This window comes from Tursiops truncatus, chromosome 4 (genome assembly GCF_011762595.2).
Source record: "Tursiops truncatus isolate mTurTru1 chromosome 4, mTurTru1.mat.Y, whole genome shotgun sequence".
NCBI classification, from domain to species: domain Eukaryota; kingdom Metazoa; phylum Chordata; class Mammalia; order Artiodactyla; family Delphinidae; genus Tursiops; species Tursiops truncatus.
Window position 1 is genome coordinate 85,942,769 of NC_047037.1, and position 64,791 is coordinate 86,007,559.

Consider the following 64,791-nt stretch of genomic DNA (forward strand, 5'->3'; position numbering starts at 1 on the left):
AAAAAAAAAAAAACAACGCTGGACTTTATGGGGGTTACCTAAGTGCACAGTGAAACTGCAAATTCAGACTGTTTGAATCCTGTCCTCCAACTACAGAGGTCTTATGTGAAAACAATCTCATTTTCCTTTTGCTTTCTGGGAAGCCCTCCAAGGTATGGTGAATTGCCAGCTTTTGTGACCTTTAGTTTCTTAGCTGCTCCCAAGGGAAACTTGACCTTGGAACTGTAGAAAGGAGGGAAATAATTTTCAAGCTGGTGCAGGGCAGGGGCAGAAGTTTCGTTCTGTTTTCTCATTGCCCAAAACTTATAGGTTCTCTGGCACCAATATCCTTAGAGCCTCTGAGGTCACAGAAATGAGGACAAAAGTTATGATGAAGATGTGTATGAACCCCAAGGCAAGGACGCGGACAACAAGACTGCCACATGGGATGGAGTCTCAGGTGACCAACCAGGTGCAGTTCCCAGTAAAGCATTAGGAGTAAAAAAATGATTAGTCCTGGGCTTCCCTGGTGGCGCAGTGGTTGAGAGTCCGCCTGCCAATGCAGGGGACGCGGGTTCGAGCCCTGGTCCGGGAGGATCCCACATGCCACAGAGCAACTGAGCCCGTGCGCCGCAACTACCGAGCCTGCGCTCTAGAGCCCACAAGCCACAACTACTGAGCCCGAGTGCCACAGCTACTGAGGCCCACGTGCCTAGAGCCCGTGCTCGGCAACAAGAGAAGCCCACGCACCGCAGCAAAGACCCAACACAGCCCAAAATAAAAATAAATAAATTTATTTTTAAAAAAAAAAGATGATTAGTCCTCACCCAGATTCACAGCTGATGCAGGGCTTTCTGACTCCTCATAGCATTTTAAGACAAATGGAATTCACAGGGCACAAGAATTCCTCCTGTAACTTTCGTTGGCTTCTATAGATATTGGGACTATATCTAGGATGGATTCTCAACCTTCTTAGCTTTCCTACTATTTGGCAACTGCTTGACTCATGAGACATTCATCTGGTTACAGAGCTAACCAAGAGAGGACTTGTGTACATCAAGAGACACCACGGGGGCTCTGTAAGCCCTACTCACATACACTGTCCCCCAGGCATGGAATAGATTAGGGGACAGTGATTTGTTACCACTGATTTCTCCAAGCAAGAATTTCTTTGAGATCTTATTTTGCTCGTGGGCACGTGGGTTTCAAAGTTTTTGCTTTTGAGGCAGATTTTATTAACAATTAGTGTCTTCATTTCCAGTACTCAATGAAAATCTAATTAGAGTAACAACATGACCATACTGACCCGATAGAATCCCAGCCCAAAACAGTCACTATCGGAGTGGGTCTCTGTAGCCTGAGAACAGACTGTGTAGTCATTCGGCACTTTTAATTTCTGAAAATAGCTGTGTGTCCCATTTTTATCATTTGTAAGCCTTAGGAATCCAGAGAACTGTTTGTGTATTAGAAAAAAAGAGCAAAGAATTTGGAGTCCCGAACCCTCTGGGATGTGCCAGCTGAGTGATATTGAGAAGGACACTCACCTTGAATGAGTCTCAGGTTCCTTATTTCAAAGGCTATCATCAGAAAATGACACTTCTCTTACAGGGCTCTTATGAAGATTAAATAAAACCATACTGGAAAGTTTTGACATACTTAGCTTTCTCAAAGACAGAAATTTGCAGAAATAAACATCGAAAAAATCCTGGTATAATGCATAAAAATTTTGTTTGTATGTCACATTAAAATCAAACAAACTAAACAATGTTTGTGAACCAGGAGAGAAAAACAATTTTCTCTTGCAGTTTCAGAAAGGGATAAATGTGCTAACCTGTGGGCAATTGTTTGTGCATGTGTGTGTGTGTGTGTGTGTGTGTGTGTGTGTGTGTGTGTGTTTTGTGGTTACTTTCCTGGAGGAGAGGAAAACCACTGTGATATTGATTTTTATACCTGTATAGGATCAAGGATACCATGGGGGGTGTGTGTGTCATAAATATATACTCTGAGGATCCAAGCAAATAATTTAGAAAGGACTCCTTAGTCTTTTACACTTAAAATACAAACAGTATAGATACTGTTGGGTATTTTTCCCAGAGTGTAGAGAACATGGGCTTTGGAGTCAGATAGGCTCCAACTCAAATTTCACCTCATCTCACTAGCTCTGTGACTTGAGCAAGTATTGTAAATTGCTTATAGGGATTAAACGAAAAAGAAATGAGGACAAAAAAGCAATAGTTCAATTCCTGGTCCTAAGAAGCACTGGATAAAAATGAAATGTTGTTATTCATCCTTATATTTCAGCTTCAACTTTTCTCTTTATCCTAATGTTAACAAAACATTTTTTTATCCTGTTTATCCTAAGTTAACAAAAATGAAAGCGTTTGAGTAGAGTTCACGCGGGGCCAGCTGTATAAAAAAGGGCACTCAGTGGACTTGGTGATGCAATCCTTGTTTGTAATGACACGCTTAGGTATGTATGAGGTGGGTCAGTAAAAAAGAAGAAACTCTTTGTTCAAAGTTGTTTAGCCAACCACATTTCATGATGGCATTCCTTTATCTTGATCTTGTAAATGCTCAGGAATTGTGGCTGCTTTGGAATGTCTGCCAGACAGCTAATGGAATTTTTAGGATGAATCTGAAAAAGAGTGCAAGCGTCTTTGTCCAAATCCATTGGATTTAGATGAGTGGATATTAGCTGAGGTGAAGTGAAACAGTAATTAAATTCTTCAGTTTTCAGAGAAAGATTAAGATGGTGTCATTTTTCCCTGGAAATAGTGCAGATGTTGTATTTCAGTTGGGGCCCATGAATCTCTGGAAGGGAATGGGGTAGAGATCTAGGCTGAAACTTGCCTGGGTTTCCTTAGGAAATATTCGGGACTGGGAAGACCCCAGTGACTGCCACCACTAGAACTGGGAACACTTCTCTTTGCTGCTCACCCACTCCTCCCTTTACCTCCCCTCAGAGAAGGTCCAATCTAGTCAATGCTGGCCTTTTGGTTACAGTGGTACCCAACTGGCCCAGGGCATGGCACATCCAAGGGCCAGTGGAGAACCACTGACTTTGTTAGTCAGCCTTGCTTTCCTCAGTGACATTCCCACCCACCACCAATTTAACTCCTGCATGTGCTTAATTCCATGGCCACTTGGGAAAACCAATGGGTTGGGAATGAGGCAGAAATGAGTAGAATCCTGGCTCAGCCTCTGACTGAGCGAACCTGGGCAAATTAGTTACCTTCTGAGTTCTAACTTCCTGACATGTAAAAGGAATAATACTGTCTATCTAGTCAATCTTAAGAATAATCTCCCTCCACCTAACATCCAATATGCGTGAAGAGGGAAGAAAAGCTGGGTATATGTTCAAGGGAACACCAGAGTTTTGGCCAGATGCTGCACAGAAAGGATAGGTAAGACCTAGTGTGGGACAGACAGCCTACAGGACTGTGGGTAAATCTGCCCAATGCATTTGAATACACTGACACCCTTCCCCCTCTTCAAAACTACCTCCATCGTTATCTCCAAGAATTCTCTGGAAACCGGCCAGATACACACTTACCATTTTACTGAGCTTAATATTGTCACAGAAATCAATCAGTTTCTCATAATTCTTCACCACATTCCTGGGAATTAGCCCCAGATTCATCGAAAATCACACATGGGGTTTGTGTCTGGGCTGCACTCTCAGTGGCCTCAACTCCTGCTTCTAGTTAACTGCCGGAGCCACTTAAAACCTCCAGCCACAAACTTCACCAGAGGGGAGTCACTTCAGTTCCATAAGTGATTGACAAAAATAGTGTCAAACATTGGGACTTCCCTGGTGGCACAGTGGTTAAGAATCTGCCTGCCAATGCAGGGGACATGGGTTCGAGCCCTGGTCCGGGAAGATCGCACATGCCGCGGAGCAACTAAGCCCGTGTACCACTACTGAGCCTGTGCTCTAGAGCCCACAAGCCACAACTACTGAGCCCACGTGCCACAACTACTGAAGCCCACGCGCCTAGAGCCTGTGCTCTGCAACAAGAGAAACCACCGCAATGAGAAGCCCATGCACCGCAACGAAGAGTAGCCCCCTCTCTTTGCAACTAGAGAAAGCCCACGCGCAGAAACGAAGACCCAGCACAGCCCAAAACAATAGTGTCAAACATTACCAGGTCAAATACATGGCCCAGCCCCTTCCTTAAAGGGAGTTCAGAAAAATAGGGCCTCCCTACCACCAGGCTTCTAATAATTATAAAAAACAGGAACCACTGCACAGACCTGACGGACATATGCTGTGACAATATGACAATGTTTCTGGAGGAGTTACATTCAGGCCTAAAGAAGAGTGGATCGTGTTCACTAAGAATATTTCTGGAATGTGTAGACTTGGAGGGGAAAATTCCATGTTTTTGAGGATTATGTAACCACCTCAATCCCCCCCCTAGAATAATAACTTATTCTAGAGCTAGTCTGTTTCTTCCCTATAGACTTCCAGCAGCAGGAGAAGTTTCTCCAAAGTCATGAGCTCTTATGTCCGAGGTGGTGTCAGATATCCAGCTTGTGTGCTTGCTCTCGTTTATTATCGAGCTGGGAAGGACCCTAAGGCATTTCCTACTCTGGGCAGGGTAAAAATGTACTCTGGTCTGGAGGCTATAGCTTCAGAGAAATGTATCTTCTAGGTTGCCTTGTGTCCATTCTTTAGAGAGAATCAGGCAAGGGCTTTAGCGGTCCTCCACCAAAGGTAGGAAAGAGCCTGGCATCAGTAAATGATTGACCTGCTGCCTGGGGTGATAAGCTTAGGTAAATAGGCTTGATTCTGCTCCAGCAATTTCAAGACTTTTAACTCCCTAGGTTCCAAAGCAGAAAAGTGCACATGGCTTCCTGGGATATCCTGTCTTTTGAGGTTTACAGCCTCTGCATGGACTGTGCGTTCCTCAGAATAATTGCAAACTGTCCTCTTTGGTGTATTTTGAAAGTGAAAAGAATTCATGCAAACGAAATTCTGGAACAAAGCCATGTTTACAGAGCCACGATCGATGGAAGAATTTCAACAAATCACAAATAGGATTTTTTATGATGAAAGATTTTTTTTAAACTTTTGAAATATGTAGAAGAACAGCAGCAATTTTCAAAGGAGAGAGAAGCTGGAAGAAAAATACAACCCACTTTCAGAATACGTTGGAGGACAAATGATTTGATTTGCCCGACATACACCCACATCAACCACACCTCCTTCAGCAGAACATCACCCGAGACGTGCTGGCTGCAAGGTTGGGTCAAGCGCTTGCTTTGTGATCTCCAGAGAAGGGCCTGTGACCAGACAGATCACCTACCTTGATTGCTGCTTCTTGATCTGGATTCTTCCCTCAGCTTCCTTCCTGGTTCAGCAGGGGCGGTCTGAGACTGTTCCAATCCTTGCTGAAGATTTTGGGATGTTTGGAAGAAGCATCAACACAGGCTTCTACTTCTCCCCCAAGCACGAAATTGAGATGTTCCCCTCTGTTTCCTTTCCTGGTCTCTCTGGCTCCTGGACACAGTGGTCACAGGCAGCAATTTGCTTGCAGTCAGGTATGTTGACAGATGTGAAGGCGGGAGCTCGTGCTGGTCTCAGCTGCCTGGTCTGGCCAATCATTACACACCAGGTCAGGCTCTCAATCCTGCTCAAACCCAACCAGAGATCTAGGTGACACAATCAGACAGCAGTACCACAGGGGGCAAATAGCAGGGTCTGTTAGCTATTGACAACCCAGAAAATCAATTACCTCATTCCCAATGGGTTGGGAATGAGGCAGAAATGAGTAGAGTCCTGGCTCAGCCTCCGACTGAGCTAACTTGGGCAAATTAGTTGCCTTCTGAGTTCTAACTTCCTGACATGTAAAAGGAATAATACTGTCTATCTAGTCTAGTCAATCTCAAGAATAATCTCCCTCCACCTAACATCCAATATGCGTGAAGAGGGAAGAAAAGCTGGGTATATGTTCAAGGGACCACCAGAGTTTTGGCCAGTTTTGGCTGCACAGAAAGGATAGGTAAGACCTAGCGTGGGACAGATCTGGATCTGTGAAGTAGACAACACAATTATATCTGGGAGAAAAATCCCCTTTACTTCATTCCCTTTTATTTTAGCAATCTCAGAAGAGAATTTGGAGGTCACTTTATTAAATCTTATAGAACTTAATAATGGAATGTCTTCTATGGAATTCCTGTCTGGTGGGAATCACCTGGAAGTTCCTTGAACAAACATGGCTGCCACTTCCTGAGGGCACACTCTATGTTAAGCATTTTATATATATTGCCACAAATCCTCATCATCATAACCTTGCGATTTTATTCTTCTTTGTGGATGAGGGGACAGAGACTCAAAGGGGTAATTGTTGGGCAATGAATAGGTGCTGGAGCCAGGATTTGAAGTCAGGCCTGCTTTCAACTCAGTATCAGTGTGAACGCACATTTCAGGATCCACTCTATGGCAGGCTGAATAAGAGTCCCCAGAGATGTCCATGTCTTCATCCCCAGAGCCTGTGAGTAAGCCACCTTATATGGTAAATAAGACTTTGCATACGTGATCAATTAAGGATTTTAAGATGGAAAAGTATCCTGGATCATCCAGGTGGGAATAATCAATCACAAGGGTCCTCATAAGAGGTTAGAATCAAAGAAGATGAGATGACAGAACCAGAGTCAGAGGGAGATTGAAGATGCTACACCGCTGGCTTTGAAGATGCAGGGAGTTGGCTTCTAGAAATTGAAGGTAAGGAAATGGATTATCCTCTAGGGGCTCTTGAAGGAACACAGCCCTGCTGGCCCATTTTAGACTTCTGGCTCCAGACTGGAAAGATAAGAAATTTGTGCTGTTGCAAACCATTGTTTGTGGTTACTTTGTTATAACAGCAATAAGAAACTAATATACACTCTCTCAGAAATAGTCGTTATGATGGTGAGCTCACTAGCTCACTCAGCGTCCCTTTCCACATACGGATGCTTTTCATGAAGCCGTGATCTAACTTCCTGAAATGGCAGCTCATGAATTCTAGTTCTTTCCTGCACATCAGGCACTCAGGGAGGCAGCTGGAAATGATGGAAAGGGACTCAGAGACCAAATTCTAGTGTCAGCTCTGCCTTAGGCCAGGCAGTCCTCTCTGGTTTTGTTTCCCCTCCTGTAACATGAGCAATGGCACAAATGTTCTTTGGTCCCTTCCACATCTAAAGTCATAAGATTCTAAAATCTCAGTCATAAATATCCCTGTCACCTTTCTCTCAATCTTTTCTAAACCCAACCTTCCTGCTTTCTCATGAGACGTGACTTCCGGCTTCTTCACTCTCCTGGTTGCCCTTCTCTGGGGAGGCTCCGATGTACCCATCTGCCTCTGAACTTGTGCTCAGATCTGTGCCTCGTGCCCAGTCATCTCTCCGTGTCTGCCAGTGGGCCTGGCTGCTCTGGCTTTCCCACCCTCCTCTCTTGCTAAAGCTCATCTAACTGTCTCTTAGGATCCTTTGGACTTGACTTAGTCTGTTCCTTTTTATCTCGTTCTATCCAATCTTACGTCTTGAAAGAGAGCACTTTTAGTGAACAAATGCGTGAGTCTTAATTTAGTTCGTTTTGTTGTCCTAGGAAGGACCAAGGCTTCCTAGGGCTAGCCTCAATTAGCCATCTTTGCTTGCTTAACAACATTTAAATGATAATTCGTTCTCATGGGCACTTGGAGGCAATGGTATATAATTTTTTAGCATCATAGATTCCTTGATGAAAGCTACGGATCCTCTACCAGGAAAAAGTGCATATACGTGGAAAAGTTTGTGTTGTTTCAGCGCCTGCGCATTCTGGCTCTACCAAAGCATCCCACCACCCCCGCCGCAGCTTCCCCACCCTGTCTGGCAAGTTAGTTCTACACTCACAAGGTTGCTGGTGGGGGACGCTTTTGTAAAAGGCAATCTAATGTCCTATATTTCACAGAGATCTGGAAATGAAACTCTCTGCACCCTGACTGAGAACATACCCACTGGGGATCGAGGCAGGAAAGTCTTTAGACAGCAGTCCCTTTAGATTAAATCCATCTGCTTGCCTAAGGCTTCTTCAGCACGATGTTACTTGTCAGAGGCTGACACTTCTGTGTCCCCCTTCCCCACCCATGCTGTCCCCAAACACTGCCCAGCTGTGCAAACACCCTGGGCTGACCAGCACTTTGTTTTATTGGCACTTGTCCAGGCCATCCCGGGTGAGGTTTGAGCCACATGGGCTTTGGCCACTGTCCCTCCCTTGCAACCCTCCACTCTCTCTGAGAATGAAAGGTTTCATGTCTTAAAGATAATAACACTCCTTTAGTCATACTGAGCAGATTAGCAGAGGGGTAAACAAAGAACATGCTGCTGATCAAGAAGAATTCCTTTGGGAAAAAAAAAAAAAAAAAACGCAAGAAAAATCCAGGACATCCAAGCATCTCAGCTTCAGGGAGTCACAGAAAAGGAGTCACTTTCGAAGCTGGAGGAATGGGGTTTGCTCACTGCATTGTGTGCTAACCGGGTACAGCCATCTGTGGGACTGAGTGACTCCAGGACCTCTTTCCCCCAAGTTTAAACTGCTGCCCGGACAACGTGGAGAGAAGATGGTCTAAGCGTGGACCTTCTGCAGGAAACACAAAGAAAGTTCCCTTATGAAAAAAAGAGGTGATTCCCTATCTCAAATAGTAGTTTATTTATGTATTTAGTAAAGATGTTCAAAAAGAGCCCAGCCAAACCCAATTCTCCGCAAAGGTGTGGTAGAATCAATTGCAATCATTTTCGGCCCGGAAAGGATCGTAAACATAGGTCATTCCCATAGCTTCTTCACGTGGACTCTCAAAAAACTTAAATTTATTATTATTTTTAATTTTTTTTAGGTTTGGAAAGGGCTTTATGCTATATAATTCTCACAAATTCACGGTATATATTAACAGAAGCTCTGAGGAGTCTGCTATAAAGGAATCAGGTTAGCTCTGCTTAATCCATCTTCTCTCAAAGCCAATGTCAACATTACAGCCAGTATTATCTTTCTAAAATGTAAGTGTGCTGAAAATGTTCATTGGCTCACCACTGTCCTCAGGATAAAGTCCAAATCTCCTAGAATGGGTTATAAGACCTCTTGAGATCAGGCCCTGCATACCTCTCCAGTCTGTTAACTGATTCTTTATTCCCTGTATGTCTGTGCTCCAGCCATACTGAACTATCTGCATATCTACATGTTTGCTCTTTTTTGTGTCTGTGCCTTATCACAGAAATGCCCACCTTTGCACCCACACCTCCACCCCACGAGGTTAACTGCTACTTATTAGTCAAGGTTACTTACACTGGAAAACTTTTTTTAAGCCAGTATGTCATCTCTTCTACCTTTTCATATCACTTATCACACTGTATTGTAATTGCATGCTTACTTATTTTTCCTATCCCTGCTCTTCTGTAAGCTCCTTAAGGGTATTTCTAGTATTTTTTTTTAAACTTAAATTTATTTTGAAAGGAAATTTTATATCACTCTTGAAAAACCCTGGATCACTTTGCTACAGAGAGAAGGTAACCAAAAGATAAATACAATACAAAATGATATTTAATGTTCACTAGATACTATTATCTTTTTTGTTTTTGCTGAACAAACAAGGGTCAAAGAGATTTTTGTCACTAAGCTGAGACTTTCGCCTCAACTAATCAGAATGGTTAAGTGATTAACGATATTAATGCTATTAGGATGTGGTCGCTTTCCACCTTACATCATTTTGCAGACCACCAGTGGTATGAATCCCACTCTCTGAGCAATGTATCGATATATTTGGTCCAGGGATTGTGCAACTTTCTCTTTCACTGTCTGAATGTACCTGCTTTCTCTCTCATTAATTGGTTTCTGTTAAATCATTTACCAGTAGACACAATGGTTAGCAGTCAACCGTGTAGAAGAGGCTGTGCTGGGTGCTCTTTGGAGGGGGTGGGTGCAAAGTCCCCACCCTAGTATTAAGACTAATAGTTACTCGAGTATTTACTATGTGCCAGGCTCTGTGCTAGACGCTTTCCATATATTTTCTTGTTTGGACTTCTCAATAACCCTTCATAGTAGGTATTATTAGTCCTATATCCTATATACTTAGAGATATTAGTTTGCCTAAGATCACATGGCCAGGGCATGTTCTAGTTGGGACAGAAATCCAGGTCTATGCATCTCTGAAATGCCTGTTCTTAGTTTCTGTGCTAAATAGAATGTTTATAACCCAGCTATAATATGACAAATTGTGATTAGATATTAAAGGGTTCATATATAACGCAACAGTTCCATTGTCATAGGGGCAATGTTTCAGCCCAAGTGTATGTTCAGAAATTGAGTCAGACTGGTAGAATCATTGCACTTTCACCACGCAGGTTACACCTGCTTCGTTTATGTTTGGACACAGCCCTATCTACATTATGTTGTTTTTTTATTAAAACCAAATGGAAATGACTGGAAATGGTACTTATCAAAGCCAACCAAAGTACAGTATGGTAGACTTACTACACAATAACTAAAAACACAGGCAGAAAATTCTGACTATGACTATGTTCTTCACTTGCTATGATAACTTGAATAGAAATATAATTATCCCTAATTACCTGTTCTAACATTCAACTATATGAAATGAATAATTACTTAGAATTAATTTGATTTCTGCTAAATTCATAAACGGGACTTTCACCTCAACTCATTATTTTTGTAGGGGATAGGGCAAAAAGAGAAATTCACCAAAACTAAGTGGCCTCAGATACTCTATTAAAAAGAATTAGGAATGAGGAGAATATTGAAATCTTCATTGCCAGCAGAAACTGTAGGCCCACTTTTATTTATTCCTTGTATGCTCAACACATAATCTCCACGTTGTTCTATTTCTGGGCATTTGGTGACCACTCAGAGTAACATGGGCCAGAGGTGTTGGTCAAATGAGACCATGAATGTAAGTAGGATCGAGCCTAAGCCTAGTACAAACAGCTGAAGTGCTGAGGGTGAAGCTTGGAAAAGCATGGGTGACAAGACTGTGTACATTTCATGCACAGCTCATTTTGGGAATCGCAGGCCTGTGCAACTAATTCCAGTATGTGTGAGACAAAGCTGAGAGGGTCTTCATCCAATATACTATAATCAGGCTTTTTTTTTTTTTTTTTTTTTGCAGTACGCGGGCCTCTCACTGTTGTGGCCTCTCCCGTTGCAGAGCACAGGCTCCAGACGAGCAGGCTCAGTGGCCCAGCCGTGGCTTACGGGCCTAGCCGCTCTGCCGCATGTGGGATCTTCCCGGACCGGGGCACGAACCCGTGTCCCCTGCATCGGCAGGCAGACTCTCAACCACTGCGCCACCAGGGAAGCCCAATCAGGTATTTTATTGACGTTGAGTCTGTAACTTTTTAAAACAAAATTAGAAGTGGGCCAATAATAAAATTTGCATACCAACAAAGGAAAAGTGCCTGCCAAAGTTTTATATTTATTATTAGGTTTAAGCCTATTTAGGTAGTTCAAATCAAATACAAGAAAAGATATCATGTCATCATATCTACTAAACTTTTTTCACAGTTAAAATGAGGTACTCTGGCTTTACAATGTTTTAGGTTGAATTAAGCAGTTTAATCCAGGTTACCAGAAAGATGGAGAGAGATATATTTGAACAATTATTTCCTAGGGGGAAAAAAAGCCATGTGAAATGCATATGAATAAGATAATTATGCCACAAAATGCATTTCAGAGTATCAAGCAGCATATATGTAAAATTTTCATTCTAACCTTAAAAATTGGTGTAATGTATTATTTTTTTACTTAGCAAACAGCATGCATTGTCATATAAAACAAGCATAAAGAACAAAATATAATATCTAACAGAGCATTTATCAGGTTCACATTATCATCTGAATTGACCAAGATTTATTTTCACTTTGACAATCTCTGTACCTTCTAATCAGTGAGGTTAATGATTACAGTTGGCATATACACAATACAAATAATGCATACATGATCTGCATGTAATACTTATTACCATTAGGGTGGAAATTAGTAAGTATAATAGCAGTAAGGTACCACTGTTTCTAGAATATGTTCTAAGATTTATCATATTGATAGGATAGATTTATGACTGAAGTGTTATTAGTGCTCTAACCTAATAACAAATGTAAAACTGCAAATGTACAAAGCTACGGAAGGCTTATTTGACTTTTCAAAATGCTGTGCTTCTCGTTGGGCTCAGAGTTTGTGACAAGCCCCAACTATTTGAATGAAGTACTGGCCCCAGGTCTGGGGTCCAATCAGGTAAAGTTCTATTGATGGGGTTCGAGTAGGGGTGCAGAATAATGCCTTTGAGGAGAGTAAGGTGCAAAAACCACTGTGGTAAGAGTGCATTTGCACATCATTGAATGTATGTGCTTTTTATTGTAAGTTTCGCCAGCATCCTGTGATTAACAGTAATCAGCAGCTGGTCAAGGGTGACCAGGAGACAAGAGGAGGCAGTGGTATATTCCATGACGGAGATGAGAGGGAAAGATATGGAAAATGCCTCTAGACTATTGATGGGGGGTACTCAGTAGACTGTGGGATTGGATTCCCAGTGAAGGGAAGGAAAATATTTTATCCAAACTATGAGGCTTAGAAACAAGTTTGAAAAGTCCTAAGAACAAGTTTTGTTGGAGAAAAGACTAGAACACTATATCCACTGCAGGATAGAGAGCGTTGTCTTAGGATACTTTTAGTGTCTAAGACTGTGCCAACAACATCAATAGCATTTTGTCCACTATTCCCCTGGTTTAGGGCCAATTCAGTGATGACAGTGCCATTAGTGTCATTATTTCTAGTAGGACTCTGGGGAAGCCAGAGGATAAGGGGACAGTGGAGCTCTCGGAGCAGTAAAGAGCTGTTCACTATCATTTGGAATTAAGGGTAAAGTTTCCAGCTAATTCACTTATCACCCAATCAGTTCACTCCTGTGTGTCCCAAGGCAACATCTGAGTTGACACAGCTCTGGTAGCAGATATTAGGAAGCAGTCTGAGGCAGAGGGGCGAGATAGATGTACAGGGAAGTTGGCGGAATTTAGGGGGACAGCCACGTTCTATGCCATACAATATAAACTTCCTGTCAGTTTGGACGTTTTATGTTTTCAGTTTCTATTTATTTCCTTTTGGCATAACGTGACTATTTAGCATGTATTTGGGAAAGCTCACCTCCCTAGCTCAGATATTGCTTTCAGCCCTACTCATCTCATTTGACGGGTCACTAAAGGTGCCACTGGTGGACAAGTCTGTCGTCCTAAGCCACTCTCTTGATAAATGAGCTCTCTACACATCTCTACACATCTCACACAAGGAAGACTACTGCCCCTCTACACGCTCTGCACACAGGCATTTAACCTAATTATTAGGGACCTGATGTTTTGGGGGAGCTAGTTGAGTGTGGTTTGCAAAACATCAGACAGCATTTTTATTCCAGATGAAAGACCCAAGGCAGATTTAGTCCAGGATCGCTTCTCTGCTCTGCAAGGGGGGGGGGGGGGGGGTCTCATGGCTGTGTTCCCATCATTAGCCCGTTCCATTTCCCAGAACCTATCAGCGAAAGTCTGCAATTAGCCAATGAAGGCCATTACAGAAACTTCATCTGTGGCATGAACTAATTCTGTAAGATGGCCTAAATTTGTATCACGCTTTTGCTTCCTAGGAAGCAAAAGTTTCGCCTCAGGCTTAATCTCTTCTGTTTCTCCACCTTTAGTTTAGCACTAAGCCCCCTAGCTGGATTGTATGTAATAATAATATCTCTGTGGGCAGCACTTCAGAATAAATGAAAGTAGAAAATCCTGACCCACCATGAAATGCATTTAATTCCAGAATGCTCCACTACATTGTCTTATTGAACAGAAAGATAAACATTTTTTTCTGTGGTACGCAAACCTCTCACTGTTGTGGCCTCTGCCGTTGCAGAGCACAGGCTCCAGACGCGCAGGCTCAGCAGCCATGGCTCACGGGCCCAGCCGCTCCGCGGCATGTGGGATCTTCCCGGACCGGGGCACGAACCTGTGTCCCCTGCATCGGCAGGCGGACTCTCAACCACTGCGCCACCAGGGAAGCCCCTAGAAATATAAACTTTTCGATGAGAATATAAGGTCATGTTAGAAGAAGTAGGATTCTTAAGGGTGATCATTACCTGGGCTCAGATCTTGTGTTTTTGTTTGCGTTTATATAAAATCCTGCGTTGGGGCTATGGCTTAACTGTTCTCAAGAATGCAGGGGTCTGGACTCAGCACTAAGGAAAATAATTACACTTAATTACTATAGAGTCTCATACAGCAAATACGTAATATTTTTGGCATAACCCTTTTAGATCTGCCATTAATTTAAAGTTTAATATTCAATAATTTATCATTCCCTTCCATCAATTCCATCTTGACCTCTTTCTCCAATCCTAAGAATATCTTCTGTACCCATGAAACCACAGTGGTCCCTCTAAAAGGCTCAAAGTTCAAGCCTTTAAACACTGCTCTACTCTAACTGCAACCTGTGACTGTCCCCTTCGCCATGAAGCCATGGAGGTGTGGCCATGTGGGAAGTGGTCCTGGGAGCCCAAGAAAATCTCAGTCTACATTTCAGAATGAATGTGGCCCCAAATCCTGTGAAACTAAAGTCCTCTTTTGCTCAATCAAGTAGCTTTTTCACTGATCTTGAAGTTCATTCTGAGCAAATATGATAGCCTTGTTTGATCCAAAAAATCCCAAGACCTTGTGAGAATAAGCGATGTGATCAGGTCACAATTTTTTATTGTTGGCAGTTGCAGAATGAGTCATAGACCTAAAGTGTCTCTTCCCCCGGTCCCATCACTGAGTCTCCTGCTTGGCCTGAGGTCAAGGAGCAGAACACACACATCCTTTACAATATATTAAGCAACTTTGTCTTGGGGCAGAAATTCTGCCAATTCAGGGGTGTTTACCAAGGGTGAACTGTAAATAATCTTCCTCCTATCTTCCAGAACTCCTGTGCAGAATTTCAGAATGCAGGCCAGGCTGGCAACCCAAAGCAGCAGGAAGGAGTGAGCGCCTGGCCCCTCCACAAAAAGCAAGACTCCATGCGTGCGACCTTGGTGTGGTTTTCTGTGCTTTTTCGTCATGAACATCGAGGTGCACTTAAATGTTACAACCCAAGTGAAGTGCAACGATATATTTTAACACTAAAGGAGAAAATCAAGTAAACATTTCACTGAACAGTCAGCAGCCCTTGGGTGTCACTGGCATCCTGTGTAGATACCTGTCAACACACCTGGCCTCATAGCACCAAGCGTCTGGGCAAAGCTAAGGCTCAAGTAAAACAGAGCAGAATAATTCTCCTCTTGCCTCCATATCTCTTTGCCAAGTAACAAAGGGCTTGAAGAAGGGAAATGATCTAGCCCCTAGCAATTGACCAAGTATTAAAATCAAGACAAAAATGAAATAATGACAACACAAATAAAACCCTGAGGGTAGGCTAGGGAATTTCAGAGCTTGTCACTGCAGTTTAATATCAGAATCGAAGGAAAATTAAGAAAGTGAGGGTACTCACTTTCTCACTCCTTTCCAGAGAAGGCCCTCAAAAAACTGACAATAAAATCCCAGAACCATCTCTGGAGAGGGATTCAAATGCAAGAGAAGGAACAGTTAAACCAGAGGCCTTTGTGTTGTGACGTCCTCGGCTGGGGCTTAAATTACTTTAAGCAATGTAAAGGCTGGAAGACCAAGTGTCGAGGGTGTGCATGTGCTCTTAGCAGCTCAGCTAGGACACCCCCACGGCAGGCAACATGCAAAATCCAGCCATGAGCATCGGAGAACAGGTGTGGGAAGCTGCTGGGAGGTGGTCCAACCATCTGTATAAAGGCACACAGCCGTCCGGGATTCCGTGTTATCTTTCAGCCTTAAGGATCCAGAAGACGACACTTCCTTAGGGATTCTCAGAGAGTTCTGAGGAGCACTGAAGTACACGCACTCCCGTGGCCAGTGTTCTTTCTAGCACCTTCCTTTTCATCGCTCTTCTAGAGGGTTTTCCTTAAAAACCGAGAGCTCTTCATGACCCATTTCATCTTCTGTTCCAGTGCACGGCTTGGTAGTGGCTTCTCGGGTCTGGACCACACCCACACACGAACACCGTCCCCAGCGTGATGGGCTGGGGTGGGGGGCAGGACGTCTACAGCATCTATAGTAGAGTCAGAGGTCGCTCATGGTCCTGAGATGCGTGGTCCTGTGGAGGGGAGGAGGACCGTGGCAGCATCTGGCCTGGGTGAGAAAAGTTCAGGAAGCTCCTTTGTGAGTGATCTTGAGGTAAGAAGCACTGAAGATACTTAACCTATAAATAAATAAAAGAATAAATAAATAAATAAAACACAAGAGGGCTCTTTATAGATAAGCACCTCTTCTCAATAATAATAAAAAAATCCCCTCTTGAGTTTCAAAGCCCTCCTTCAGTGGTGATTAGTAGGCTCAAAACAACCTGCAGAAAGTAGAACAATCAAGACACAAACTGGAAGTGTTCCAACACTGTGTATTTCTCACGGGATGACACACCATCATCTTAAATGTCCCCGAGGTAGTCTTGTTTTCAAGGAGTTACAGAACAGCTCCAAACCCACTTGTTTCTGATACCGAGGACAGTACGCACGGTTTGTCTAAAGAATGAAGATGACCAATTACCAGCACAAGCACTGCAAGACGGCTTGTGGCTGAAATAGCTTGGTGATAAATACGTCTTACTCTTGGGGAAGAAGTGGTGACGTTTAAGACGCTTAGAGAAAACTGGTGCTTGGCCTTTCTCCCCTCAGAGCCCCAGGCTGGTGATAGAGCCACCGCACAGGGCAGTCCGCACCTGCCACGAGCCCTCCTTTGGATCAGGAATGCCCTTCTGCTTCAGCCTTCTCTCTGCCTCCACCACAACATCCCAGAAGACAACAGGGAACTGGGCCAATTAGGGGACACTCAATACCCCAGTGGAACCTGGAAACCCCACTTCCATATTACATTCAACATCATATGCCATTGGGGAGATGCTGACCTTGATCACATGAAACAAGCTTTCTTCCCTCGGACTTAAGTTTTTACAAAGTCTCATTTGGGAAAAATGCAATTAAAAGCCCTGTAATTTTATCCAAATGGCCCTGTGAGGAGGGGAAAAAAAAATATCCCCTCCTCTGACTCCCTTCACCATCACTGCCCAGGGGCCAACTTAACAAGAAACCCTTCAGAACTCTAGCCTGGATCAACAACTTCAATATTAAGTTAAATAACAAGTTAAATCAGCATTTAGCCAAAGCTCTATCCTCCTGTAGGAGGTCATTCAATTCAATGACAGCTGTGGCAAAGTCCACCAGGTCCACGAAGTCAGACGTGATGATGTTGACACCCAGGGCTCCAGGCTTCTGAGTCTTCACCCAGTCCAGGATGGCAGGAAGATTCCTACACAGGAGAGTGTTGGGGCAAGAGAGAACAGAGAGCAGCGTTTAGAAACGGGAAAGAAAACATTTCTGTTAATGTAACAAAAGCGTATCAACAGAGGCATAAGCTCATGGTGTCATAAAGGGACACCAAATTTGTCCCTTTAAGCTTAAATCTTTTTCAGGGACAGAGTGATGTCTAGTCCATTAGAGAACTGTACTTTTAGGGTTTCTGTGCTGGAAGAAGAAATTCTTCGCCTCAATCACCAAAGACATACCATGTCAACAGGACCTTGAAAAACTAAGATCAAGAGGCTAATTATTGGTGAGTTCTTTAATTTTTTTGTACCACGAAATTTTATCATGAAACTTTTCAAACATATGGCAACACTGAAAGAAATTTACAGTGAGCATGTCCACCATCTAGATTCTACCACTAACATTTTACTATACTTGCTTACCATATATCTGGGCATCAATCCAGCTTATATTTTTGACAAATTCCAACGGCAAACATCTATGACACATTCCCCTCAGTATCTCAGCATGCAGATCTAGGGTTCAGTATTTGTTTTCAACCTGTTTCCCCTTTGACGTAATGTTTATACCCAGTAAAATGCACACAGCTTAAGTGAACACTGGTTGAGTTTTGACAAATGTATATATGTAACCCATACCCATCTCAAGGTATAGAACATTACCAGCACCCCAGAAGGTTCTGCATTCACCTTTCCCATCGATCCCTGCTCCCATTCTTCCAGAGGCAATAATTATACTGTTGTTGTTATTGTTGCTTTTAAAAAAAACACAGATTAAATTTGCCTGGTCTAGAATTACACATAAACCATGCAATGTGCATTCTTGTGTGTGAGGCTCTTTCACTCAGCATTATGGTTTTGAAAGTCATCCATGTTGTTGCATGCATCAGCAATTTGTTCTCTTTTTTAGTCATTGGATAGTATTCCATTGTATGAATATACTGTAATTTATCCATTTTCCTATTGATGGATAAATGGACTGTTTCCAGTTTTTGGATATTATGAATAGAGCTGTTATGGTCATCCTTATACAAGTCTTTTTTGTGGACATTTATTTTCATTTCTTTTGGGTAAGTACCAAAGAGTGAAGTTGTTTTATTATATGTTAGGTTTACATTTGGTTTTATAAGAAATTTCCAGATCTTTACCCAAAGAGGTCGTTCCATTGTACATTCCATGAACGAAGTATGTGAGTTCTGTTTGCTTCACATCCTCTCTTAAATTTGGTGCTATAAATCTTTTTAATTTTAGCTGTTCTGGCGGATGTGTAAAGTTATCTCACAGTGTTTTAGTTTGCATTTTTCTGATCACTAATGATGTTGGGCAGTTTGTCATGTACTTATTGGCCATTTGTGTATCTTCTTTGGGAAGCATCTGCTCAGTTCCTTTACCCATTCTCTCTTTTGCTCTTTTTCCTTTAATTGTTGAGTTGTAGATGTTACTTATATATTCTGGATACTAGCCTTTTGTCAGATACGCTTTTTGAATATTTTATCCCCACCTGTAGCTTGCCTATTAATTTTCTCAATGGCATATTTTGGTGAGCTGAATTCCTTAATTTTGATGGAGTCTAATTTATCTTTTTTTTCCTTTTATGGTTTCTGTGACCTGTCTAAGAAACTTTTGCCTACTCCCAAGTCACAAGATACTTTCCTGTTTTATAATTTTAGCTTTTATGTTTAGATCTAAGATCCATCACAAGTTAATTTTTATCTATGGTGTGAAGCAGGGGCCAAGGTTCACTTTTGCCATACGGATATACAGTTATTCCAGCAGCACGTGTGGCTTCTTATTGGACCAATGCTTGCTCAGTTGTCTTACAAATGCAGTCTGTCAGTCTCATGTTATAATTTCTATGTGAAAGCCAGAATGTGATCCAAAGAAGCTCACAATTCAGAGATGTAAACAAACGATGACAGTTTAATGTGATAGTTCCTATATTAGTAGTATGTGTAAAATACCGTGGGTGGTATAGAGGAGGGAGTAATGAAGTACTCAGTTTTGCATCATGGTAACAATAGCTCACTAAATACTTGCGACATTGAGGATGCTATAAGGAAGACACAAACCAGGGCTTACGTTTTGGTTAAGAGACTGGAGGTTGTTTTTAGGAAGGATTTTCTCTGGGTAAAAACTGAAAATAAGCTAAGTTTATTTCTTAATGGCCCCTTTCTCTTCTTTTGGTAACACTGTCCTTGGTTGTCATCTTCTCCCCGCCTTGTGCCTCTGAAGCTGTCTTCCCTCCTCTGAGTGTACATTCAACTTCTCAGTCTCTCTCTAGGCAACCTGTCAAGGCCTTGAAGCATTTTGTCCTTCTCCACTTTCTTTTCCTTTCATCGGGACAACTGTAATCAGTCCTGGGTCTCTTCCCTCGCTCAGCAGACTCTATGATCAGCCATGGGCTAAAACACATCTCACAAATTGATTTGCATTTTTATGTTCATAGCTGATTATGACGTAATAAGCCAATATCACAGGGGTACTTCCATTCTTAACTGGGGCTCCTGACAATTTAGTAGTACCCTTGATTTGACCATAACCTATTCAGTTTCTCTGCCTCAGTCTCTCCCCCTGTAAAATGGGGATAATAATAAAACTTCATATAGATTTGGGGGAATTAAATAAAGTAATATGTGTAAAGTACTTAGAAGAGGGCCTGGGATATAATAAGTACTCTGTAAGTGTTGGGGACCAGAGAAGGAATCATAAATGGTAGAGATTTGGGGGTGGGGGTAAGAAAACTTCCTAAAGTGGTCACATACTGCTGCTTAAGTGACAAACTGTGTCCTGAGAGGGAAGGGTCACAAATGCAGTCATCCCTTGGAGACACAGACCTGGAACACAGAGTGGCCCGCACGAAGGCCACAGCAGCCCTGAGCCTGATGCATTTCAGCCTCCTTTTAAAAAATCCGCTGGTCCACGTTTAAGTATGAGATTCTGGCACCACCTTCTGGTCACCACGGGGAAATGAGAATGAAAGGTTTGGTCAAGGCACCTCCAGCCGACTCCAGCCAGAGCCAGCCCGTGGAGGATCCCTGGAGGCCTGGAGGCCGAGCAGAGGGAAAGGCGAGCACCTGTGGTCTCCTCTCCGCGACAAAGAGCTCTGTGTCAGCTTCGGGTTCTCGTGTCAGCCTTCCCCAGGGCAAGGATCAAATAAGCAGGATTGCGCACAAGGATCGAATAACGAGGAAATGCAGAACACAGTGAGCAGGGGCCGCTCTATTCTCTTAACTCTTGGCCTTCACCAAGCCCTCTTCACCAAGCCCTCTTCACCAAGACCTCTTTACCAAGATTTCTTTACCAAGAGATCAGTGCAGACGGCTGAGTCAGATACTGCTGTGGGGCCGTGAGGCACTGAATCCCAAGGGCTGCAGAGCAGCAGCTCAGAAGCTTCCCCCTGGCTTAGAGGCCCACTGAGAGCAGGGCTGGTCCAGTGCAGGGATGGGCATGGCATGCCTGTCTTGTGCCAGGCACTGTGGGAGACGCTTTCCTGTTAAGACTCCACAATCTTGTGCGGTTTTATCAACCCCACTTATCTGGTAAGACAACCCACAGCTCAGAGACCTCAGGAAATTTGTCAAAGGCGGTCTGTTTTTTTTTTAAAGAAGATGTTGGGGGTAGGAGTTCATTAATTAATTAATTAATTTTTGGCTGTGTTGGGTCTTTGCTTCTGTGTGAGGGCTTTCTATAGTTGTGAGCGGAGGCCACTCTTCATCGCAGTGCGCGGGCCTCTCACTATCGCGGCCTTTCTTGTTGCGGAGCACAGGCTCCAGACACGCAGCTTCAGTAGTTGTGGTCACGGGCCTAGTTGCTCTGTGGCATGTGGGATCCTCCCAGACCAGGGCTCGAACCCGTGTCCCCTGCATCGGCAGGCAGATTCTCAACCACTGCGCCACCAGGCAAGCCCAGGTAGTCTGTTTCTAAGGCACTGTGTTAATTTTCTAGGGCTGCTGTAAGAAAACGCCACAGACTGGGTGGCTTAAACAACGTAAGTTTATTTCCTCACAGCTCTAGAGGCTGGAAGTCCAAGATAAAGGTGTCAGCAGGTTTGGTTTCTCCTGAGGCCTCTCTCTTTGGCGTGCACATGGCCACCTTCTCCCTGTGTCCTCACAGGGTTTGCTCTCTGTGCACACCCATCCCCAGTGTCTCTGTGTGTCCTAATTTCCTTGTCCTATAAGGACACCAGGCAGATTGGATTAGGGCCCACCCAAATGGCCTCATTTTAACTTTACCAGTTTTTTTTTTGTTTTTGTTTTTTGTGGTACGTGGGCCTCTCACTGTTGTGGCCTCTCCCGTTGCGGAGCACAGGCTCCGGACGCGCAGGCTCAGCGGCCATGGCTCACGGGCCCAGCCGCTCCTCGGCATGTGGGATCTTCCTGGACCAGGGCTCGAACCCATGTCCCCTGCATCGGCAGGCGGACTCTCAACCACTGCGCCACCAGGGAAGCCCAACTTTACCAGCTCTTTAAAGGCCCCATCTCCAGATATAGCCATGTTCTGAGGTACTGGAGATTAGGGCTTCAACATGTGAAATTCCAGGGAACACAATTCAGTCCGTAACAGGAACCAAGTCAGGCTTCAACCTTGGGCCTCTGGTTTCAGTCTGTGTCCCCTTCTGCGGCCCCATGCTGCTGTGCCCTCAGGCTTAGGCAAAATTTGCTTTCATTTGATTTCAGTGGGAGTGCAAGGTTTCTAAGAATCTAGGGAAAACTACCTTAGAAATTCAGTCAGAATGGCTATGTTTTACCCCTGCACCACAGCAGGTAGGCGCACCACACAGGGGACACCCCCTGTGCCCCGAGCTCTGGGCCCTCGGGACATCACCTGCACAAGGTCACTCCTTCAAGACTGGGGAGGTAGTTGGCACAGAGAGTCAGGCAAAAGAGGAGACAGAGAAATATGTTCCAAACGAAAGATCAAGATAGAAACTCACAAGAAGATCTTAATGAAATGGAGATAAGAATGGATATATTTTTCATGGCTTCAAGCAAACAAAATCACAAGTCCAAAGTTGACCTAAGAGTTAGCGGGAAGCGGGGGTTAACTGCCTGCTGAGAAAACCACCACTACATTTATAGGAAAATATACCTTGTCTTTTCCTCTCGGTTAAGCTGATAACTGGTGCCCAGGACCAGTCTGACAGCACCCCGTGTGCCTTATGACAGACCTTCTGGGTGTTGGCTCTCAGGGAAGGCCTGTGACAACTGCTTTTTCCATATGCTTGAGAAATGAAATATTTCCTGCCATGTCAATAAACAAAGGATGTCACAGTCATCAATGACTATACCCCTCAAACGTGAGCCGAGGAAACTCAGGGCTGAAAAGAATACCTGCCATCTAGCAGCCCGCCAGACTGCAGCCACCCCCTGCGGTGAGCCCTGAGGAAACTCAGGATGTGTCAGGATACTGGCCCCAGATGGCTGAGGTGCATATCAAAGGAATGATTTCAGTGAGCCAAGACTCTTGCATCTTCCGTACATAGAAAAGCGCTAAATTCCTTACCTTGAGATATCTGGTTTTCTTTAATTAGCAATAATCTTCCGACGTTCCCGACAACCTGCCCTTTGTTGCAAAACTCCTCTGTATCCTGGCTTCCCCCCTCGCCTCCTTGGGGCAGCTTCTCAGTTATCTGAAACGCTGTCTCCTGGGCTTCAGTCCTCATTCTGCCCCCAGTAAAACTTAACTCGCAGCTCTCACGTTGTGCATATATACTTTTTTAAGTCAACACGCTTGTTCAATAGCCCAGGGGAAATGACAGCCACATGTCGTGCTGGTGTTTGGGAACAAACAACCAAAGCAGCTGATGTGGAGGCCTAGGAAGCCTAATGCATCTCGGTAACATTCTTGTGACCAGCAGGCGGCGAGATGCCCCAGTATCCTTCCGATCTCCCAGATGTGTGCTTGCAGCCAGCAGGTTAAGGCTCTGGCGTGCTAGGATGCTGGGACTTCGGGCGCGTGCGCCATCGTTACCTCTCAGTGGAAGAGCCTTGTGCTTCATCTGCAGCCAGATTAAAGATGCAGGAACTCATGAGTATGAAAAGCATTGTGACTTTGTGGGTTCAGAATTGTAGCCAGTAAGAGCTGACCGGATTCAGGTGCTAGTGAGACAATCACAGACCAGTGGAGCAGAAAGGAACAGGGCACTGAAATGTGCTACATACAAGTCAGTGCTTGGATGCTGACAGGGGCAATGGTCCAACAATCAGAAGTCCACGGATGGGATGTAATACTGACTCTTACCAGCTTTGGGGGTCTGGGTCACTTAACCTCATTGGGCCCATCTGAAGTGGGGACAATAACATGCTTTAGACAACGTGCCCTCCTGGAGGCTGGCTTACTTTAAGAACCTAATGAAATCATCTGCAAGAGGGTGCTCTATATTCAGAATACACTATACAGATATAACACATCCTTATTTTTAAAGACTTCCTCTTCCTTACAAGTACAGCTCTCTGCACAGACTTTATTATAGTGATTTTCACAGTGTTACATAGAAATTTACATGTTTATTTTTCCCAATAGAATGTACGTCTGTGGGGGCAATGACTAGATTATTCATCTTGTGTCTTTGGACCTAGCTCCTGTTCATCGCTGAATAAATAAATAAATAAATAATGTTAATCTACAAATTTACCAAAGGCATGAGGAAATGGTATGGATATATGAGCATGTACTATAAAAAGGAAAGTTCATGATTCTGGTCTTGGTTTATGAAACTCTCTTTCCCAAGTTAAGCACAGGTAATTCGGTGAAGACTTAGTAGAGCCACACAGAAAGAGGTTTCTGGTTCTGTTCACGGCCAGCACAATCAGAAGCTCTCAGGTCGTCATCCAAACTCCTGCCAGGTGAACACCTGTTATCAGAAGTCATATCCAAACTATCTAAATAGACAGGGACACGTTTTTTGATGAATCTTTCATTATCTGAACTCTGGTGCTCAGCACCTGGAACTCAGGAACCAAAGTGATTCTCGTAAATATCCCTTGTTATCCAAACATACTGGTTTCCTGAGCTTGGATTGTGAGGGATGCCCTATTAGCCAAATGTATTTATAACATTCCCTTTATACACAGGCATAGGCATACACACATACCTGTACATAGACACAAGCCATCCTTTTTCTTGACGACCCCTATCATTTATTGGTGCCCAGGATAACGAACATCATCTAACACAACGTTTCTGGAGCTTCTCCTGCCTAATTGTACAGTCAGGATCAGTTCTGCTCCGAGGAAGTATCTGAAGCTATGGCATGGTAGGTGGTATCCTGAGCTGCTTCTTAGGACTCACTGTCACTAAGGAAGGGAGAAAGGACATCCTAAATCCTGGGAGGGTCATCTCTGAATCCCTACTGCCTGGCACAGCAGTCTCATTTAATGCTTCTTAAGAGAGTGAGTGCTTGGGCCAGCTTCGAGGGCAGGGGCAGGAACATGATGGCATCTCCAGCCAGACGTGAACGGACTGGTGGTGGCCGAAAGTGCTTTGTCTCCATATTGAAATGTAGAGGGTATTTATGTTATAATATGTACATTTTAACAGAGTGTTTAGAGATCCTTTGGCCACGGTTAATGCAAGACACCTCAAGTACACAACTTTTTCAAATATAAGGTTTTTGGGGTTTTGTTTTGTTATTTTAAATCTTCAAGGTATATGGTTTTACTGCTGTTTGCTGTTTATTCAGAAGAGAATCAAGATAAAAACTTTTTTTTTAACCCTCACTTGTGAAAAGGAAGCAAATTCTTACCTATGGACCAGCGTGTTCTTGAGGCCGCCAACCAGGCCCCGGGCGATGGTCTTCACTCTGGGCGTGAGGATCGCTTGAGACACATGGAAGGATCCGTGGGGAGAGCGCTCACTCAGCGTGGTCTCCAAGAAGAGGATGAGCTTGCGCACACTTGTGGTATTTGCCCAGGGCGCGGGGATCTTCTTTCCAGGCCATAGGAAGGGGTATTGCTTGTAGAAGGGACAGTGATAGAAGATGAGAACCTGAAACGTTCAGAACAAATAAAGGAGGGCAGTTCGTGAACAAGCTGAGTGTTAGCTCCCGGCTTTACACTGATGGATTGCTAGGAGGAAAGGCGCACAAATACAAACATACGTGGAAATTCAAAAATTTTTATATACATATATTTTTAGAAAAATTAATAAGCAAAGATTTAAGCACTTGCTATATGCCTGACTTGAAGTTTTTAACGTTTTGGGGGTCATGAACACCTTTGGAAGTATGGTAAACTCCTGAACCCCTTCTCAGATGGTTTTAAATGAATGTCTAAAATAAAATAGATAGGATTACAAAGAAAATCAATGAGATGGAAATATAGCTATCAACATAATAATTAAATCTGTAATAAATTAATTAATGTATGCACTTCATAATAAACTCATTAAATAAAAATATTTTGTTTTAAGTCTAATAAGTTCCATAATTTTGAGTAAATGATGAGTATACACAATATTTCAAGATATCTGCACTAAATGAATATCTGTGGTTTCTGTGGGGACAAAGTCATAGGGAGTTGCCGACACTGCCGACACTGCTCACACATCATCAGTGGTTATACGGATTTTCAGTTAGAGGTTAAAAGCCAGTATGTAGTGCTTTTCCCATCCAAATTCACAGACTTCTTAAATTCTACCCTAACCCACGCCCCTTGGGAACCTCTGGACCCCAGGTGGAGAACCTCAGCGGTTAGTCCTGTCTATAAGTTACGACTCCTATGCTCACGAAATTGACCCTTAGCTCTTGGGTTGAGATCAATACACTGAACTGAATTTGGGAGGATGTAGGTTTTCAGTTGCGCGTGCTGACTCTGAATGAAACTGCCCTTCCCGGGAGAGGGAGGGAGTGAGCTGTGTGAGGCAGGGAAGACTTCGAGTACCGGATGGGTCTCCAGTGGGACCTCTCAGGATGGTAGTGATTTTGCAAATAATTAGCGAGCCACATCCACCGCATTAATTAGTTTCTGAAGGCAGCAGAGAGACAGGGAATTGCTATTTCGATTGTCCCAATTCAGAGCTCTGATGCTTAGGTTTCCAGAAGTACTATGTTTTTTCTCCTCCCGGGTACCAGCGATTCTTCCCTGGAGGAATGTCCATTGTGTGTATTTACGCTCCGTGGACCACAATCCTCGAATAGCTGGCCTGACAGCATAATTCTCCTGGCACCCAAGGGCAAGAGCTCTGAATGTGTGTCTTGTTTCCGGGGTGCGTTTAGCCTAACTGCTCCTGAAGGCCTAGAGCTAGGGAGCACCAGGCTCAAAGCACTGAACAGGCTAGTTGTTCTTGCTGCTTTTAATGGCTTTGAGTAATGTCTGACTGCCCGCTAATGATGTTGGTGGTAAACACATGGGTTAATGAGGTTAATCACAGGCTCATCGTAAGCAGGTTGCCTGGGAGATTGGGGAAGATTTCCTGCTGGCGTTGTAACTGGCTAGTTTGGAAGGCTGGGGTCTCCAGCATCTGTAAGTGTGAAAAGCTGTGCTGTGAGATGGACTGTGGGCGAGGCGGGAGGCTGTGGGATCCTTCGACAGGGCCTGTCAGACCATTTCCCATGCTGCCTGGCCCCTGAGCAGAGGGTCAGGGGATGAAAGGAAAGCGCTGTTCTTCACTCAGTCTTGGAGAACGAGCAAAAAGGACACATTCTACAAAAGGGGCTTTATGGCTTTCCTCAAGAGCCTTCTCAAGTAATCTGATCCTAAAGGTTATAGGGGGAATTTCTGTTTACGGTAGGAGCTTGGCTTAGCAAACCAGCCCTCATTCTACAGAATTCTGGGGGGCAGTAAGTCTTGCCCAGTGCCTGTGTTTTGCATCTGACTCCCGACCTCGCTCTGCTGTATTTTCTGTCTGAGATATTCTTCCCTCCAGCTCAGCAATTCATATGCAGGTTTTCTCTCGAGACTCAGATTTAAAATCTCATTTCCTTTAAGAATTATTCTTTAATTGACCTCTTCTTATTTTGATCATTCTTTTACAGGGGCCCCTGGGATGCAGATTTATACTACGTACTAGTTTTCAATTGATGGATTACAAAACCCTTTTTTTCATACAGCACGTTTGAGGCAGTTTTGCCTTGTAATTGTATGTTATCAGTTGTCTTATAGTCCACTAGCAGCACATATTCTTACCTTCTCATTAAGATTCTAAATACTGCCAAGTTGTAGATGAAATCTTCCAATTCACTGTACCCTCAAAACTCATAACCGCTAATATACCCATACATACCTGTGAGCTGTGATATAACTGCATGTTGAGTACATGAAATGTGACTGAATGGTGGTACACTTTTTTCTATCAAACTGAAGTAATAAAATACTCTGGGGGTTACATGCAAGGCAGTTCATTATATAATGAATATTTAAAGTTTAACCACCAGTATGGCACTGGCCCAGCAGGGGGCAGATGATTGAGAGCTCTGTTGGAGATCTCTTTAGCTTTTAAGAAGAGGTTTAGCAGGGAAACCTCTGGGAAAGGAAGGGGAGCAGGGAAATCCTGGAATTCAAATTGATGACATGCTCCCTTTTTCTGACACATCATCACAGTCTCTTTCCTTCATAATTTTAGGGGTATTGGTTGTTGAATGACACAGATTAGCCCATACTTAAAAACTATAACAGATCTTTACTGTTCTGCTAGAAATTCACTGTCCACATGATTCATTATTCCTGAAATTACCTGTTTCTCTTGCAAATTTCTAAATGATTTAGTATGCAATGTGGCAGCCCATCCAGAATACTATCTGTGCATAAAATTACAAAACTATAACAGATACCTGTTTATAAATTTAGCTGGACTCAAATTTAACCTTACCTGAATCCTCGTATTCAAAAGCCCTCTCACGGATCTTCCCTGTCTCCCATTCTGCTAACCCTCTGAGACCTTCTGATAATAGGGCTCTTGAATAAGGAGAAAGTGTTTTTATTAGCATCGTCTATGACACTAGTTGTGAAGATCACCAAGATGTGTGAACAGCCCTGGGGGAGCATTGAAGGCTGTGGGAACTCGTAGAGCCCAACAGCCTGTGACTGAGTCCTGGCCCTTGTGGCTCACTGACAATGTTCTCTTGGGCAAGGTGCTTAATTGCTCCCTGCCTCAGTTTTCTCATCTGGAAAATGAGGATAATAATGACAGCCTATGTCATAGTGTTGTTGAGAGGATTAAATGAGTTAATCCCTGTACTTAGTACATTGTAAAGGCTCAATAAATGTGTTATTGCTCTTGTTACTAGTATTATTTAGCATTGTAAGAGAGAGATTCCACTGGGGAAAAATCTGTCCAAATTTTTTTTTTTTTTTTTTTTGCGGTACGCGGGCCTCTCACTGTCGTGGCCTCTCCCGTTGCGGAGCACAGGCTCCGGACGCGCAGGCTCAGCGGCTATGGCTCACGGGCCCAGCCGCTCCGCAGCATGTGGGATCTTCCCGGACCAGGGCACGAACCCGTGTCCCCTGCATCGGCAGGCGGACTCCCAACCACTGCGCCACCAGGGAAGCCCAAATCTCTCCAAATTTGACCTGTGAGTCTGAATAGATATAAACTTAGGTTTAGGGGAGAGGTGTGATAAATATTTGGCAAAATATCACTTACAAAAGTTTTAGTGAAGAAAAATAGCTTAGATAAAACTTAACGGATACTAAGAGTTAACCCATTAGTCTTCATAGATTCAAAGACCTTCAGCACTTTCACGGGTGTGCAAAACCACCTGGTGTTTCCCTGGTTGTTTCCTGGTGTTTACTCAGGCCGAGCCTGGGAGTCATCCTGTAATCCTCACATCCCAACAGTTAGGAAACGCTATTAGGTCTAACTTCTGGTAGATTCCAAATCTGACCACTTCCCACTACTCTCCTCACTGGTTTCTGTACTTCCCTTCTGTCTTTCCAGGGCTCTTCCTAGTAACCAGAGGGACACCATCAAAACTTAAGTCAGGCCACAACACCCTGTGCTCAGAACCCTCCCAGAACCTTCCTCACTCAGAGTAAAAACCAAGTCCTTTCAGTGCCTTCAAGGGCCCCCTGATCAACCATTATCTCTCTGACCTCGTCCGCTGCTCTGCTCTCCAGTCCCGTGGCCCCTGCTTTTCCTCAACCATGTCAGGGACCCTCCTGCTTTGGGGCTCTGCTCTGACTGGTTCCTCTGCTGGGAAAGCTCTTCCCCCAATAGATTCACTCCCTCAAATGTCATCTTTTCAATGAGGGCTACCCTGATCAACACATTTAAAACTGTGACCAACCCTCCAACCCATAGATCCCCGGTTCCCCCTTACTGTGCCTGGCTTTCTTTTTCCATTGCTTATTACCTTCTAACATTCTCTATACTGTATTTATCATGTTTATTATCTATGATCTATCTCCGTCCACCTGAATGAAATCTCCATTAGGGCAAGGATCTTTGTTTTATTTACTGATTTATCCCAAGTGCTTAGAATGGAGCTCGGCACGTACTTAGTGTTCACCATACATTTGCAAAGGAATAATCTTTAATTGCTTTCTAATTAAAAGCTCTTCCCTCAGTTCAAAAATCACTGCCTCTTTAAGATGCTTTGGTTAATGCATCTATGAGTAAGGGAGCAACTGTGAATGAAAGGTACTTTTTTGCTTTTTCTTTTTTAAAGAGAGTCTAAATTGGAGGCTGACCATTCCTGAAGCTCTCCTCTCTCACTACCCACCATCCTCTGGGACCAGAACAGAATATATCTGAGGCCCGCGCTCCTTTTCCTGAGTCTGTCCTTCCTGGGTCTGGGTTTGGGGCTCTTCTCAACTTAGGGATGCTCCTCTAGCCTTGATCTCTTTGCGGGTTCTTCCTTCCTTAACTGTCTTCCCCGCTGACCCAAACTCTGTGGAGATGGCCTTTCAAAATGTTAACTAACACCTCTGAGACGAATCACTTCACGTGCCTTTGTCAGCTAATGCTATCAAACAATATTTGGCAGGGATTATCTGATATTGAGTTGAAGACAGGATGGGACAGATGATCCCTAAGGGGAACTAGGAGTGTGAAAACAGATACAATGGGAGACAGAAAAATGGTAATGGCCAACTGGTCCTATTTCACAACTCTGCCTTGGGCTGGTTCTGGCCAGGCCATTGCCAAACAAGTTAATCCCAGTTCAGCTGTGCCCAGGGGAGCCCTTGGAGTCCTCTTAGAGCCCATGAACTGGTGTGCAGATCTTTATCATCCCAAACAATCTATGCCTTCTGACCCAAGAGCCCTGGAGTGAGCTGCCTTAGAGCTGGTGACACAGAAAAAGCAGAAAGAGTTCCGTTGTTGCCCTTGGAAGCTAATCTCTGTTCCCTCCTACCTGGCTCTTCTTCTCCCACAGCGTCTGGAGCGTCATACTCTCCACACTGCAGGCTGAGCACAGCTTGTTCCCAAAGGCCTCCTGGATCCGGAGAATCAGGCGTTTGTGATGGGCCTCGTCCATGGCATAGAAGTGGTTGAAATCCAGGAAGACAATCTCTTGGGGGTGCTGTGTGAGGAACGAGTCAATCTCCATCAGCCCATCCCAGACCCTGATGCCAAAAAGCCCGTGAATGAAGTAGATTTCCTGGTCGGCATCCCCTGGCTTGGAAGACACACGCAGGTCGAAGTAGCGGATCCCAGCGTCCAGCTGTTCTCGGAATGTCAGGTTCTGAGTCACAGACCATTTCTTCATGAGCTTCTTTACCAAGGAGATCCTGGCGAGGCGTTTGATAGCTGGGGTTTGGTCAGGCCCCACTGGGGACTTTTCGTCTACCCAGTAACTGAATGAATCATGGGAGCCTATACGAAGCAATAAATGTGAGGAGAGGGGTTGAGACTGGAGCTGGGACAGATAATCCAATTGATAAGAAAACAACAACAAAAATTTAGAACCAAGCACACATGCAGAATATTGTGAACAAATACTTGCAAAAATTTTCAAGCTTGCTAGGGATGAAATAAACACAAATAAGAGTAACATAGTCTTATTAGCAGCTTGTCAAGCCTGCGGTAAAACTATAATTTCATACATTGCTGGTATAAGGTATTGATTAATTAATAAATACCTTTTTTTTTTCTTTTTTTGTGGTACGCGGGCCTCTCACTGTTATGGCCTCTCCCGTTGCGGAGCACAGGCTCCGGACGCGCAGGCTCAGCAGCCATGGCTCACGGGCCCAGTTGCTCCGCGGCACGTGGGATCTTCCCAGACCGGGGCACGAACCCATGTCCCCTGCATCGGCAGGCGGACTCTCACCACTGCGCCACCAGAGAAGCCCACGTCCCTCTTTTTGAATAAGCCAAATCTGCTATTAAATGATCAAATGCATGTTGTATTTCTCTTCCTTAAAGAGGGTAGGGATCCTCCTAGACACTGAGATGATCTTATTGTTATAAAGTCTAAGTGACCACGAGAGACACATTTCTAACTATAGTGAGAAAATACTTCAGCAGTAACTTAAGTAAAAATTATCTTTAACAAATATCTTTTGTTTTGTCATTGGTTTCTATCTGGTGTCAACCATTATTATTTGGTTGGCTTGGTGACTGGCCCTGACCCTGGGGGGCTCCACACAGGTGGCTGCACTTTGCAAGCAAAACCTAGGAGGAAAGTGTCATGTTCTGACACTACCAACCTTGTTCTTAATCACTACCACCCACACCAGAATCAAAATTCTTATATTCATATAGAATACTCTTGACTGTCACCAGTTATCCTTTTTACTAAATTGTAGAGTAGGCATTTCATACATAATATAGGATTTTACACAACTCTACTGTTTCATGTTTTATTATTTCCATTTTCTTGAAAATAAATCATTCTGGGAATGGCTTTACTGTTCTATCCTCTCAGAAATAAAGCAAAAAAAAAAAAAAGGTGGCAAGCGATGCTTTATTTTTATGTAGTCTCTACAACATGGAGGGTATTCAGTAACTATTAAGAAAAAGCATAGTTATCAATCCTTAGGCAAAATGAATTTTGCCAGCAAGAGAATTACTAGCATATTTAAGGTAAAAAAAAAAAAATTGCTGTTACTAATAGAAATGTGGGGCAAGTCCCCCTGGAGCTTCCATACTGGTTGTCTCTGCTAATAAGACTCACTGGATACTTGCCGAATGTTCTGCTTCCTCGGGCTGCACAGAAATAGGAGATCTTCATACCTCCTCATCAAGAGATTTATTACGAATACATTATGTATAGATGGAGAACAGCCAGTTCTCTCTTCTTTTTAGATTTTATCAGCAGCCCAGCTGTTCGGGATTGAGTGTGTAATATAGTGTGAGTTCCGCATAATACTTAATTCTTCTTTGGGTATCAGGGAATAGGCATTATCCAAGCATGGAGGAGAGCAAATCCTCTCTGGTATTCTCTTGTTGGTGCTGAGTCCAGTTTCATGTCCAGAGGGAGATATGCTAACAACCTCTGAGGCTTTTCTCTGTGTCTGAGGATTCTGCGGCACTGTGACAGCGATGGGCCCCCAGGGACCATTTCTGAATACACAGGGTACCCAGCCCATCCCACAGAAGAGGGAGGGTGTGCACGTTCCCTGGGAACCGGGAGTCCCTCTTTCTCTCTTTCCTCCCTTTTCCATTCTGGGTGCCCAGCACTGCCCACTTCCGACCCCTTGATAGGAAGAGACAGGACAAGGGAACAGGCCATCTGCTGACTGGTTTACAGCAGTTGTCCTACCGAGGCCTCCAGCAGTCAAAGCCAGCACTCACTCATTAACCACTGTCAATACTTTTGCCTTTCTACTTACTTTTTTCCAGGAAGTGTTTGGCCTCACTCACATAGAGTGAGGGAATAACATTCAGGTACTTAAGTGCATTTAACTATTTCCTTTTCAAAAAACTGGATAAAAATGCCCCAACCCTCACCAGAATATTTACAAGTTATACAATGTGCAAATAATACTTATAAAAAGAAAATCCTAATATTTTGCACTCCAGATTTATTATAAAGTTTCCTCTTCTCCCTACACCTGAAAGAAGTTATTTCACTCTTTAAAGATTGTCTTTAGGGCTACTTCTCCCCCTCTGCCCTGGGATGTATGGGTTAAATTCACACATTTCCCCCAGAAGAGGTGGAAAAACCCCTGCTCCATTGGTCCTTGCCTTGTTCTCGAAGAGAACTGCTGTGTGGAGTTGGTAGGGATCTCTGCTCCATGAGTTCTGGCTTGTTTTATGATAAGGTTAGAAAATAGTTTAGAACCTCACCCTGCTGTGATTTCTGCCACGGGAAGTGTTTTTGCTGCTACTGCCTGGGAGCGCCTGTGCATCTTCACTCATCCTCTCCATGGCCCTTTTATCACTGTCTAAAATAGATTTAAGTGGTCCTCTTTATCTTAAGAACAAAACAAAGCACTTTCCATTACACGCCTTACCCCTTCAAGTGACTATCTTCTCTTTCTTCCCAGTTGTTGAATTCTTGAAAAAGAGGCCAGTCGTGTGGCCTTTGTCTCCCCTGATCTACTCCCTCCTTCCAGTCGGAGGCCACCTCCTATCCTTCTATTGCTACTTTTGATCCTTATAACCTTGGAATCAACAACTCCAAGTGGCTTTATTCTTCTTAGCTTCTCTGAGGGTCTGCTAAGTCAGCCCTTTTCTGGAACCTTCCATTCCCTTGTGATCCACGATGCACACTTTTGGGTGTTCCTATCCTGTTACCTCTCTCCTTTGGCCTCCTTTGCTGGCTCCTCTCCCTCCTTCTTGTTCCCCAGTTTAAACGTTTTCCAAGGGTCTTTATTCCTTCCTTCTCCCACCCTCAGAGATTTCATCCACTTCCCAAGTTTTTACCACAGCACCATTATGCAGACGACACCAAAAGTTTCATTTCTAGCTCAGACTCTTCTAAGTTCCAAAGTTACGTTTCCAACTTCTCCTGTGGTCTTCCATCCACGCCTGCCTGCTGACACAACAAATTACAGATTTTCAAAGTCCAGCTACTCATGCTGTCCCTCTCACCCCTACAAAGTGCCTCTCTTGAAGTTCTGCTCAGTTACTCAGACTTGAAACCTCGGATTCTAATTAAATTCTTCCCTCTCCCTCACCCACTTCATCCAACCAGGTACTAAATCTTTGCATTTGACTTTTACAACAGACATCAAACATGTCTCTTCCTTTAACCTTCACCTGCCACCCTCCTCATTACCAGTCCTTTAATCAGGACCAAAACAACCCTAACTTGTCCTTTCAGTCCAGCCTCTCTCCAATTTGTTCATATTGGAAAGTCAATCATCTCAAGATACAGATCAGGTTCAAACTCTGGACACTGGGGTTTAGGACTCTCCTCAATACCGCTCCAATGTATTATTTCAGTCTCAGCCCTCACCAGGCCCCTTCCTGGACTCTATGCACTTACTTTTGCTGACAGCTTCCATAAAATATTCTCTTACCCCAACTCTGTCTACCAGCGTTTATAACCCATATTGGGCAAGCTGCCTACTCTATGTCTCAGTTTTTTAAGCTGTAAAATGGGCATGATGGTATCGATTGTCACAAAAACTGTTGTGAACATTGGAATGCATGCAAAGTGCCTGGAACAATGCTGATACATACTAAGTGCTGAACTATTGTTTTTGTTATTATAAGTCATTCTCTGTTAGCTGGAAACTAGAGGGAAGAAGGGGTGATGAACTAAAATTCCTTATCTTAAATACTTAGGGTCTGGAAGATTTTCTTTCCTGTGCCTGAAGCACTGTTCCTCTCCATCTCCATCTTATTGGCTGACATGGAGATGACAGCTTAGCCTCTACTTTGTTGACCAGTAGCTGTCACTCACTCTCTTGGTCACAGCCTAAGCTTTGTCATCGCCCACTTCTAAAATCACAAAATGCAATATCCTCCTTTCTGATCACAACTTACTTTCTTCTGCCTCATTGTGACTTGACTTCTATTCCCCCTAATCTGAGAGCCCAGAGTTGGCTCCACTTCATCCTTTAGCTACAGCCAAGGTTGTTACTTGCCACTTTTACCTGCAGAATTATTCATTATAACCATCCAGAAGCTGTAAGGATCACCGTTGAGGCACTCGTCTGTCTCTACATGCAGATTGTGTGCACAAGCCCAGAATGCACATGGAAATATTAACGTGATATTTTTTAACAAACTTTTTGCCTAATAACAAATGTTCTACTTCTCTAATATTTCTCTTTTATAGAGTGGACTAAATAAGGTTTTAGAGAATAATAGTCATCAAATATTGGATGACTATTTTCAGACTTTTCTGGGTAGGGAACTTTTGTTGTCATCTCAAGAATATTCCATACAGAGGAGGAAATATAGACATACAGGCCTCTCCTTAATGTTCTACACTCCATGGATTGATATCATCCCTAATTTTAGCCCTACAAAGGTAAGGTTTTTTTCCTCCAATTTTTTTTTTTTTTTTTTTTTTTTTTTGCGGTACGCGGGCCTCTCACTGTTGTGGCCTCTCCCGTTGCGGAGCACAGGCTCCAGACGCGCAGGCTCAGCGGCCATGGCTCACGGGCCCAGCCGCTCCGCGGCATGTGGGATCCTCCCGGACCGGGGCACGAACCCGTGTCCCCTGCATCGGCAGGTGGACTCTCAACCACTGCGCCACCAGGGAAGCCCTCTTCCAATTTTTGAAAACTGTTTTTTCTGCAATCCTTTCATTTTCACAATTACCACTCTTGTCTCTTCCTGTTTCTTTATACAATCAAAAGGCATTAAAATGTCTCTATTTCCTCTCTTTATGTATACAAAACCCTGGATAATGTATGTGAAAGCATTTTGTAATCTAAAGCAGTAATTCTCAACCTTGAATGCACATCAGAATCCCCTGGGGGAGCTTTTAAAAAACACCAGTGCCCAAGATCCCACCCAAGACCCATGGAGTCAGAATCTCTCTGGAGCGGGAGTTGAGAATAAAAAACTTGAAAAGCTCGCCTGATGATTCTATCAGACACCCAGGCTTGACATTCACTGCCATAAATGTAAGATGATCCTTTGCTGACAAGCTCTCTGACTTCCGGGGATCAATTTCTCTGGTTGGTCTTCTACTACTTTCAAATCTTCAAATAATAATCTGGTGCACTGCCTTTCCCATATCTGGGTAGAAGCTCTCTTTACCATCCTTTGTGTTCTAGGAATGCCTCCTGCTCTTTGACCAGCTGAATAATCACCACTTCTTTGTAGAGAAGAAAAATATTGGGGCGCCTTGCTTCTTTATCATGCCTTCTAGTAAGTAATTAGATGAGGATCTGTAAGTTTAATTAGAGCATTTCAGACGTGCACTGGGTCACAGAGTTCAGAATAAAGTCACTGAGGCAGCAAAATCACAAGGAAAGAGATATTTGAATGAGAAAAGGTTAGCAGGATGTCTATCCAGTGTTAGGGGTATTTCCTCCTAGGCAGCATTAGGTTACAAGATAATCGAAGGGACCAAGTAGGAGAAAATGAGCCGCTTTGTGAGGACTGGGGACAGCCAGTTGGCTCCTTATCTGGAACGCCAATTGCTGCTTGACTCTTTCTTAGGTTTGCTATTTGGGAGTTAGGAGACCTCAAGTGAGCACACAACAGTTTTTAGTTAAGGCACTTTCATTATCCATTTCTCGCAATTTGGAACAGTAGCCATTTTTCTGAACTCAATTAAAAAGAGTTTAAAGCAAGCTTCTTGGGAAGCTGGTCTCTAAATAAAACTAAGAGAATTCAAATCACACACCCTGAAGTGATACACGTCATCACAACACAATGGCATTTCAGATTATGAGGTGACTATACGTAGAGCCACGAGGGAAGAATGAGACAAGAGTTAAGTGAAGAATGTTAGAAAGAGAAAATCTTCTTTATCACACCTCTGGGTGGCATCCGGGGAGGTGGGGATGGTGACCCAGGTCAAAGAACGCCTGACCTCCACTTGTCAAAGCAGGACTTGAGGGAAACAGCCTCCCAAGGAAAACCCTGTATCCCTGGAAATGTCCACTGACAGCACAGTGTGACAGGCACAGTGCTAGGCCCGATGCTACATACAGGAGGAGGCTGGAATCCTCCTCGGGACTCGCTGCCTAGCAGAGGAGACCCAAACCCCATCCTGCAACCAGTGGTTTAACAGAAATACATGCCAGAAAGTAGGGGCAATTAATTCCATCCAGGGGTTTCAAAACTTTCATTTAAAGGTCAATTTGTATCTCTGTTTCAGGGATAAGAGAGAACATAAAGAAACGAAGTCGCTCAATATTCTGTGATAACCTAACTGGGAAAAGGATTTGATAAAGAATAGAAACATGTATATGTATAACTGAATCACTTTGCTGTACACCTGAAACTAACACAACATTGTAAATCAACTCTGCTCCAATATTAAATAAAATTATTTTTTTTAAAAAAAGAACGCCTGACCTCATAGATTTAAGAAAATCTCTTCTCCTCACTTCCCTCAGGTACCACCCTGCCCTTGGTGGGCCCTTTAACCTTGAAGCCCATTAACCCCTCCAAGTCTGTTCACTGAAGGCCACCCTCCCACCCTGTGTTTACTCACACCATTCAATGTATCGGTGCCTCTAGGCCACGTATTCTCAACTGGGTGACTCCGCCCCAAGGGAACAAAAAATTGGTTCTTGGGGGAATGAAAAAATCTTACTCTTTTTATGTTCAAGGTATAAAGAGAGTACCTAAACAGATATACCATACAGTGTATCTGTGGTATTAAAATTTCATCACTGCGGGGGTGGGGATAGTGAGAAGGAGTGGCATAGAAATAGCTAAAAAGACTCCTTAGTTTGGCCACAGAGGAAAAAAGGCTGAGAAATATCACTCCAGACTGAGCTCCCTGGTAGCCAAATGGACAGCTGACGTGTCTGGGTTGGATCTCTGACCCTGCATCTCTTTTATCCTTAACTGGCATGTCTGTCAATGCCACCAGTGACTGTTTCCCACTGGACGCCATCCATAAGGTGAGTCGGTATTGGAGGGTTCTGTTCTCATCCCCTGCCCCTAGAACACTAACGGGTTGAGAGCCAGTTAATTTTTAAATATTCCTACCAGGCTTCTCCAGGCCCAGCAAGTCATTTCTCCACCTACATAGCCCTGAAGGACCCAGAGTTGTAGTGTACAAGATGCCAGTTTAGCAAGAAGAGATTTACCAATGGTAAGTCCTGAGCCCTGGCTTGATGAAACACTGTAGCTCCGGATAAGCTACATGGAGAGTTCCCACAATGGTTAAGAGCATGGCATCTGGTGCCAGGCTACCTAGATACATACTCCTGGCTGCGCTGCTTACTAGCTAAGTGACTGAAATGCGGTGCCTCAGTTTCTCACCTGTCAACAGGGGACAACAATAGTACCAACATCAATGGTTTGTGGTGAAGGTTAAGTGATTCACTTAGGTAAGCATTCAGAAGAGTCCTTGGCCAACAGAATGAACTCAAACATATTATTAGTATTATTTCATTATTAAGGAATTTGTGTTATCTTCTACTTGAATGACACAACCTGAGAAACAAATAATTCTAGTTTTTAAATAATGTTGTGAAACCTCATTAAACATTCATATTCAGGGATCTGCTGTGGCAGTTAACTGAGAAAAAGGAAGTTTGCAGCTTAAGGGATTTATTTTCGGTTTCATCCAGAATTAACATCAAAAGGAATAAATTAAAATCACAGTATTATGTAGGCTAAGTATAAATTGGCACTAAAAGTATAATTATAAACAATCTCTAGTCTGCTCCTGTGTCAATAACAGGAATAAATAAATTCAGTGACTACGACGCAATTTGAAAATATGGGAGAGAAAGTTCCAAGGATATTCTTGAACTTTTTACTTTTAACATCATAGAATTAGACATCCACAAGTGATTTCTATAGAAAAACAAACACAAAAAAACCAAATCCAATCTATCGCTAAAGGCATGTTGGATATCTGATTTTTGGAGAAGGAAAACCTATAATCCATTATTTGAAATGGAAAGAAACAGTAATACTTCCCCAACTCTTCAAAAAACCCTATCAGTTTTCATAAATACCAGTAAAACACTCAAACACTTATATAACCATCCACAACAAATCTTTCTATAATAGAAAGCATTAAAACACCAAACACCAGAGTCTTCCTGAAGCTTTCTTCAGTATTCCGAAGTCATACTTTCAGAAGTTTTTTTCTGTATTTCTTGCACATTTAAAATACTAGTGCACAGTTCTTAAGGACGTGAGCATGACCGCTTTATGTCAGATCATCTCCCTCAACATTCTTTATCACTTTGTTTTTTCTTTGCAAGTATGGGCTTTTCAGGCCTCTTGGGTTCACGGATTTTATTCAAAGCCTTTTCACTTTCTTAGACGACATTTCTACTCAGTAATGTGGCAAGTTGAGAGCACTAATGTACAATTGAGCCTATTGAGAGAGCAGCTGGGCCATGGGTGTGACACATTTCTCCATCTCCTGGCCTGGATGTACCTGCAACTTGAATGTTTTTGCTAGCCCACACGTGTGAATTTGCTATGAGATATTTTTCATTCAGGAAGTGAATTCCAGGTAAAACAAATCTTATTATAAGTTGTTATAGCAAATGTTTAAATAGCAAAACTTCATAGTAGGGATACCTATAGAGGTGTTTGGAACTAATGTCTCTCAGTCGCCAAAGCATTTGTGTGCACGTTGATGTGTATATGTTGACACTAGAGTGGTCCGTCTGAAATGAAATCCAGGTAAAACTTATATTCAGAAGGAAAAAAAAACATGCTTCATTTACTTGGAAAAGTATATTTAAAAGGATTGAAAAAAATTCACTATTTCACAGAAGTATTTTTACTAATAAAAATAAAGATGTTCTAATAGACATAATCATCATTCTGCAAAATTTCTTTTAAAGACAATTATTATTTTGAGCTTATTTTTAAAAGAGCCATCTAAACTCCAGATTTTTATCAGCACTTCATCATACTACTGCTGTCAAAATTAAGATGGTCCGGCTCATTGCAGGCTAGGTCTTAAAACATATACTGAATGTGCATGCATTTTCTGTTAGGAATAGTCAACGTGTTCAGTTAGGGCTTGTTTATTTTATCTCAGTTTGAACTTTAGGTCATATGATTTGTAATTTCATACTCTATCTCTGATTATTAGCCTATACCATACCAGGTGAGGCCAGAATAATGCAGGCAGCTTGCAAGAAAACAGGTGCAGCCGTTTTGCCAGTTACCCAGTGGAGCTGATGCTGCCTAAAATGGTACTGAATGTCCAATTTATTTTTCTAAATTCATGTAAAATATACATAGCAAAAAATTATTCTGGGAAAATGAATAAGATCTTAGCTGCAAAAACTACAGTGAGAGGATATTAAAGATGCCCAAACACAAAAGACCAAAAATCTTGCTTATACTCTATCTTAATGAAGCTAGGTCATTCAGATAACCAGAAGGTGTCTGGGCTGGAATAAAGGGTCAACTAGATCAAATGATGGTCAGTGCAAACAGCAGAAGAGAGAGCAGTATCAGGCTTTATAAAGAGAGAGAAAAGATAAGTGTTCAAGCCAAAGAAAGACAGTAATGTTCTCCCATCTCCAAAGGAGGAAAAGAAGAGAGAACAGCCCTCAGGTGGAGTTGGGAGCAGAAACCGAGAGGTCTAGCTGAACAACAGCTCTTCCTCATACTGTCCATCCACCTTGGAGAGTTCTGGGAGATAGCCTGGTGATGTATTAATCCATTTTAAAAGGTTGAATTTTTCTGAAAAAATAAGAGGATTTTATGCCTTGATTTACACAGAGCCCAGAAGATTCTATCTTCATATAATTTCTAAGAAATCTTTCAAAAGTATTTCTTAGAAGATGAGCTTAAAAGTGAGGTTTGGGCCCTCAAACCCACTGTCTCACTAAAAGTGTTTGCATTTTAATGAACCTGTGATTTTTAAGAAATTAAAAAAATTTTTTTTCAAAAGTTCTAAAACTAAGGCAATCAAAACATTCCCACTCAAGATCATTTGAACAAGAAGTCAGGATATTCTTCTAAGGTTTGGAGAGACCACTACTCTCAGACTCAAATGGTGACAGGGAATATACAGGGACACCTCTCTGGCCCTTCAGAGAGCATGGGTCCAGCTGGACTCCAAATGCCCTGCTGCTTGGCTCTCACTTCCCGAGGAGGCTGTCACCAGCTCCTCTCCCTCCCCGGCATCTTCCTGCCTCGTGACAGCAGCTCTGGCAGCACCGTGGGCTTCCAGGGAGAGCTATGTTGAGGGGCACAGTATCAGAGTGGTGGCTGAAGGGACCATCAACAAGGGATGTAAAAGTATCACTGGGATAATCTGCAAACTTGGTGCCAGTTGATGTAGGTTTTCACCAGTGACTCCTTACAAAATGGGCAGGATGTTTAAAGAAAAAAGAGAGAGAGAGAGATCTCTCTTTAAGGCACATAGTAAACTCTTTATCTTAAATATGAACATGTGATAAGGATAAAAAAGTCATTTTCAGTTCATGCAGAGAGAAAACTGGTAAGTGTGGCATCTTTTGTTTGCTCGGCACAAATGAAATATTCATCTCTGGCGTTAATGGCTTTTGACATACTTGCAGCAGTATTAAGCAGTGGGTGCGGGTGTGCAAGTCTGCAGACAGAAGCTTGGAAGGACCTAAACTGATCTGCCGAGAAAGGGGAGGGAGCTTGAGAGGCCAGGAGGAGAAGGGGAGAGAAGGAGGGAATCCTAGGTCAGCAGGGCTGAGGAGAGAGAACTGGGAGAGGAGATAACCTAATGCGGAGTTTTCAAAGATGTAAAATTTCACCTCAACATTTCTCTATAAATCACGAATACATATTCTTTAAGTGACAGTGTGAGGGGTGCCATGATATTAACCTGTCTAGAGCAAACACACGTCCTGCCCATCCCAGTTTTCAGGCCCCTCACACCAGGGGGTTCTCCTCTGCCAGACCGTCCCTCCTTGCCTCAACTTGCCCAGTGCCTGGCCCAGAGGGGCAGACCTCGATTGGGAGCGGAGTGGTGTCACATAAAGATGAGGGGAAGGTGGAAACGTACAAGAGGAGGCTTCCCTCTGGTTGAGATGGACTTCCTTCATGAAAAATCTTTTTCATGGTATGCTGGCGTTAAAACTGGAACACAGGAAGGGTAAGCTGGGACGAAGTGAGAGAGTGGCATGGACATATATACACTACCAAACGTAAAATAGATAGCTAGTGGGAAGCAGCCGCATAGCACAGGGAGATCAGCTCGGTGCTTTGTGACCACCTAGAGGGGTGGGATAGCGAGGATGGGAGGGAGAGGCAAGAGGGAAGAGATATGGGGATATATGTATATATACAGCTGATTCACTTTGTTATAAAACAGAGACTAACGCACCATTGTAAAGCAATTATACTCCAATAAAGATGTTAAAAAAAAACAAAACTGGAACACAAGGGCTAGTATATAAGCATCGATAAACAAGACACAGAGATGTTTAGGGACATTCTAAGGAGAAAAACCATGCGTAAAAAGACAAAAGCGTAAAGTAGAAAATGAGTTGAACATCAGAAACTGTTTCACAAATGCTATCGAGGTAACTACAGCAGCTACAAAATGTATTGTTCAGTTAATCCACACAAATAGGAGACTTTCAAGTATGAGTCGGGATATCTTTTCACTCTTTGACTGATGATTGATGTCCACAAAGGGAGCACAGCGCGGCCAGCGGCGGTCTACGGCTATGGCACTGCCGCGTGCGCATGCGCCGCCGAACAGGGGGCACGCTGCCGGCGCCAAGAGGTTCCAGCTCTGCTCCTCCGCAACCACACGAGGGCCCGAGGATGAACTTTCCATCAATAATAAATTCCCCGGCCTCATGTGCTATATTTGTCTTATGTGAAGTAACAGATTCCCCAAAAGGATGAGCGAGGCGAGCAAACTGACCAGCCTTTTTTTAATCTGCTCTTGCGGTGCGATAAACCTCCCAGAGATTGTGGTATCTAGGATAAGTATGTGGATGACAGTGTCCAATCCAAGCTTTCCTTTCCTTTTCCCTGGTTGGGTGAAAACAAAGAGAGGGGCACAGGTGAGGGGTTCCTTTCGCCCCTACCCGCTTCCCGCTTACACACTATTGAACTGTCTTCCTCAACTCTCCAATGAGCTAGTGGAAGAAAGATACAATCACCAGACTCCACACTTCCACTGACATTTAAAGGTCAAGTCTCCTTGTATTGTACATAATGATATCTCCCTCCCACATGTGTGAAAAGGACGGCTGTGAGAATTACTGGAGGGAGGAGGGAACCTTTGAAAGTTCACTGGGGCAAAAGGACTCGATTTAGTGGCATTTTGCCGGAACACTTAAGCTGAGGTAGCTTGTTTCATAAAATAAAAAGTTTAAGGAAAATGAAAATCAAAGAATGAATTCATCCAGCTATTGTTTTTCACCTCTGTTCTTTACTTATTTTAATATGGTTACCCTCTCAATAAATAAAGACTTCTTAAAGAACTGGACCAATGCCCTAAACAAGATCCGGTTTTCAAACTTTATCTTTCAGAGCAGAGATTTTTTTTTGACTGCTGGGCCCTTAGTGCCAAAGACCAGGTGTTACCTCTGAAAGAGATTCCATCTGTGGGAAAGCCATTAGGCCTAGCTCTGTTTAAACTTCCCCATCTAAAGGAAGAATTTATTTTGGAAGAATCACATATTTAGCATGTTATTCCTTTAAAAATGTACTTCCTCTGCCCCCAGAGCTCATGGAAACCTCTTCATCCAAGAGCTAAAAGCATCCCAAGGACATTCTGTTCACTCCACAGCGTTCTCACTTCAGTTCCTTCATTGTGAACTTGCTGGTGATCCCTCACGTCCGAAAATAACTAATTTCAATTTATTGTTTATTGTTTACCAAATGTCAGGCTGGGCTGACTTACATGATTGCATTTGATCTCTGCCAGTCCTGCAGGGCAGTGACTATCTGTATTTTACAGATGAGGGGACAGAGGTTCAGGCTGGTTTTGCAACTGTTACCAAGGGTTACCAAGATTGCCAGTGGCTGCCCGGGGACAGAAACCTAGGTCAGCCAGACCCGAATCCACACAAAACTACTCTAGGGATGATGTTATTGTCTTTACTGATGAAGTAGGTCAAATGCATTGTGCATCTACTTCCGATAACATAATGATCACAGGATTTGTCTTCAGAGCTACATGTCTGACCTTTCACCCCAATGCAGTAAAATTGATGGAGAGATTAAAGTGATTTAAAATTTTGTAAAGACATAAAGAATTTCCATGTAGGGACACAAGAGGGCACTCTAACCTTCTTTCAGTTGAGGACACAATTTTTTTTTTTTTTTTTTTTTGTGGTTAACACAGCTCTGAGCCTTGAATCCCAGTGCTGGTTCTGCTCTGATCACTTGTATGAACTTCAGCTTTTAGGTTCAGACTGTAGCTCAACTTCTCCCTTTGCAAATTTAGGAAGGGGGGTGAAGTGAGCTCTAGGGTCTCTTCTATCTAAAGAATCCAAGGATTCTAACTCATTAACAGCAAATTAAAGGAATATATGACCCTATTTTAACAAGGATTATTAATCACTGCAAAGAAGTAAGATACGTTCCTTTCATACTTGCTACACTTAAGATGAATATGTGCTTATAGATTTAACTTACCATATTTGCAAAAAGCAAATCATTCTCAAGCCTGACAGTGGTATTTATTTACTTTTGGCTCATCTGAGAATTTTGTCAAATTGCTGGAGAAATTCTCTCCCGTCACACTGACTCAGGTTGGCCAGTGATGAATCTGTACTATGCCTGACTGAACACATTGGCCAGTAGCTCATTTCTCATCTAGCATTTAGGTGACAGTTCCCTTCACTCCAGAATGACTGGCATTTCATTGCTTTGTGGGACATTTCTATGGAATTTATTGTGGGGACTTTGAAAAAAAACACCTTCCTAATCACCTAGCTTGGGTTGAAAGTTTTCACAGAGAAGGGTTACTTTAAGATTCATTTGACAAACTGCTGAATGTCTGAGATCCAGGGAAGCTCCTCAGCGAGATCCCCTCAAAACAAGAAGGGTTTTTCTCTTTCCTGGTAATGGAGGACTAGGCCAGGAGCTCTGAGGGGAAAGGGAAAAGGAACAGGGAAAATCTAACAAGTAGCAGCGTAAATTACACCAAATGATGGGTTTAAAGGAAATTTGTACATTACACACAGCAGGGGAAGGAGAAGGAAAACACACCCACCCCCGAAGTGGAGTGTTCTGACAAGCACATGCCTGCTAAAAGCCTCTGCTGGTCTTTCCACCTCGGAGAGGCAGAAAGACGTCTTCCCTGCTGGAGCCTTGCTGGGCCATTACTACACAATCCACTTAAACCACTGGGCTGCTTTTGTTCTCAGTCAATAAAAAGCCTCCTAGACGTTTGGTCTTGAAAAATAAAAGTGGCTTGTTCAGCTGGAACAGGTTAGCAGGCAGTCCTTCAAACACAACCATCCTCATGGGCGCTCAGGCATTAGGGGCCTGGCGTGGAAACATATGCCTCAGATGAAAAGAACACTGCTCTTTATTCCAACCAACACAAGGAACTGAAGTTACAGCCCAACACTAGGTCAGTCTCCAACTCTATTCAGATGCAATTAAATGAATTTGGCAAGATGAAGTTTTTACAATCCTAGGATTGTTATCAGGATTTCTGTTGCAATTTGCTTATCTACTGTGTCCCTCAATTTCTTCATTTGTAAAATGGAGATAATGTTAGTACTTACATCACTGAGTTGCAGAGATTAACTGGGTTCACATAAATCAAGCAGAGCATATCCGGCGCCTAGCGAGTGCTTTATAAGTGTTGTATAAGTAAGCTCGTCTTCTGCCTATTATCATCATTATTATTATTACTATTACTACTAAAGCCTTGGGATACCTTGAGAAGACTCTGCCATGCAGTTATAAGATTTTGTCTTACTCTAGGCACTATTACTCACTCTCTCTGTATGTCCTACTTTCTCTTTAAATTAACTAGAAATATCTGCTCTTTAAATTCTTTGTAGATATTTCAAGATTTCATGTCTCTCCCCTCTCTCGCTCTCTCCCTTTTTTCCTTTGAACCACTCTACAAGTATACAGACACTGAGTATACAGAGATGACAAAATACAGTTGTGTATAGCGGAAAACAGGTCCTGATGGCATATAACGTGTTTCATTATGGAGGTGTGCACAGAAGTAGTTCTTGAGCTGTTTCTTGCAGGATGAATTGTAATTGGCCAAGTGAAGTGGGCGGTATTGGGAGGGTGAGTGATACGGTTGAGGAAGGAGCATGTTTCAAAGACTGGAGATATGAAAAGAGACAGCCTATTCTCTTCCAGGGTGTTCTTTAGGCCTTATATTGATTGTCACTGGTTCCCCAGAGTCTATGAGATAAGGCCTCAAGTGCTCAACAGCACGTTGAAAAGCTCTCTCAGTCTGTCTGTCCAGTGCTTTCCCATTTCTTCCTCCTGTTGCTTCTACAGTAGGCCATGGCAGCCCTTCTCTGTTCCCCGAAGGGGCCCTTGCTTTCCCATCTCTGATTTTATTCATGCGGTTCCCTCTGTCTGGAATGTCCTCCCCCCTTTTCGGAACCCCCATCCCTCAGTGCCACTCAGGTGCCCTCCCAGAGCAGCTGTCCCCTAACCCCTGCCTGGAAGTAACCTCTCCCTTCCACTGGTCCCTGGCAGTTTGCTCGCTCCTTTACTGTGATACTCAACCTCATTCTGCTTTTGTTGGTTTTACTTGAAACTTAGTATCTCTCCTCCAAGATTATAAACTACACCTTGTTAATTTTTTTAAAGATTTCCTATAGTATCTCGTATGATGCTGTAGGATCAAAAAGGATTGCTAATAATAATAGATATATATCCAAGATGTATGCTTGTTTTGTACTAGGCAAAATTCTAAGCCCATTGTAACCATCATCTTACTTAATTCAACACATCGGTTGTGTAGTAAAAAATTTACCCTTGCCCAAAGAGGGGTCTGGTCTTTGTCCTTGGCCTCTGGGAGGTAATCTCTTAAACCCTTGGAATATCCTACCTGATAAGAGTACCTTTGTTTACCTGAGAGCTTTGGGACCACATCAAAAAGTCTAAGGATGAGATTTATGGTGAGGGTTTTGAGTCACGTGGGAACAGGCTTGACCTCTGGGGGGCTGGATGCTGAGATCAGCCATTTGGACCCTCAATAAAGACTCTGGACACCAAGGGTCAGGCTAGCTTCCCGGATTAGCAATACTTTCTGCATATCATCACACATCAACACCAGGACAGCAGCACTGTCCACAACTCCAGGGTAGAGGGCAACTGGAAGCTCCACATTTGGGATTTCCCTGGACACTTCATGTGGCTGATTGTAGCTGTAATAAATAGCAATTGAGTATAGCAGCTTTCAGTGAGTTCAGTCAGTCCTTCTAGCAAATTATCAAACATAAGAGTGACCTTGAGGACCCCCAAACTTGCAACTGGTGTCAGAGTGAGGGTGGTCTCGTGGACTGTGCTTCCTCTTACTTTGCACTTGTGAAATAAGTACTATAATTATATCCATTTTACAGATGAGAAAACTGTATGACAGAGGGTTAAACTTTTTATTTGAGATTACATAACTAGTAGCTAGGATCTGATCCTAGGGCCACTAAAACAGAACCCATATTCGGAATTACTTCTTTTGTGTGTGTGTGTATGTGTGTGTGTGTGTGTGTGTGGTACGCGGGCCCCTCACTGTTTGTAGCCTCTCCTGTTGCGGAGCACAGGCTCTGGACGCACAGGATCAGGGGCCATGGCTCATGGGCCCAGCCGCTCCACGGCATGTGGGATCTTCCCGGACCGGGGCACGAACCCGTGTCCCCTGCATCGGCAGGCGGACTCTCAACCACTGCGCCACCGGGGAAGCCCAGAACTACTTCTTTATACTGCCTCCAATGTGAATAAAAATTAAAGATAGATATAAGATAAAAAAATATTAAGAATAGGCATAAAAACAAACATGTCCTTAAAGGCTGAAGATGTTTAGGGCAGCTTTTGTAAAAAAGCATATCATATTATGACTCAGGTATTTAATCTCTATGAATATTGCAATAAATTTGATCTCAACAGATTGTAATTGTGCATATTAAAATATCTCTATGGCCTGAGCTAAGAAGACACTTATTTGTAAAAATATGTATGAGAATTGGGCCTTATGGTTATTGAATATAGCAAAAGATTTGTATAAAAAAACCACAAAAAACCCTTAGAGTCCCTGGGAACAATCTCATTGTCCCTTGCCTTTCCATTTTAATTACTTGTATGTGACTCAGGTCATAATCATTTGTCTGTGAGCTCACGTGACTCAAGCAGATTTAACTGCTCTTTGCCCTGTGCTGCTCGGAACACTGGTGGTAATTATCTCCATGTCTGTCCCTGACAGCTGACTGTGAGATTTTGAGGGTGGGATCATGTCTAATTCATGCCCATATCTCCATATTTAGTAAGTTTCTGGCATACAGTATGCACTGAATACATGTATATAGAATAAGTGCAAGCATGCTCACTTAAACGTACAGCTGTTTAGAGCGTTGCTTAGGGCAGATGAGCCTAGGTCTCCTGATCCTTTCCCAAACTTCTCTTTGGTCCATTCATCTTCTTTAAATAGGCAAAGTTCACTCTCTGCACCTCCTCTCCCCCAGCACCTGTACATCCCCAGTTCCATTTATCTCTATTTGTCCTTCTAGCTTGAGTTATCTGGGTCGATGAAGAGGGATGTGTTGGAAAACACAGAGGACAAAAATAAACCAGAAAGAATGACTAAAGGAGCAGCTAGAAAAAAATACTGCATTGAACAATTTAAAAGGAAAAGTCCTAGAGAGTAGATTTCCTCCAACTTAAGCCCATGTAAATTATCTTTTAATAACGTCTCCTTGGGGCTTCCCATCTCACGCACCTAAATTAGGTCCTTGGGAAAAATCAGCATTTGTAGAGAACTTGACTCCATGTGGACAAGTGCGGAAAGGCTGAGGCATCCTTAGGATATACAAAATATGGCCAACATGGATCCAAGGTTCAAGATCAGGGGACTGCTTAGCAGTTTTCCAAACCAAAGAATATCTTTAACGCTTGCCAAGCCAACGGGATAAACTTGACCCATCATACTTGATTATTTTCCATGGGGCATGTGGCAGAGTATGAATTATAGCCATTATACTGTCAGCAAAATCTGAGAGGGCCATGTGGCCAATATAATTTTTAATCAGTTGCCTATTTAATTCATAATTATTCACAGTGCAACAAAGCAACTGTGTTTTGAAGCAAGGCAGAACATTTGGAAGCAGAGGATGTTGATCAACATATTTTTCATGTTCTGAGAAGCCAAGGGGCATCCCACTGTCTGAGGACAGACATCAGCCTGGGAATCCGGAGAGCTGGTCCTGGTCTAGCCCAACTGGCTAGATGAGCTAGAGAAAACTGAAGTAAATCAGAGGTTCTCAGGGTGCTTTCAGACCTGGAATGTTGTCAAATGAAGTATTTATATATAAAAACAAGCGCAAGTAGAGCTTCTCTGGTTAAAGGCCTGTCCAGACAGTCCCACTTCTGGCCTAGAGGTGTCCTTGCGGGGCTCAATGGAAAGTCAAGCCTCCCAAGAACTCTGCAGGGCATCAAGGTAATTCATTGCCCTAGACAGTCTCTAAATCAGCCCCAACAGCCTAGGATTTATGTGAGTCAAAGGGTTTTCAATCCCATGTATGGGAGGCATTTTATATAGCTGGGGATCTATTTTTCTTTGAAAGACTTTCTCTTCCTTAAATGTCCAACAGATGCTAATACCCAAATAAGACACTGTATAGGTAATTCATTAATAAGAAATTCCTCCTCTAGTTTGCTAATTATCACCCTGCTCTGTCTCTGAACAGATGGCATCATCTTTGGTAAAATAACACCTCACAAAGGGCACTTGGTCATCCTCTGATGAGCCTTCTCAGTTCTGGGATAATCATATTTTAACAACCTTTCCTTTTAACACAAAAGAAAGAACAATACGAAGGTTTAGGGACAACAGGAAAATGTTTAGGGTAGAAGAAAAAGTTAACACTAAACATTCTATTACAAAATTCTCCTGCTTTTACTAACTTGGTGTAACCCTGAATGTCCATGTGTAAAATAAATCGTATTTGATAACGTGGTAATGTAACTAAAAGCTTCCATTTCACAGCTGGTTTGTGGTGTATTGCACATAGCTAACCCCTCCCCCGCCCCAACCCCAAGCTGCCAATACGGTAGGGGAAAGAGTGAAACAAATGACAGAATTCCTGCCGATTAAGCAGAACACTAAATGAGCTTGGGAGGGTCATTTATCTAGGACCAGCAGTTGAAGACAGATTTCCTGAAAGAAGTAAAATTTTAGTTGAAATCCAAAATATATATATATATATATAAAATGAAGACACTAAATTCAAACTCAAATCATCTTATACTGAATATGACAGTAGCTGTGAGGGAGGGTAGGGGGTTGGGCAAATTGTAAGATTTAGCTCTGAAATCATTTCCACTGGATGCTACTACGCTTTCTCCCAATTCTGTAATGTCCCACGGGTACCTCAAACTCAGCATGTTCCAAACTAAGCATGCCTGTTTCCTTCCATCACCCTTAAAACTGCTCCCTCTCCTGTATCCCTATTTCTGGGAATGCCATCCCCCTCCTCCCAGCTACCCAAGACAGTTATACCTTCTCTTTTACCCTCCAATGAGTCGCCAAGTCCTGCTGATACCTCCTCCTATATATCTCCTGTGTCTGTCCCTTTTCCTTCCTCTACACTGTCACTATCTTCCTCAGGTCAGTATCATCTCCCACCTGGATGACCTCATCAGCAGCCTAAGTGGTCTCCTTGGTTACAGTACTTCCCAACTCAAATACCTTTTGTGGACTGCAGCCAGAGTGATCTTTCCAAAACACAAAGCTGCTCTGTCATTCATCTGTTTAACACCCTTCCCTCACCTGTGAAGGTAAAGCTAAATCACTTTAACATGGCTTAGGAGACCTCTCAGTATCTGCCACTTTACTCCTTGCCCCCTCCTCCTTGCTTATGGTAAATAAACTACAATGAACCATTTGGGTTTGTTAAATGGGCCATTTTCTCTCTTCAAGGTCTTCACCCAGATTGTTTCCTCTCCTAGGACACTCCTAGCCTTGCTGCTCTTATCCTGGGGGCTAGTTCCTGTGTATACTTCAGACTGCAGTATATTCATCACTTCCTCCTGGGGGCCTCCCTAGACTCGCAAGTCTTCTTAAGATATCCTTGCTATAGGCTTCTTCCACCAGTAATCTCTACCTCTCATCTTACATAGCATATTGTATTATGACTGATTAAATGTCCATTTCTCCAACTAGACTGTAAGCTTTTGAAGGCAGGAAACATGTCTGTATTGATCGTCACTGAATCACCAGTGCCCAGGAGAGAGCCCAGCATATGGAAGGTCATCAACATATATATATTCAACAGAATGAAAGAAATAATGAATTTCTTAGATTACCCCTCAGCATCCCTAATAACTGATGGGTCATTTTGTTTCTCCGCACCCTTATGCCATTGTTTTAGGGCTGTTAATCTATTCCTGACCAAGTCTTTCAGTGGCTGCTTTTTGCCTTCGGGATAACATTCAATGTTTAATCTTGGCATGATACATAAGGCTCATTAGCCTACTTTCCCAGCTTTATCTCCATTACTTTGTTTAAATGAAATCGATGCTTGGGTTTCCTCAAGGAAACCCTATCTCTCAGTCCTTGGTACCTCTGCATTGTGTCACACTTCTCTCTACCTGGAGCACCTGGATATTTACTAATTGCTCTTTTATGATTCAACCCAAGGGTCATCTCCTCTTGGAAGCCCAATCTACTAAGCTTTCCTCCACCTACCAGTAATGGAATAGGTACAGGTTTTCTAAGTGTTATTGCATCCTATGCATTCTTCTCCATGGTGTTTGAATTTTGGCTTTCCTCTAAGATCAGAACTTGAAGAACAGGGAGAAGAATCCTATTTATCTCCATATTCACCTAATTTAACACAGCACCTTACACAAAAGGGCACTTGATAAATATCCTTTGAACAAATACTTTCCCTTTAAATGAATACATTTTTAAAGTACAGGCAATGAGAACCAAAAGAAGCAAACAAGCACCAGTAATTGTTTTTAGCCAATCTGACACGACGTGCACATGTAATTCTTAGGAGGATCTATATGGACACCTCCTGCCAGGACGATCACTTAAACTCAAACCCAGGGAGGGAGAGAGGGACACTGTCTTCACCTTTATCTGTTCGGCATGTTTTTTTCATCTGGCTTCAACTGTACTTTAAGAATATTGTTTTCAGTATATAAGCCTTCAAAGCGTACATGTTCATAAAATATTCCTCTCAGTCTGCCAGAGTCTAAGATTTCTCAGTCCCATCATTAATGCAGATGCCTTCACACTCCAAGACATTTGCATTACGAGGTACAACTGCTTCCTATTTTTTTCTTTATTTAGATTTCATTAGGTCCGTACAGAGAAAAAAAATACTGACAGACTATCCCCAGAGAAGACATAATACCTTCCAGCCAACAGTTCTAGAATAATTGGAAATTAATTTTTAAAACCCTGTTTTTCTCTTAGAAAATGTCAACTGCTTAGTAGACAATGAATCCAAAAAAGAATGCCGATCTTTCGTAGATAATACAAGCTAGACACCCCCCTGAGAGCAGTGCAGGCCTCTGTGGCCAAACCCATGTGATCTGGGAGCCACCTAGAGATCTCGTAATGCCATCCTCCCAGGTATTGTTTGGGCCTCATGGGCATTCAGCAATATAACCCACATTCCTATAGATGTGAGAAAGTGGAAGGACTCCTACTTCCCCACGTGCGTGTAAATACTCAGACAGATTTAGTCACAGTTCTCCTCCACCTAAGTTTGGTTCTTGACATGTGTTCAAATTCTTTTCACACACACAAATACGCCCACCTATTACAATGTCCATAAAAAAGCCCTTCTCTACAGGCCTGGTTTGAAACTCTAATTAGGGTTAGTCAGCATTTACAAAGGGGTTTGTGCTGCTCCCAAAGGCAAAGTTACAGGAGCGAAAGCATTTCGCCACCATTCCCTCTAGCGTGCCTACAGTTATAAGCTCTTAGAGGCTGGGAAGAGATGTGGAGCCAGCCTGTCACGCAGGGTAGAGGTCAGGTCAGAGCACGTGTCAGAAACCAAACCTCAGCCTCAGAAGCTCGTCTGAAACAGCAGCAATGCAGGTGACAGCGACAGGCTCCTAGGGTCTGAAATGTCAGTGGGCATGTCTTGCGGGATCTTTATAAAGGCGAAACGACAGCAGGCAGTAGAATTGGGGATCTCTTGAGGGCGAGGCTAAGGTCGTGGCTCAGTGTGTGCGCATTGTGTGTGTGTGTGTGTGTGTGTGTGTGTGTGTGTGTGTGTGTGTTGGGTGATGGGTAGTATGTGTGTGTTTGTGTGTATGTGTGGGTGATGCCTATATCTGGAGGGATTATGAAGCTATTCCACGGCTGGGAAAGGAGTTATATATGTAAAAAGATTTGTTTAAAGGAATGCATTTTGTAATATTCCTTCTGTTCATCTGGGAACAAAATGACTAGGTTAATAGGGTAAGTGATGGGGCCAGGAGGAGAGCAGAAGCAAAGTTAGCAATATGGTCCTGTCACAGAGACTTAAATTTTTCCCAAAGGCTTTGGATGGCTGGAGATGACAAAGTTTGACAGCTGAACTAGGGATGGGAGGACAAAGTAGCTAAAGAGGATTTTCAGTCTCTCTTGATCAGCTGCCCTCAGATTGCATTTAAGACTCATTTGGTACTCACATCCTGGGCAACCCTCCACGTAGCCTTCCCTTAACTCGAAGTCCCCTTGAGGGGATGACCATTCAAGTTATCCTGATCTGATCAGACAGAGAACACTGAGCCACAGGGCTTAATTGGAAGGTCAGCTCCTTAACTAGATTGCAAATTACCTGAGGGTATAGACTGCATTTTACACCTCTGTTTTTGTTGTCCATTCCAGACACAGGCTTTCAATAAATGACTATCATGATTAATTTTTTTAAAAGACACATTATTTTGTGACAGACACTGTTCTTAGCGTGCAACATGAATGAATTTAATTCTCGCACTAACCAAATGAGGTAGTGCCATTACTATCTCTGTTTTACAGAGAACACTGAGGCACAGAGAGGTTAAGTAATTTGCCCAAGGTCACAGAGTCATGAGGGGCAGAGCTGGGATTCAAAACCAGACAGTGTGGCTTTAGCATTAATACTCTAAACCAATCCATGATTCTGCTTCTTACAGACATAGGTGATTCCTGAGTTCCTTGTGGCTTTTGTGTGATTGGGGCAGGGAAAGGATCTCAGGAAGTGATGAACCTTCTTAGAAGAGAAACCTACTAACGCAAACACTAAATCATAGCCTCTTTTTATTCCTCACCATGATCACCCAGAGGAAAAAAAAAAAAAGAAAAACAACAACAAAAACCTATTCGCACTTCAGAGGCCATTTTGGTTCCGTGTGATTTTTTCCTTGATTGGGTCAGCCCTGGTAGATTTAGCTTGGTCCTTGGTTTTCCACAGCCTCAGATTCTGTAGGACAATGAGTCTCTTCTAGGGCCAACTCATGGCTCATGATATCCCCAAAGTGAAGCCCACCTAAACTTCTTGTTCCAGAATGTATCTTGCACCCTTTTGGGTCCCCATCTCTGTGAGATGCACCTGATCCAACTTCCAGAAGCAGGATTTGAGTAATGATTCCCTACGTCCTGCCCCCGTAATGATTTTGTCTCCCTGTCGCACATGTGGGGAGTGAGTGAGGGACCACAGGAGAAGAGCTAGAGAAATTGCCAAGTGGTCAAAGGCAGGACTGCATAGGAAAAGGATAGGATTCCAGAAAGGTGAAAAAGGAGAGAAGGGAATGTCATCAGCAAGATGAGAGCAGAGAACGCTCCGGGAATTGGAGAGCAGTGAGGAGGTCTGAGCAAGGGCTGACACTGGAACGGGAGAGGTCGGGATACAGGCCAGGTCAGTGGAAGGAAGGGGAACAAGAAATGAGAGCAGGCTGAGGCTGCAGCCAGACAGGAAACATGAGACGCTTACATTTGACAAGGGAAGAAGGAAGGCAGAAGGGATGCAGGGTGAAAGAACTGTTCCTAGGGCAGAAGTGACACAGAGATCTGCTTCTGACCCTTCTGACCATCTTACTCTGCCTGAGAATTTCCATTTCTAATGGGGCTCAGTGATGAGTCTTATCTAGAGCTACGGGAAAATTATGCAAAAGATAACAAGAAATGGATTGGAAAATATTCCGAGTGTTTCATACTGCATTCCCAGAAGGAGAACCTAACCTATCTGTTCAGTTTAGCTCTGATCACAATTGAAAAAGATGGTGGCTGCAAGCCACTTTTCCAGCATCCTTACTTTCCTGTTCCATGCACTAAAAGATCCACTCAGCAGTTACCAGTGACAGACCTGCTACCCTGTACTAGGACTTAGGATTGTAAGGGGAAATAAGCCATGTTCTCTGTGTACAAGTTGTTCACAGACGATGTAGAAGACAGATACCTAGAAATAACAATGTGTGGAGAAGGGCAATGATAAAGATATTAACAAAGCATTACTGAGGGGCAGCAGAGGGAGTCCTCCAGCCATTTCCCCAATATATCTCCATCCCTTAGCTTAATTGGCTTATTTCAAGTGGAAAGCCCCCTTCCCAATCCTGACCCCCAGGCCACATTCCTTGAAATTTTTGACCATTTTTCAAATCCCACGTCACATGCCATTTTTTCAACAAAGTCGTTCCTATTCTTAAAAGCAGAAATTAATCTTTCCATTCTGTGTTTCTGTAACACTTTATTTACATCTCTGTTATAATATTCACCCCAATTAGTTTTTTAAAATCGTGTATGGTGAAGATATGTATACACATATGTGTGTGTGTGTGTAAACCTCTCTATCACTAGGACGTAAGTTCATTTGATAGCTTGATCCGCCTTTGGGTCTGCCACAGGCCTGAGCATGGAGATTTCTTAAAACGTACTCAGAGTCTGTTCGATTTGAACTACTCTACAGTCGATTTTAGGATGCTAAAGTGAGAAGACCTCGCTTCCTTCTGGCAATTGTGATTCTCTGATTGCACATGCCAAAAATAATTTCTTGTTCTGAAGAGGTATAAGAGAAATGACCTTCAGACAAAAATGACCCAGTCATTCTTCTATGTTTAGAGGCGAATAGGCAAAAAACAAAAAAAAACCCTTCAAACTAATCAAAGAATTTTTAATTTGGAAAGGACTCTACATTTCATTTAATCCAACATCTTAATTACAAATGAGGAAACTAAGTCCTGAGAAATTCGGATATTTCTACAGTGTCACACAGCCAGAATCAACAATATCAAATTTCAAGACCCTTACGTTCAAGGTTCTTTCCAATAAACCAAATTGTTTACCTTTGTTAAAAAGAAGGGAAAAACATGATTAAAAAAAGAGAGAGAAATAGCACTAAAATATACAGAGAAGAATTCATGGAAAAGCTGTATACATTATTGAAAACATTTTTCCTATCGGTCCCTTTGTCCATAAAGAAAACCATGCTTTCACTAACATCAGCAAAATTGTTCGTAGAGTTCAAAGCTTTCATTTAAAAATCTGACTTTTGCAGTTTCCAGATGTTTTTACCCTTAAGGTCTCCAATTATTCTACACAGTTGGCAGGGAGAATTGTTCTGAGGTTCTTCTCCAAGATATGCCAATATGTTTGGGTGACAGTGGTCATTAACAGGTGTTCTTAACAGTTGTGGAAGTGAAATAATACATCAAGGCTTTGTTGAGAGGTGCAAGTTCACACTTGCTCTCTCCCATCATGACTTAGGCAAATGCAGCAGATGCACTCGGATCTGACATAGTTTACTCCATCCCGGTTCTGCTATTAATGTCAGAACCCCTGCCTTTTTTCTGCCCTTTCCCACATCACTCCTACCCTACTCCCACCCTGACAGAGCTGACCCAATATTACAGACGCCCTGGGGCGGCACACGCAAGCACACATGCACATACAGAATAGGTCTAAGCTCTAAATTTGAATTGAAAACTTACTGGATTCCAATTCCAAATAGGAATAACTTACTGGGTTCCAGTATATATATATATATATATGTAGATATATATATATATATAAGGATATATATATATAAATTATATATTTATATTACAGATATATAATATGTACACACATCTGTGTGTATATCTAGCTAGATAGTGATTTATAATTGCTCAGGCAAAAACCACCTAGTTTTAAAAATTCTTTCATTTGCTGCAGAGGATAGTCTGTGAAAACTGGTTTTCAGTTAGAGAATTCTCCCCCCTCCCCCCAGCTGCTCTGCACTTCCCAAGGCCTCCTTAGGGGCACAGGGACAGTGCGTGGGTTTTGGAGCCAGCTACACAGGGGCTTAAATATTAGTTCTGCTGTTTACTACTTGTGTGATCTTGAGAAAATTACTTAACCTCTCTGGACAATAATTTTCTTATTTCTAAAATGAGGGTGTTCCTACCCATCTTGGAGGTGTAAGGATTTGAGGTAATGTATGCCAGTGGGTGCTGCATGGGACTGCTCAGGAAATAATAGCTATTATGATGAAGGTGATGATGACGGGGAAGAGGAAGAGAGGAAGAGGGAGCAACATGGTGGCCTCCACTTCCTGAATGCTGTCTGTATTTCAGAACCTCTCAGTGAGTCTTGGCAGAACTCGACTGCCAGTCCTTAGCCGGGGAATATTCAGCTTGAAGTAGGGAAGAGAGAGCCAGTGGTGAGGCAGGGGTGCAGGGCTGGGGGAGGAGGGGGCATGGCTGCCACTTAATATGTGATTTTCCTGTCTTGAGCTATATATATATATATTTATATATATATACACACATACACTCATGTTCCTTCCACTGCTGGGAATAAGGCATTCATAGCAATGAGTGCCATCTCTTTTGAGGAGTCAAGGACTTTTTTTTTTTTGCTTAGAAGGACTGGACTTCACAACAGGGTGAACAAATTCCTGTGTTCCCACGGTGTCTAACCACAGAATTTCCAGCAGACCCCACTGTTGACAAACTCTGGCAATTCTAGTAACCGGGAGGTACCCTAGAGATTACAGAACAAACGCCCAGCTCCTTTCTGGAGTCATGGGGTCAGAGTGCACAGCCACACCATGGGCAGAGCTGCTGCTGTGGTTTGAACTGTCCAAAGTACAACAGGAAGGAGGAAGCCCCAGCCTACCCAGACGTGCCCCAATGATAGAGCCATTTAGCGCTTGCCTAAGATGCCATTCTGTTTGCAAACACATACCATTTGCTGTAGCACCTGACAAAACAATTCCATCAGAAAGACATATGACTCATGTTAAAAGATGCCTGTGCAACATTTCAGCGATGACTCCACAGGTGTCAATTAAACATGGAAAAGACCTGTTCTGAAGCATGACCATATGGCATTTCCCAAGGAGCTGTAGTCAATGGCTGATAAAACACAAGTGATCATACCTTTAAAGAGATTTAGCAACCCTCTCCTTGCTCAAAAACAACAAGAGCCCATAAGAACAATGAACCTGGAACCTCCAAAAGAAGAGGCGACTAAGGAAAGGCTGCATCTGAAGCCAGCATGGCTCTTCCTCATGCACAGAAAGCAAAGACCTGGGGTTGCGTGAGGTCGTCTTGTCTGCCACCAAAAAGCAGACTGATCCCAGGGATGGCTGGGAGTTTTTCTGGTAGTCTAGGGGTGAAGTCAATTGTTATGTCTACAGGTGAGAGAAAGGACTGGCAGTGGTCCATTCCCCTGCTCCTGGGAGTGCTCGCCAAGCATCAGAATCTAGGACTTTGCCCAGCACATGAGACCAAGTTCACTGTAGTCCAAACCTCCTTCCCTAGAAACCAAGCTTTAACCAGCTTTTGAATGGAAGGAAGAGGACACACTTAACAAATCTAACGAGAGTGATGTCACAGTACAAAAGCCCCAGGAGAGAGCGAGTGGCTGGTGCAGGAGTGCTTTTCAAGGCTTCGGTTCTAGATCAGCCAGGCAGACACCTGTATATATATACAGACAAAGCTTCAAACACCACCACCTCATCACACCTAATGCCTGCTTGTGATGAGCACCTGCATTCTCAATTTCTGTCTTTTCCAACAACAATAATATGTGTCTTTATACTCAGTCCTAGTTCTGAACCTCTTCTTAAATGCTAACATGTTTCTTGTTTCTCTGCTATGAAAGGTCAAATAAATGAGAAAGGAAATACTTTACAGTGTTAATGTTGATCCAGATCTACAACTGTTAATGACTTTTTACTCATTACCCTTGATCTCTCCTTTTAATTTTGAGTGATTCAAGAAACGCACCCCTCACATACCCTGGCCCCAACATTAAGAAGGTAATGTTCTTAGAGTCAGTCTATCAAGTAAAAACAAAACAAAACAAAAAGACCCAAACAAACAAAAAATGGCGCTTCCATTCTCGAGTCCCTTTTGCCAATGATGCAGCGTACTTAAATCTCTTTACAGCAGCTGCTTCAGTGTTAAGTTTTTAGTTAGAAATAAGAAAGAGGTTTAGTTAAGGTCACTGACAATTATTTTCTCAGCACAATAGAAAAGCAGCCCAACCCATTAACAACACTAAAATGGCAGAAGCAAACACAGTGGGAACAAGTAAGAACAGAAGAATACCTGGGATTGCCAGATTGGAAAGGGGGACGTTGTGGAGGAGAGGAGGGAGCGAGGCCATCCAGTCAGCATTGCAGACCTCCAATGTCTTTGTCCCGCTGGGACTGGGGGAGCAGATGGTCCCCATCCTGAGTTTCCTCCTTACCTTCCTAACTGCTAGCATCCCTTTCTATCAGTCAACGGCTGAGGCTCAGCCCAGGGCCACTCACTCAGCGATCATAATTGCCCGGGCTCTCTAACACTTCAGGGCCACCTTTGTCACACCAGTCTTGCCAAAAGGCCTTTCTGCCGGGGGAGACGGGGCAAAGACGTGGTTTCCTAGCCCCTCAGCACCTGCAGTCCGCACCCTCTCCGGCCCAGCCGCTGTTCCCTTAATCTGCTTAGATTCGGCTCCGTTAAACTTCTTACGTTCCCCCTCTGGAGCCAGGGAAAGGTAGGCCCCTCGAGATAAATCTTACAGAAACTGAACGTCCTACGAGCAGCCACGCCCAGAGCCACTCACACTACAGGTACCCACACGGCAGAAAGACACGCCGGTGGGTCTACATACACGTGAGCGCCCGGACGCACCATCCTCAGCCTGATTTACGCTTTTATGTCTGTCACTGGGCTGGCACATAAGCTGGGCCTGCCTGCTCTCCCTCCACCGGCTCCTCGCACAGGTTCCGCTGCCCTGTGGCTTCCAGAAGGCGCTCAGAAGTGTAACGCAGAAGGCGCTCAGAAGTGTAACCTGCGGCGCCCGGACTCCCGGCGGCCCCGCCCCACACTGCCGGGCAGATTTGCCGGGAGACGCGGCTCGTGATTGGCCGCTGGCGGAGAGCGCTCCGATTGGCCCGCGCCCTCTGAGCGGCGCCCACCCCTCCGCTGCCCGGCCTCCCTTGCTCTGTTACTCCGGCCTTCAAATGTGTACGGCCGCCGCTGCAGCCTGCACGCTTGGACCAGTCAGGTCTTGGACGGGTCTTTCCACGGGCCGTTCACGCTGTCAGCACTCAGAGGTTAAATGCAACCATACGATTCCTTCCTTCTTTCCCCTACACACACACACACACACACACACACACACACACACACACACACGCACACACACACACACACACAATGACAATTACACAGAGAGTATTACATTTTCAATAAACCACATAGGCAGCAGAAATATGAGAGGTAAAGAGGCTGAGAGGCTGAGAAAGGTGCAGTATATCATATTTGGACGACAACATCAAGGGCGGTTTGTGTTTCAACCATTACCTAATTAAGATTCTCGTACACACCACTTATTCCCATTTTACAGAGAAGGAAATAATGATACTTTGCATTTTTATTGTCTGTTGTTTGGAATCTTTTTCCAAATTCTTTGTCCCATTTGCTCTTCAGAGTATCCCTATAAGGCAGGGGGGGTTGGTGGTATGACCCCCTTTTCATAGACGAAATCAAAGTTTGGCGGCCTTGTGGGAGCAGTTCATGTGGTGGCACTATTTGGAAATCCCATTTTGGAATGAGATCCTCGAGCCCTGAGGCTTGTAGGCATAGAAACCCATTTCTCTGCTTTCTGCAGTGTTCCCTGCGCTTTCAAATGGTCCCTTTCCACGGTGTAAACTATAGGGTCTTTAATGATAAGAGAATTTTGCACACGGATAATCACAGGAACACCTTGGCAAACAGGCAAATCAAGAAAATCACCCTGACCTTGACGGTGGGGTCCTGGAGGGCTTCAGGCCAGGCAGCGCCTCAGTGACTTAGGAGGGCTTACGGGAAAAGGAAGGAGCAGCCTGTGTGCCAAGAGAAGACTGACGGCTCGTGTACAGACAGACCCGCAGGTCCGCTGATACTGTCACCGAATGGCCCTGCCTCATCTCCAAGGTAAGTACACAGCAGCAATGCAGCTACTTTTCTATACACATAACTGCTGTTGCATAGTGCCCTCTTTTGACATCTTATTAAATTTCCTCTTCTGGGCTATTATTAACATTCATCTAAGCCTGCTTCTTCAGCCTTTTGAGCTGTGTAATATTACCAAAAGTTGTGTTTGTTTGTTTCCTGGAGGAGTATGCCTTGGTTAATAAAAAGAACGTCTACACTATTTATCATATAGCTTCTGATTCTTAAAGAGCACTACAGTGTAGTGCTGTACATATTGGGAATATGTCACCTAGCTGTTTTGTTCAATGAAATGCCACCCCCCCCCCCAATCACACTATAGATTTACTTTTGAAATGTCACCTTTCTGGGCTTCCCTTGAACTTAAAAAAAATTTTTTTTTAAATCTCAACATAAAATTTTATGAAAGCTGCCTAAGGCAAACAAAAAGTATTCTTTAAGCTTTACTGTGGAATGTCAATTTCAGTGACTTTTTTTTTCTTATTTTTCAGCTCTTAATGGAAGGAAGGCACAGAATAAGAAAGCATTAAACATTAGACTTAGAGTCATCATTGTGTGAGAACTTGAAAACAAGAGAAGTGGAACGAGTTCACAATGAGACGTTTTGCACACCTGACAGCTTTCAGTCAAAACTACTTGGTTTGTCTAAGAAAACATTTCAAAAGAAGGCAGCACGCTCTCCATATATTCTTGAGTCAGTCCTGGAAGAAATTTTTCAAGTGAAAACACAGCCTCTAGTGCAGTACTTGGCATATAGCAGGTGTTCTATAAATATTTGTTAGAAGGAGGGAGATGCTTGGTAAAACATGCTCTGCTGGGTTCTAGGTAGTACCTTAGAGCAGTGCTTTCTAACCTTTAATGTGCAAAGCAACCATATTCTGATTGAGTTGGTCTGAGATGGGCCTGAGACTCTGCATTTCTAACAAGATTCTAGCTGACGCTGATGTTCCTGGTTCAGACCACACCTTGAGTAGCAAGGCCTTAGGAAACAGCTCACGTTTGCTAGGTGGGGATGTGTACTGCGTTTTCACTCTCCTTTCCAAGGTTTTATAATATTTTTATATCACTTTTATAATGAAAAATAAATTTGCATTAAAATCCCAGCTAAGAATTTCTAAGTATTAGAGAATAATTTTTCTGTCACATAATGTAATGGAAACCAAATTATGAGTGGGATGTTTATACTATGCCACAATTGCTTTGGGAAAACCATATAATTTTAAAATAAAAATTAATATTTACCATTTGGATAGTTAATATTTTCTTACATACTGTCTTATGAAATTTACCAGAGAGGACACTAAATTAATAGAAGGACTGAAATTTTAAAACAAGTCAATTTTAATTAGCAATTACCACCAAGGGAGTGTTTATCATGTACAAATCATTTTGATAGGTGCTAGGAATGGAAGAAAAGTTAATAAAAGTTGGTAACTGATGAACCTCAGATGATATATAATCCAGGAGAAAAGAGAATCAAATATGTGAATTACAAAATTTAACATGAGGCTGAATGAAGGGATAATAGAGGTACATGTGGAGGACAATAAAGAAGTATATATTTGATGGGGGAAGGGCCACAGGATGCATTATTAGAGGAGGTGACATTCAAGCCAGGTCCGGAATTCTGAGAAAAGTTTCTGCAAGTGGAAGATGGGTGGAGGGTTTTGGCGTGGGAAAGAGACTGTGTAGCTGAGAAAATGTAAGCAAAGCTATGACAATGAATGGGAGATGTGAGAAACAGAAAACACACAAGAGTGGCAGCACGTGGGATATGTGGGAAATACAACTCATTTACTCTCACTGAACCATCACAAGAGCCCAATGAGTTAGCTACTATTCCTATCCCCATTTTACAAAGGACACTGAAGCTTAGAGGCTACATAACTCTGCCCGAGAGCTAATAGCTGGTTAGTGGCAGAGCTGTGACTCCAGTCTCTTGATCATTGTGCCAGTGGCTTCTCATTACATGTTACCCATTATTTTTGTAAACCTGGTAAAGGATGTTTATGACCAAAGTACATTAAAGAGTTTGGACATTTTTTTTCCTATGGATAAAACGGGCCATTGCAGATTTTTGAGAAGGGGAGTAAAATGATTGACATTGTATTTTAGGAAGACAACTCCGGCATAATGAAAAATTGTTGGAGAAATACAACAATTTCAGGTAGATCATTGAAATCAGTTATCTAAGCAGGAAAAAAGTGAGAAAGCGTGCAGAAGCTCTGGCACACAGAGACTCAATGCATGGCCTTCTAAACTATGGTGTTTGCCTCTTCTTTCCCACTTCTTATCTCCAAGGATCTATGACTCTAAGGCCCAAGTGGACAGCCTGACTGTCTCTGGAATTATTTTCATCACTTGAAAGTCTCACCAAATTGTTCATCCATTTTTATTATATGCAACCAAACCTGTTTCTATGAGTACATCTACAAATTTTGTTTCCCTTTCTGGAAATGTTTTTCTCCATTACTTGATCAAGGACCCTATTGAATTCCTGAAGAGGTGACTGCAGTCTTTACCCTTTCTTGGAGGCTACATTATATTCTGGAAATTTTTAAGATCGTTCATTTTCATATGAATCATTTCATAAATGAGTACTGATGGTCCCAGAGCAAGTCCCTAAACAGCTTTCCATCTGGACATGTCTGGTTGGCAGGGCAAGATGGCCTGGATTTCACTTGACTGAAGGCACCCTCAAAGCTTCAGAGGAAATGCACTGACTTAATGAGACTGTGGCTGGGCTGTCTCTGGCTCCACACCTAGGACCCTGTGCTGACTTCCCTCCCAGTCTGTGTGCTAGATGGGAAAGGAACAGACCTTGAATAGCATTAGAACTAGACACGTGTTTGTTCCAGGGACATTGCCTGGAGATGAGAGAGTTTGTACGATGTTTTGAGTTCCATAGCGATGTCCCATTC

The 64,791-nt window shown here is 43.1% G+C and overlaps 1 protein-coding gene across 8 annotated transcripts; it reads right to left on the reverse strand.

Annotated features, from left to right (window-relative positions):
* Positions 1-11,400: 11,400 nt before the first annotated feature.
* PLCXD2 (phosphatidylinositol specific phospholipase C X domain containing 2) lies at positions 11,401-60,729 on the reverse strand. 8 transcript variants are annotated; one of them, XM_073804250.1, is made up of 7 exons: positions 59,999-60,110; positions 34,142-34,253; positions 31,414-33,660; positions 30,687-31,147; positions 25,140-25,381; positions 17,292-17,379; positions 11,401-16,276 (listed from the first exon to the last, which is right to left on the reverse strand). In XM_073804250.1, the coding sequence occupies exons 3-7, from the start codon at positions 31,508-31,510 to the stop codon at positions 16,127-16,129; spliced, it is 1,038 nt and encodes a 345-aa protein (XP_073660351.1). In that variant the 5' UTR covers positions 31,511-33,660; positions 34,142-34,253; positions 59,999-60,110; the 3' UTR covers positions 11,401-16,126. The 8 variants fall into 8 exon arrangements, 6 of the variants coding, with proteins under 6 accessions (XP_073660351.1, XP_073660350.1, XP_073660352.1 ...); XM_073804249.1 differs by having other exon boundaries at positions 31,414-34,250; positions 59,999-60,113; XM_073804251.1 differs by having other exon boundaries at positions 33,563-34,253.
* Between the last annotated feature and the right edge of the window lie 4,062 nt (positions 60,730-64,791).

Bases quoted from the DNA above. Each gene is read 5' to 3' on its own strand.
- PLCXD2 (XM_073804247.1), bottom strand. From the start codon at position 60,158: ATGCTAGCAGTTAGGAAGGTAAGGAGGAAACTCAGGATGGGGACCATC. The intron at 17,380-25,139 runs GTAAGAATTTGC...TCTCCTGTGTAG, and splicing joins AAGAACACGCTGGTCCATAG to GAATCTTCCTGCCATCCTGG. The intron at 16,277-17,291 runs GTGGACTTTGCC...ATTTATTTATAG, and splicing joins CGTCTGACTTCGTGGACCTG to GTTAAGTATCTTCAGTGCTT.